At 46.6% G+C, this 65,230-nt stretch overlaps 1 protein-coding gene across 3 annotated transcripts; it reads right to left on the minus strand.

Moving 5' to 3' along the window:
* Nucleotides 1-28,338: 28,338 nt before the first annotated feature.
* On the minus strand, nucleotides 28,339-42,447 carry LOC104373099 (L-threonine 3-dehydrogenase, mitochondrial). Of its 3 annotated transcripts, none has more exons than XM_086624170.1 (9): nucleotides 42,429-42,447; nucleotides 37,079-37,280; nucleotides 36,677-36,719; nucleotides 35,242-35,312; nucleotides 33,470-33,619; nucleotides 33,208-33,380; nucleotides 32,296-32,386; nucleotides 31,543-31,812; nucleotides 28,339-31,305 (listed from the first exon to the last, which is right to left on the minus strand). In XM_086624170.1, exons 2-9 carry the CDS (start codon nucleotides 37,260-37,262, stop codon nucleotides 31,166-31,168), a joined length of 1,122 nt encoding a protein of 373 aa, XP_086480296.1. In that variant the 5' UTR covers nucleotides 37,263-37,280; nucleotides 42,429-42,447; the 3' UTR covers nucleotides 28,339-31,165. The 3 variants fall into 3 exon arrangements, with proteins under 3 accessions (XP_086480296.1, XP_086480291.1, XP_086480305.1); XM_086624165.1 differs by lacking the exon at nucleotides 42,429-42,447 and adding an exon at nucleotides 40,686-40,725; XM_086624179.1 differs by lacking the exon at nucleotides 42,429-42,447 and adding an exon at nucleotides 40,660-40,686.
* Nucleotides 42,448-65,230: the final 22,783 nt, after the last annotated feature.

Here is a 65,230-nt window from a genome sequence, read left to right on the forward strand (position 1 = left end):
CCTGGATGTTCATCACTCCAGCTCCCCATATGGCTGCACAACTGCGTGTGCCAATGCAAAGGAGAGGAGTAGGAAGGAGGTGACAGGGACAGGAGCCCTCGACTCCTCAGCACCAGCTTGTGTTCCTAGTGGAGCTATGCTTTGTGTCTATCTAGCAAAGAAAACACAGCCAAGGGCGAGCCCCACAACCAGCCCCATGCTCACTGGCATGTACCAGCAGCACTTTCCCAAACCACACCTGGGAACTGATGGTAGCATGGGCTGGTCTCCAGCAGCAGTCTGATACAGCTGTCCTGTTGGGGGAGGAAGGATATTTAGCTGCTAGTATGGATGTCATCATATAGATATGGATGTCATCATGTGGATGACATCGTCTATAAGGAGGACATGGAGCTGTTGGAGCAGGTCCGGAGGAGGGTCACGAAGATGATCTGAGGGCTGGAGCACCTCTGCTATGAAGACAGGCTGAGAGACTTGGGGTTGTTCAACCTGGAGAAGAGGAGGCTCTGAGGAGACCTTCTAGCAGCCTTCCAGTACCTAGAGGGCCTACAAGAAAGCTGGAGAGGGAGTTTTTACAAGGGTATGTAGTGATAGGATAAGGGGCAATGGCTTTAAACTGAAAGAAGGGAGATTTCGACTAGATCTAAGGAAGACATTTTTCCCTCTGAGGGTGGTGAGGCACTGGAAGAGGTTTCCCAGAGAAGTTGTGGCTGACCTATCCCTGGAAGTGTTCAAGGTCAGGTTGGATGGCTTTGAGCAACCTGGTGTAGTGGAAGGTGTCCTTGCTCATGGCAGGGGATTGGAACTAGATGATCTTTAAGGTCCCTTCCAACCCAAATCATTCTATGATTCTATGATCTGTATCATGTCACTTTGTTCTTGGGACCAGAGGACAGTTCCTCACCTGTTTTTCTTATTAGCATAGACGTGGTTACAGATCCTGAATCCAAGGTCTTGCCTTCACCAAAGGTTCGGCTGCAATGCTTCAGTCGATGCTTGTGGCAAATGGGATTTGCAGATGCCCCCTGCCCAAGCACCAGACCAGCCTGTGTTTCCTCGGCTTTGCCAGACATCCAGCCCAGCCTGCCCAAGGACTCATGTCCTGTAGGGAGCACAGCAGCAAGCTTTTCCCCTGACACCACACTGCCTTCCTCTCCCCTTGCCCTCATTGGAGGCAGGGTCTATCACCTCAAGCCTGGCTGTTCAGCATTCCAGCCCACAGGAAATACAGCTTTTGATGAGTTCAAGCCCGGCAGATCTAAGAGATGCCGTCATGGCTCAGCCTCCCACCCCTTCGAGCTCAGCTCCCCTTTCTTCCCAAGCAGTGCCCTGCGGAGAGTGTTTACTCAGGCATCCTCACTCCCCCCTGCGCCTCTTTGTTTTCCTCTCGCTGCTGGGTGGCTGCAGGGGTTTGATCACCTGCAGCTTCTTAATTATGATGTGCCGCTCTCCTCCGCCTCGGCGAAAAGCAGAGAAAGGAAAGTCCCCTTTTTAGCTTCTCCTTGGGGACCCGTTTTGTCTACAGGCCTCCAGTTTCCTCGGAGAGGAGCTCTGCCCCATCGCCTTGTGCATCCTGCTGTACAAAGCTTTCTTTGTGCCGGTGCTGGGCTCCCGCCAGCCCAGGATGGGAGCACATGCTTATCTTTGAGAGGAAGCAGCAAGACCACTCCCATACGGAGACAGGGAGCCCATGGTGCCAGGCGTCTGAGCTCCTCCTTGGGAAATGCCCTGCCCCAACCCACGCGGCACAGTCCCCCCTTTTTTCCGTGCCTTCACCCAGGGCTGCACTCAGGGCGGTGAATGTGAAGCGATGCAAAAGGGACTGTGCTCCTGATGCTCTGGTTGTCTGCCATCACTTATGGGCACCAGCCAGAGGGACGTTGGGCTGCTTGGCCAGACTTTGAGTGGGGGCTCTTGCCAGCATTGGATTCCTCGGAGGCTCACCACAGTCTCCCAGGGTGATTGCCAAGGGGGCAGGGGGAAAGCCAGGAGTCTCCGGCAATAACATGGTGCCAATGCTCCCCCTGGGATGCCAAGATTCAATTCATCATGTCCAGCTACCTGGAGGGCTTTCATACATTTCAGAGGAGGTTGTTTTCCTGGGGAAAGCTGTCTGAGCAGTGTGGATGGGTGGATTCAAGGGCTGCTCTTAGAAGAGGCAAGATGGATTTCATACCTGGAGCAGGCTTAGCAGGAGGGGATTGAGAACAGGGTTTTTTAGGTTTCCTTCTAGCCTGTTTTTCCTTGGAAAGATGGCAAATTTGTCCTCTGGAGCCTGCACTTGCAGACTAGGTTTGTTTTGGCAGAGTTTCTCACCAGCAATGGGCTGAACACCAGCTCTTGCTGCTCCCCTCTCCAGATCTCAGAGGGGAAAACACGCTGCTTCACTGATGTCGAATGCCCCTAACCTCAAAGGACACCATACCTGTGTGTTATTGTAGGGCCTTTTCTAAGGGGAACACCCTGATTTGTAATTGCCACATTGCTGGTGAGAAGATTTTTTGCAGTCACAGCCTGATTTTTTTCCACTGGGCTGTTTACAGGTGGAAATCATCAGCTCAAGGGTGGCAGTCCAGGTTATTTACCCACCTCCAGAACAAGCCATGAATTCTCACAGTACAAACTTTTGTCTGGCTTCTTACAGAGAGGTTCTCCAGGAGTTTTGCTGGATAGTTTATGCAGGCTTGCATGCACACCAGCTCTTGCTTGCCTGTGGCAGCTTGCTCCTTGCTCCCAGCGAGCATTTGTGCACATCACCGGTGGGTTTTGTTATGCTGGCAGCGTAGAAGAAGGAGCAAAGGTGTTTTGTACAGGTAAGCCTTGCAGGAGAGGAAAAACCTGTGTCTTCTGTCCCCAGCTGGTGCTGCCTGGGGGGAAGAGAAGAGCAAAGCCCTTCCCTCTGAAATCTGGGAGAAGAGCAAAAAGCGAAGGCTTGAGGGATGTGCCAGCGGCAGACAAAGGAGAACTGAGGAGGGGAGGGAGCGAGGAGCTGGCTCCCCAGGCTGCTGGATGGGTTGCCATGGATTTTGTGCTAATAGGCCCCTTCCTTGCCTGGAAGCAGAGGGAAAAGGGAGGGTTTTGTGCATGGAGGAGCTGTCTTCATACCTGAGCTGCCTCCTGTGACCATCTGTCCAGTGGCTGTGCCAGACTGAAGGGCCAAAATTCGCTGGTGTGGGATATTTTTGGAAATAAGGAGGCAATGTCCCTGTGCCAGGGACGCCTGCTCCACGGCACGCTGCTGTGATCCTGGCTGCAGCTTGGACCAGCCGTGCTGTCCCGCAGGGCTGCCCGTGTGCTCTGCATCGAGCTGCATTTGCGGCGTGGGTGATGGAAAGGGAAGATTTGCAGGAGTAGGCAGAGGGGCTGAGATTTTTTTTGGGTGCTCGTGTGAGCTGCAGCACATCTCCGGACTCCAGACAAACCTCCAAAGCTCTCCTGTTCCCCTGCAACATCGACATTAAAACTCCTCCCTGTATGAAAATGTCTCTCCTGTGATTTCATCTGCCTCCAAGTCCCAGGGTATACATTCACGAGCACGTTTCTCACCTTGATGTGTCCAGGATGCTGTTGCCTACCTGGACAAAGGAGGATGGTAGCACATCTGTGCTAAAGCTCCCTTTCTCTGAGTGATTGCTTCTTATTAAGCCCTGGTTTTGAGAGCATCAGGAAAGCTATCCTGGTAAAGCCAAATGCTATGCCGGCTTCCCTGAGAGCACGTCTGCCTTCACCAACCCAGGCGAGGAAGCTTGCAGTGAAGTACAAGGCATCAGAGCTGGCGTCAACCATTCAGAAAGGTAATCACATGTCAAAGAGCCTGGGGTTTTGAGAGCTCCGTGCACTGTTATAAAGGGATTACCATTTATTAATGTGGCTGCCAAAGCCCATTAATTGGCCTCAGACACATAAAAAGATCTCTGGGTGGGGATCAGCTTCCAGGAGCGTGATGTATCTGCTGGGCATGAGTGTGTGCGTGGGCCACAATGTGAACCCCCGTGCACGTGTCTGTGTGTGCCACGGTGTGCAGTCAGGTGCGTGTGTGCCACTGTGCATGCGTTAGCACACATCCATGTGCCACAGGTATGTACGTGCCCATAGGCTGTGCTGAACACGCTCGTGTGTGTGACACAGATTGCATATGTGTGTGTATATACAGGTAATGTGTTCAAAACATAATAAAGTGATAATAAAGAGCGTATGTGTGTGTACCACAATACTTGTGCACGTGTGTCACTGTTGAACACAGCAGTGTATGTGTGAAAAGTGTTTGCATGTGGTAAGTATAGACTACAAAGCACGTGCAGGATGTGCATGTGTAGCCCTGTGTGTGTGCATGCGTGTGGGTACGTGTGTGTGTCTGTGCAAAGGGGGTGTGCGTGTGTGTCGTTGCGCAATCGTGAGAGCACAACGTGCATGGGTGTGTAGGAGGGGTATTGTGCACGTGGCTCACTGCAACACTGATTTTAATCTCCGTTTTCAGGATGTTTCCTTGAAGAGCAATGAGGGGCGGAGTCAGGCTCCAGAGAGGAACGTGTGGATGCTCTGGGGTGGGGTTGCCAACCAGCCCTGGGGATGTGTCACCCTGTGGGCTGCCCAATTACTGCCTTGTCACTGTGCCGTGACCTCCAGCCACCTTCTCCCTGCCCGCATGGTGCTCCTGTGACCACAGCAGATAGTCAGGGATAGGGGACAGTCCCGCTGCTCCTGGTAGCCCTTGCCAGCCCAGGCAGGTTGGAGGGTGGAGAAGAGCTGTGCGAGCCATCCCTGGGGACAGGAGATGAAGAGCATCCCTTTGGTATATAAGTAGCACTTCCCCAAATGAGAGCCACTGTCAGAGGATGGATCCTCGTGACACATTTCATTCCCAAATCCCCCTTTCCTCCTCTACACCAGTCTCCCAAGCCAGCTCCTTCCATCCCTCCAGCTCTTCCTCCCTCCCCAGCATCCCCTTCAACACCCTTTTTTTTTCTCTGAAGTGCTCTCGGCTGCGGGACTGAGATAGGAGCACGGGCTTGAAAAGGATGCAGATGTTCTTCATTCGGTCCTGCCTTCCAGCTGGCTGCCAGAAACTCCTACTCCAGCTCCTCCCATAGACAGAGGATGGTGTCCGTGCTGCAGAAAGCCGTGCTTGAGCGAGGAGCTGCTTGCTGGCTCACGTTTCAGTTTCTCCTTCCTCCCAAATGGTCAAATATTTGCCTTTCCTTGCAGCATCTCTTTGTAGAAATAGAGGAGGTGGGGAGAGGGAGGAGAAAATGGTCTCAGTTCGTCCAGCCCATCTGTCCTCTGGATGAGTGTAGATTAAAAGAGAGGATATAATTAAAGAGGAAATAAATAAAAACTCTGCTGGTCCTGCTTTAGTCCTGTTCCCAGATATTTGTCTGTTTGGTTGTTAGTGCTTGTCCCACACCGACTGCATCCAAGGAGATCCCTCCCCTTGGCTGCTGTGGGGTTTGGAGTACTATGTACAAGTAGAATTCAAGTCTGCAGCAGGTGGGAGCTGATCTTTGTGCAGCTCCTCAAGGACAATGCTGAGGGAGCCCCAGCTGCCCTTTTGGTGATATGTCCCATTTTGGATGGAGCTGGTTCACTGCGTCCACCTGTCTCAGGAGCTCCACCAGCCTGGGGCTGCACCCATCCATGTACCACCTTCAGAGCTCATCTGGGCACCATAAAACATTATTTTCTTTTTTTTTTTTCCTGTGTTTTTTGTAATGATTCTTGAGATGTTCTTCCAACTCCTCTGCTGCAAAATCTGGAGCTGGTAAGCATGCAGGCTGGTCTTAAAGCCTACACATTTGACCTTAGAGGACCTCTGAACTTTTTAAAACCACTGCAAAAGCTTCCCGATGCAATTGCTTTATGCTCTGAGATTGTGGTGTTCAGGTACCAAAGCCCATACATCAGAGGTGTAGCTGGCTTGGATCTCCAAGACTCCAAGATCCCCTACACAAAGCCATGGTTCTCCATCCAGGTCCCAAAGGATGGCTGTCATCACTCCAAGAGCCTTTACTGGCCCATTGGTCCACGCAAGGGCAGTGACTATCCTTACCACAGCAAGGGCCAAGTGGGTACAGGATTTCAGTGGGAAAGGATGAAGGCACCCTTCCCTTCTAAAAATCTCATTTTCAGGGTGCATCTTCATCCTGTCCCTCACTTCTAAGCTTCTGCCATCAGTGTAAGGTTTCCCTGAGCAAGACTGGGTTCAATTGCTATGGATAGACCAACCATCCACAAATTTCTCTTACCCCCTCCTTGAATCTCCGTACACCCTGGGCTCTGTAGGGAAGGAATGCATTAACCCAGGAGTCAGGAGGTTTTCGAGGGCTCCCAAAGGCTAATGCTTGAATCCAGGCTGGGAGATGTCTCCAGTGCACATGCTTGCGCCAGTGCTCAGCCACCGTGGCCAGAAGCAGCCATTCTCCACTGCACCATCATGGTTTCAGCCCTGGGATGAGATTCATTGTGCTCTCAGTCCTTCCCAAAAGGTGCCTGAGCTTGGGGGAGGAGATTTGGGGAGGACCAGAGCCACTCTGGCTATCGAACCTGAAACATCATTTCCGAAGCAAGCAGCTTCCAGCTCAAGCAAAAAACAACCCCAGACTATCCTCTCCTCCTCCTCCTCTTCTTCCTCTTCCTCCTCCTCCAGCATCCTTTTACCCCAGCAAGGTAACCTCCACCAGGCATTTTGCTCTGGGGAGCAAAGGGAGGCAGGGAGAGGGGTTGCAACTCAAGACAAAACTGGGTTAATTCGGCGTGGAAGGGTTTTTTGTCTCCCCTTTGCTCGCTTGTCAAGGGAAGAGTGTGCTTCTTCTCCTTCCTGTCTCTATTCATATTCCGAGCTCATTTGCTGCAGCGGGAGCTGCGTGTCCATCAGCTGGGCCGGGAAGCACATCTGCATTGTGATGTAGTCAGATACTTGGGTCTCCAAATCAATTACAGACCTGCTGCGGCTCCAGAAATTGCTCAGGATGGATTTGCATGTTGGGTGTGGGGAGAGAGAGACACAGCCTCATTTTCTGCCTCTCTGCTTCTCCAGTTTCCTCAGAGGCAGAGCTGTGATTTGTTTGGTGAATCTGATTAATTATGCCTCGTAACATTTCCCCGTTTATCCTGATCTTCCTTCTTTTGGTATCAATTCTGACTGTTGATGCACAAGCTGGTTTTGGAGTGGAGTTTTTTCCCTATGAGCCTTCTGAGTGACACCGATTGTGTATCCCTCTGTTTGTTGTCCACCCCCTCTTCCCTTCAAACAACTTCTGAACCTCCTGATCCTTGCCATATTTCACAGAATCACAGAATGGTTTGGGTTGGAAGGGACCTTTGAGATCATCTAGTTCCAACCCTTCTGCCATGGGCAGGGACACCTTCCATTACACCAGATTGCTCAAAGCCTCATCCAACCTGACCTTGAACACTTCCAGGGATAGGTCAGCCACAGCTCCTCTGGGAAACCTGTTCCAATTCCTCATCACCCTCATTGTAAAAAATGTGTTCCTTAGATCTTATCTAAATTTTCCCTCTTTCAGTTTAAAGCCATTGCCCCCTTGTCCTATCACTACGCACCCTTGTAAAAAGTCCCTCTCCAGCTTTCTTGTAGCCCCTTTAGGTACTGGAAGGCTGCTCGAAGGTCTCCCCGGAGCCTTCTCTTCTCCAGGCTGAACAACCCCAACTCTCTCAGCCTGTCTTTGTGGGAGAATCGCCATAGTAATCAGTTTAAAATAGATGATAACACAAATTAGCTCTTGGCACAGTGGGCATCAGAAAGTATCAGGATGCTGAGAAAAGGACAAGAAATAGTTGTGGGCAACAGGGCCACAAATGGATATTAAAGTCTAGGCTGGAATGTCCTCCCTAGTGTCCCTAACCTGAGGGGTGAGGGTGCTGGGGAAGCACTTGAGGACTGGCCCATGTAGAGGTGACGGGTTCACAAGCTCTCCCTAAAAAGCATCTCTTTGGCCAGTGTGGGCTCAAGGGACCATGCTGTGACTGCTGGAGATGTTTCCTATGTCCACTCCTGCTTGTACCACCCAGATCCTCACAGCCCTTCTTGGCACTGATGCCCCTCCACCTAAGGGGATGTGCAAACACATCCTGAGGGAGCCTGTAGTCCAACTGGGAAGCAAAGTGGCAGATGAGGAAAGGCAGAGACATCCATCACAGCAGCCAGAAATCCTGCAGGGATAGAGACCTCAGAAAACAGATGAAGCTGGGGTCTTGAGGGGGGTGATTTTTCCCCAGGAGCATCTCTCCATCTCCATCATGTGCAGAGCAGAGCTCAGAGCACCCGAGACCCGAGCGCCAGTGCTTGCTGAGCCGTGAACACGGAGAGGCTGGTATCATTTGTCTCAGTAAACTGGTTATTAATTCCTGCAGCCAGGAGGGGATGCATCTGCATTTTTTTGGCGGTATCATGCACTTGGAGGAAATGAAAAGGCAGAAATGTCGACTCTTTCCACATTTAGAGAGTACATGGACACCCAGCCAAACCCGGGATCTTCCCAGCCATCCATGGAGACACTGAAAAAGAGCCTCGGGTGTGTGAGGTCACTGTCAACACTCGGATCTACCAAAATTTAGGGGGTGCATTTTAGCCTTCTCAGGGGTAAAAAAAAAAGAAAAAACAACCAAAAAGGAAATCCAAGCCTATGTTCATTTAGAAATCCCTATACATATAAACAAGCATGCCCACGCATAAAGTGTCAAATAAGTAACAAAACATGGGAAGGTTGCTTTAGTTCTCCCAGGGTTTTACCCTCAGCTCGCTGCTGGAGATCAGAGCATCTCCTGAATAATATCAGCACCTCGCAGGTGTGGAGGGGACTCGGGAGTTGCTCCCTTCATCAGGTAAAAGATCAGCTTTGGAGGAAGGCTTTGGGATTTGCTTATTTCGGTTTCTATTAAATCCTCTCCTTCTTTGCCTGGTTGCTTAGGGCTTACGGGGGAGGGAGGGTGGTGGGAAATGCCCCTGTTGACTGAATGCCAGTGGGGGAATTGCAGGCTGGATTTGGAAGAGATGGGTAAATACTACAGGGACCGAAGCATGAAAGGATCCCTGAAGCTTCATCCTAGTCCCATCACTATCCCTCCGAACTGGAGAATCCCATGTCTCTCTCAGAGCTCCACTGCTAACTCAGACAGCTCAAAAGCTCCACTGAAGTAATTCAAATTCTCCCCTGCATTCAGGTATCCCCCCTGCCTTGGTTCCTCCGGGGAATTCGGAGGTACCAGGACACTCCTGGGGTTATCTGAGCTGGCTCAGGCAAACTACTGAGCCCCAAGGAGACGAGTAAAAAACAGAGATGGCCAGTTCCAAAAGTAGACTGAAGAGGAGGAGCCTTCCTGGCTTTGCACACAAGGTTTTCAAGGATCACAGATCCCACCAGCACCTTTGAAGAAAGGGGCAGGACCTCTGTTCCGGGACAAAGATCAGATCAGGGCTCTCTGTCTGCAGAGATTAAAAAAGGCAGAGAATTCACTGAAAAGGGTTTCTGCATCCCCAGCAACCTTTGAAAAATGGTCTTTGATTTGGAAAAAAAGGCAAAGAAGCTCCACACAGTGACTGAATCTTTAGAGCATACACATTTGTGTCTCACAGCTCCTAGGCTTCTTTCACTCACTCTCACAAGACTCCCAGATAATCCCTTAATCCTCATTTCTCCTTCCTAAATCCCCATTGATCTCCCAGGTGCAATACTTCCACTCCCTTCTCTCCTCCATCCCCGTCTCCTACCCATCCTTGGCTTTCTGGCTACGGATACATCATGTCTTGGCATTGTTTGGCACTGCAGGTGCTGAGCAAGAGGGCAGAGGCACTGTCTCGGTGCTGTGTCTCTGCTCCAAAGCATATGAAACAGCCTGAGGCACTGCCACCCCTGCCCTTCCTCCAGTACCAACAGCAATGCATCTCCTGTCCTCCAGTCAGCAACCAGTTTTACTAAAAACCTGCAAGAACCAAGTATCTTTGGGACCTGCACCCCTAGATCAGACGTGGCTGTGATTTGTCACGTATTCCGAGGTGACTAACCTTGCAGACAGGCAAGCGGCATAGGTCTGCATGGTCGTGTGAGCCTCTTTCTTTAGGAAACCCAATAAAATAGCATTTCAGAGCTCTGAGTTGGCTGTTGGCTGTAGTGTGGTTTCATTTCCGCCAAATGTTGCTATGTAAACATTAATCAGTCCAAATTATTCACATCACAACTGTCGAGCATGGAAGCAGCATTAATGAGGAAAAAAAGGGAACAAATCGTTAGAGCAGAACATGTCCTTTAGCTGGAGGTTGGTGGCTCCCACCCAGTGAATGCAAGTCACACACCTTCTTCTCCCCTAGCCCTTGGAAATCTCTCCTGTTGGGAGAGACCTCTGCGCAAGGTTGTTCAGCCCCAGCGCTCCTGGTTGGCTAAACACTAGGGGATATTTCCCTTTTCATGGAGAATACAAGCACCTTGGGGTCTGACTCCAACGTAAGATGTCCCAGAGACTGGGAAGGCTGTCCGGCTCTGCTGCCAGGTCAGTGCAAGACCATCTTGGGGGCTACTGTAAAACCAGGATGGATATGAGAGCAAGACTCTATTTTACCCTTCTAGTGCCCCTGTGCAGACTCATGATTCATTTAACTCATTTCCAAATCTGACTAAGCTTCAAGGTGCTCTTAACTCCTATGGTTCCAGTCATGGCCATGGTGGTTCCTGGAGGTAAATTCACACCAGGTCATGGTGCCTAACGCAGCTAAGACTCATCTGACTTCTTGCAGAAGTCTGTCGCAGTGCCAGATGAGCCCTCCAAGTTGTTTGGACCAAGGAAGGCACAAGCATCCAAAGTCCAGGCCTATGAAAGCCATGGCAAACCACTTTCCCCCTTGCCAGTCTAGGTGTACCATGGCTGCAGGGCTACATGCATTCATCATCTCTCACTGCCTGTCTCCACAGAGCTATATTAGACCAGGGAGACTATGTCGGACAAGGAAAAGAAGGTGTCATCCTGCCTCAAAACTTTACATGGCATGGCCAGGCCTTTCTTGGCCTCCAAGCACCAAGGCATGGCACCTCACATGGGCTTTGGTAACTCACACCCAGCGCATAACTTCCTGCTAGTATCCCATGCAAAAATTACAGCTAGAGCCAACAAACACCAAGCCTAGACCAACAAGGGAGGGCAGATGTTACAATAGGTTGTTGTTTTCATGTTCAGTGTTGGCAAGACTGGGAATTGACCCAGGGTGGGTCCTTGAATGTCTCTCTAGGCCTTTGCAGACCTGCTAAGGGGCTGAGTGTGGTGTAAACTGCACTCACTGCTCCAGGGCAATCATCTCACACACACACAGGAGATCTTGCTAATATAGTGAGGGCACCACTCTTACCATCACCAGGAGCAAAACTCTTCCCAAAGCAGAAGACATCTCTGGAAGTGTTCAAGGCCAGGTTGGAGGAGGTTTTGAGCAACCAGATGTAGTGGAAGATGTCCCTGCCCATGGCAGGGGGGTTGGAACTAGATGATCTTGAAGGTCCCTTCCAACCCAAACCATTCTACAATTCTGTGACACAAATGCATACCTTTGCCAACCCCTGCCCCGGGCTGGCAGGTACGGAGATTGGTGCTGCTATGCCAGTCTGTGAAAGGAAACCATGGCTTTGCTACAGAGCATTAGCTTCTGGAAAAGGCGTCGAAACAAGTTCCTCAGTGGCGTCCCAGAGAAATTGTGGGATCTTCATCCTTGGAGGTATTCAAGACTCAGTCAGTGCCCTGACTTAATTAGACCTGCACTGAGCAGGATGTAGGACAAGATGAGCTCCAGAGGTCCCTTCCAACCTGAACTATTGCATTATTGTAATCTGCTGCCGTGCTTTGTACTAATAAACTAAATACTACCGGTCACCAGGCCAGGAATAAGTTTCACCCCTGAGGGCTACATCTGGTGGTGTTTTTCTTTAAATGAACTTTTCCAGATAGTTTTTGAACATCGGTGACACCAATACCTGAAATAGATGTGAACCACTCATCCAGAAACATCACAGCAGAGCCTTGCAGGAGGCTCTTCAAAAGTGGGAATGAGGATCTCCCGGGAGCTGTTCAGATTCAGCATATTGGAGCAATTTTCAAAAAGCAAAGCAAGTGTTACATGTGGAAAGCATAAGCCAGACTCTGAGGAGGGGCAAATTAACATCATTCCATGGCAAGCTGCTGGTCTACAGAGAAAGCCAGCCAGAAATCACCTGTATCCAGTATGACATCCAACTGCAGCATATACTAAAGCAGGAAACCATTCAAGTCAGCCCTTGAAGGTGTTTAAACTATCTGGAAAATATCCCAGACATTAAACACTTGGAGCTGTTAGAATAAGGTCAGAATAAGAGAAATTACACTTGGGAAAGGAAGGAATGAACCCATTCATCTTCGGGCCTCAGGAAGACTGATTTTAAAACGTGCAAGGGGAAGAATTTCGATTTTGGCCAAAGCACCATGAAATACTTCACCTAAGGTGTTCAGGTTTCCCTCTTTGCTTTACTGGCAGTTCTATTTTCCACCTGTCTGGCCCAGAAATATGGAAAATCTGGGTGTTTTGCTTTGTGGTCCTGGTCCTTTCTCCACTGAGGTGTGAAAGGGTGTATTGTCCCCATCTGTACTTCAAAGGCAGCAACATTTTGGAGGGACAGAAGCTAATGCCCATGCCTAGAAGCTGGAAGAAGGTGTTGGTATTTCTCACAGAATGACTGTTATCGTGTTTTCCACCCATCCTCTATTCAGTTTGGAAAGTGCTTAAAACCAGATTTGGGCACCTGAACTGTGGAACTCCTTGCTGCAAGATGTTGCTGCTAAAAATTGACATGAAGTTGGTGGGAGACCAAATTATTTTATGACAGCGAAATCCAATGTTGGTAAATGAGCAGGCAGAAACAGGTGACAAATTCAGGAGAACCTTGAGGCACAGCTGAAGCTGGAAGAGTACATTTCAGATTTCCCTAATCTTTATAGTAATCAATAGGGATCAGCTTCTGGACACTGTAGCAGAGATGCTGGGGAGATAGATTAATCCATGAGGGCTGATGTTTGAAAATACAGTTTTGAATGTCTGACCCACCTGGTTTTGTGTGCCCCAACCCAACAAAGACATTTGTCTCTTTAGTCTCTGAACTCATGAAATTTAAACTCCAGCTCTTTGTGCCTCGTGTGGTCTGTTCTTATTGACAGGGCTTGGGGTTCAGTTTTAGAGGAGTAATTTCTCCCCCCAAATTAGAGGTCTGAATTGGCCTCAGCTGTGCTCAGCTCCAGTTTTCTGTTGAGAAGAGATGAGAACGGTGGGGTCAGCACGTCCAACTCTAGAGACGCCCATCATGAAGGAAACCATCCCCATCCACACTATCGTGCACCTAATTTCCACATGTCTATATGCTACTCTGAGCTGATGCTTGCACTTGAGCTAAGGGGATCATATATACATGCCAAAAATGTCCTCTACTGATGGCTAAATCCCTATAACTATTAAGGATCCTCTCTGCACTCAGGTAGGTGCAGACTGCCTCTCCTCCAGTCAGACCTGGCAGCAAAGCCAGTGATGTAGGTCAGGGCTGCTGCTCCCAGCAAAGCAACCCCAGGCATCCATTTCAGATGCAGGTACCCCAAAATCCTTGCATAGAGTATTTCCTGTGGGATTTCAGGAGTCTTTGGCATTGGAAGCATGAAGGGGTGCAGGGGACTTAGATGGAAATTAAGCCATCTGCACTCAGCTCCTATATCCTACTTACTACACAGCAAGCTGGTTTTCAAAACGTCATTGATGCTCTGGATCAGAGTAATGGAAGATTTACTACCTGCCCCCCAGCTCACTTTACCTGGAGGCAGTTTCAGGATGATAGAATTGTCACTGGTGCTCAACATAAGATGGCAATGTGTGCTGGCAGCCCAGAAAGCCAACCGTGTCCTGGGCTGCATCCAAAGCAGCATGACCAGCAGGTTGAGGGAGGTGATTCTGTCCCTCTACTCTGCTCTCATGAGACCCCACCTGGAGTGCTGCGTTAAAGCTCTGGGGTCCCCAACACAAGAATGACATGGAGCTATTGGAATGCGTCCAGAGGAGGGATCTTCAAGGTCCCTTTCAACCCAAACCATTCTATGATTCTATGAATTAGCATTGCTGACCAATTACGCAGGCAAGACGGAGAAGGAGGAGGGAAAAAGACCTGTGGGATTTGCAGCATGAGCCACTCAGGCATTTCACAAAGACTGATTTCAGGAGAGCATTTTGGTCCACTGATCCCAGTCTGACATAAGTAGGGACTGGCATGAAGCAGATACTTACCGGCTCAGGGACACACCTTGCCCACCACAATGACACACTGCAATGGTGGTCCCAAAAAACCCTGAAATTTGACCAAGTTAGATGGAAAAGCAAGTGATGAGCAAGGATTGCTGTTCTCCATCGTGAGAAGATGTGATCAGGTCCTGGCTTGGCCAGTGCCCAGATCCCTTCCATCTCTCAGAGGCCATACAGCTGAATAGTGGGGAAGAAGTTATTGTTCCCAATTGCTCCACCATGCTACCAGTAACCCCTGCTCTTCCAGATTTGAGGTAGAAATCCTTCGTTTTGTAAGCAGTGGGTCACAACTGTGTGAGTGAGTATGACAACCCAGTGGAAGATGGCCATGTTCCATCGAGTTGGTGCATCTCCTGGCATGTAGGGACCCTGTTTGCTGGCACAAATGCAGCTAATGAAACCCACTTCAGTCTGCATCCATTTGCACAAAGCCTTATATGAGATTTATATGGGACTTCACCTCATACTAACCTCGTGTTCTTTCAAGAAAATGCGGCAGGGACCCAGAGCTCCTTAGAGGCCATGACACAGTTCATTAGTGTGTAATAGCATGACCAATTACAGCAGAAAAGCTAAAAGAAACCTAAACAGAAGGGCCAGCCCCAGCCACAAGCTACTAGATCGTATCCATGTCCTTGCGCAGTGCATACAAGATGTGAAGGAAAGTTTGATGGCTCCAGGAAGTGTAATTAGCTTGCAGTGATGAGTGGGAGACTGGGAACAATATTAGTACAGCATCTTTTAAACAAGTCCTGTTTACTTCTAACAGGCTCCCATGACCTGTGCCCTGGACTTAAACCTCCCACTTTGCTCTCTTATCCACTCATCTCCGGGTTTTTGCATCGCTGGGTGAAAGGGAAGGTCAGTCTCTTAGTTAGGAAGCTCGCTCGGCCTTTGGGAAATGCAGATGAATAGATCTGGAAAGGGCCTTAGAAAGTTGTTCAGATAAATTCCTAGTCCCATGGGAAGAGAAACTACACGTAAATCAGTGCTGGCGGCATCTGCCTGATGGTCTCATCAGGTATCACACCTGGACCGTGTACATCACCTTGTGTCCCATCTGTCCTGAGTTTTCTCTGCCATAAACTGAATGATTCCTTTTGTCCCTGCTTAGTCCCGTGGCTCTGCATGCCCCAGTGACCCTGCTCCATTCCTTAGCCTTGTCTTTTCAGCCCAGGATGATGTCGGTGAAGTAGAGAGATCGGTAGCAGGGTTCTTCATCTCCATCCAAGTCCTGGTGGTGTCTTCTGGAAAATCCTCCTTCCTCCAAAAAGTCCATGTTTTTTAGTCCACCAACCCCACATGCACATGTACAGGGGTTGTTTGAGTTAGTGGGTTTCATCCTGGCCAAACCTACGCCCACAGCCAAACGAACGAGTGAGTGCAGAGCAGGAGTACAGCTCTGAGCCTGCCTGCAGCTTTATCCTGGCTCCGGCACTGCCCTTCCCACGCAGCTGAAACTAAGACAACTCTTTAATTATGCCAGGTTTCTCAAAAAAGGGACAATTTTCTAGGGAATGTGCTTAAATATATGTTTAATGTACCTCTTGAAGCAAGCACTTACAGTGAGGCAGGCTGAGTGGTGGGAACAGCAAGACCTCCCAGCACCAAGCAAGGGATATCCAAGGGGGACTGGGGCAGGGTGGGTCCTTGGCTGTGCTTGGGGAAAGGCAATCTACCCCTTGCTCAGCCCACCTCATGTAAGGGATACAAGGGACAGACGTGGGTCAAACCCTGCCATAAACTATGCAAATATGCTATAAATAAATGTAGTTTCCTGCTGGAGCGTTTTTGTTGACATTTTAAGGGCCTGAGCCAGGTCTTGGTGCTGAGGTCCCCATGGAGATGAGAGAAGTGGAGGATGTGCTGTTGCAGACAAGAGTGGTCCTCGCCGCTCCGGTGCCCACGCTGACCCCAGCACATGCTTTTCTCTGAGGCAGAGCCCTTGTCACCATGCCGTGCCCCGAAAAGTGGTTGCCTGAGACTTTCTGAGGTTGAAGGCAACTCGCCTTCTCCCTGTCAATGAGCCAGTTCCTTGCCATGCCTCCCCTCGACCTGCTGCATCTCCCTGGGAGGTGAGTCCTGTTGAAACAGCAAGTCCCTTGCAGCAGGGTTAGAGACTGTGAAAGTGTTTGTCTCCAGAGGGCTCATTCAAGAAGCGAAATTCCTTAATCTCTGCCCATTTTTTTTTAAAGTAGTCAAAAGAAATACTTGACAGGATGAGTTTAGGTGGCATGGTCCTACCTTGGAGTAAAGGCATGGGAATGGGAGCTTTCCTGCCAACCCTTTGATCCTGTCACCATTGCCAGACTCAAAACAGCATTGGCAGCAACGTCACGAGTCTTAGTGTGAGCCCTTCCTGCTGCTGGCCTTGGCCTTAGTCTCTACCCCATGTATGAGGCTTTTGCAGGAAGGTCTGTGCCATGCTCAGCTGCAGCACCCCCACTGCTGGTTTGCATCCCTCGGTGAGGATCTCCTTCGCTCCATACAGGGACTCGCATCTCCTGCCCACCCAGCTGATGGCACCAGGCACTGGGTCAGCGGCGCTTGCACGAAGGGCTCCCTCCACGGCCCAAAACAAATTGCAAAGCAGAAGATAGCAGCAGGACTGTCCTGCCTCCTGCTCTGCCTCTCTTTATATGCAAAATGTCTCCAGAATAACTATGGAACCCCTGAATTAGGGTCGTGGGAGCTGAAACAGTTTGCAGGAACCACTATTTGCTGCAGCTCAAACTATCTGTTTTTCAGAAAGCAATACGTAGAGTTAAACTTGAGGCCTACTGCCTCTGACCTCAAAACCACAGAGAATTCGTGCTCCTGTTTTGATTGGGACTTACAATTTCGAGGAATGACCATTTAATGTACCCAGACCTCCTGGAAATCACTGAAACCATTTTAGACTTTGAAGAGCTCTTAAAGTTGAGCCCACTCTGACACTGAACTGCTCTCTCCAAGCAGGAGATCCTCTTTGCCACCTATCTGTGCCTTTATCCCATCTTTTTCTATACCCAAGCATGTACAAACACAGCACTTTGTCTGCTTGAGATGAAGTCTAGTTTTCTCTTAGCAGCCGGAGCTCAATGGTTTTCTCCCTCTAACCTGTAGACCCACCAGCACATGAAGAAGACTTTTCACCTTCTCCTGGATCCTGGCATGGCCTCCAGCTCATATAAGTTGGGCTGAAGACCCCTTGGACAGCCTGGGCTCTCTTCAGACCCCTTTCCCTGAAAAACTGTAATGAGGGCAGTCACAATGTTAAACCACCCTGCGCATTCAAATGCCTCCTGGTCCTCCTCTGATGTTCCCGTTCCCCAAGGGCCCTGGCCATCCCTCATTCGCCTCCTACCTCCCCAGTCCACTCAAGCCAGAACAAAACCGCAGGAAGAGAAAGAAAACGTGTTCCCAGCTCCAGCCCACGGGGAAAAGGTCTGGGGAGCTAATTATAGACTAATGCATCGGAGCCATCAATAATTCAGGAAGCTCTGAAACTGAGCTGGAGACGAGATGCAGGACTGTTCTTGCTCAGCGGCTGAAGCACCCAATGTTGGTCTGTTCTCAGGGTCAGGGTGGCCAAGCCATGGGTGAACGTGTGGGATGCAGCACTTTCATTTATGTATTTCAAGGGGTAGACATCAAATTCAGGCTCCCTATCCTTTCTCCTGCTTCACCTACAAATGAAGATGGCAGATCCTGCTTCTCTCCAGGCTTCCAGCCACCAGGCCCCAGCTTGCTACTAGGTTCTCCCTTACAGGAAAGACACAAGCTTCATTTATCACCTCTTCCCACACTCAGCTCTGTGCTTTTCTCTACTCTGAGTAAGGTTTTGAGGTTGCTGGAACAGGATTTTATTTGTAAGGTTGGGGTTAGGGTATCCATATGGCACTAAGCATTTTCTAGCACTGTAGAAATGCTCTACTCTTACCATCCTTGAGACATTGGGATGAGGTGGTCACACCTTTCTGAGCATCCCTTAAATTCAGAGAGAGCAAGGAGAGGGAAAACTGGAAGGTAAGAGTCTGAAGTTGAAGTTAACACAACACATAGGGCATCTCTTGCTAAATTGGGGATTCAACTCAGCTTTGGATGCATTTCTCATCAGCTGAGCTTCTGGAAGGACACATGACCACCCCATCTCAACTTCAGCAAAACAAGCGTGATTCCATTTGCTAAGGTAGATGAATCCAAGTGATTTTAATGTCAGCACGCCCTGAAAACACAGCTCAAGTGTCTCATCTCATGCAGACTCCACAAGTGCACACCTAGACAAGCTCTCAAACACACCCCAGTTACTGCACACCTACATCCAGCCCTGTGGCTACAGTGTGTACCAGCCCCACGGATGCACCACCATGTGCTGACACACACAAGTGTCCACTAACATGTTCAAATATACAGAAATTTAAGGGGTGGCTGAATTCAGGTTTCTGACACCACAGAAGACGGGGCAAGGAGAAATCGCATCCGAAGCACACAGCACTCGCAGCACTCAATGCAATTAAAATTGAGGGCAAAACTCCAACAAGGCTTGAAAATGCTGCCCCACAGTGTACAGGTCTCTTGTGCTGGCTATGCCAGGATGTGTCTCCAAAAATTAGGGCCTTGAAGTACCTAATTTGCTGGGCATGCTCTGAGCATCCTCAAATGCTGCTGAGACCAGCTCCAAAGGGGGTGGTAGTTGTTTGGTCTAGGATATTCCTAATAAGGAGAGTGGCCCTTCTCAGCAGCTCTTGAAGCTCTCAGCTGAGGCTCTGGCTCCCTCTCCTGACACTTTTTACTGGTCCAAACATCTCCCCAAAAGCTGGTGGGGAAGGCACCGGGGTTGTTTGTCACCCATCAGGTCTGGGCTGCAGGCATGAACAAACCACTGAGAGGCTTGGATGTCCCTCAAAATCCAATTTTGGCAGTGGTTCCTCCACAGAAATCTTCGAAGAAATAATTTGGTGCAATGTACTTCAGCACAGCTTCTTCCAGAAAACTATATTAATCTCTCTGAACAGAACCAAAGCACCCCCCAGCCCCTGCCAAGCGTGGCACTGGCAGATGCATATATGATACACATCTTTCCCTCAGACCTATGGTGAGTTTCCCCCATGTCCATCTCTTTCCAGTGCATTGGGGTTTACACATGGGAGAGCCTCTGTTGCTCCTCTAAGACCCATTGGCCAGACGTCCCTCCCAGGGAGAGTTTTACAGCTCCTTGACCCCATCAAAATCCACGTTGTGGTCCAGGCCATCTGTGGCTCATCTCTAGGGCTTCTGTGTTGAGGAAGGTGAAACCAGGAAAACAGCAGTGGGAACAAGCTGCAGAAGGGACCATTCCTGAGTCAAACCTGGGGGACCAAAAGAGGAGGTACCCCGAGGGAGGTTTAGGAGAGGGATGATGCTATCACAAGCATAAACATGTTAAAGCAGATATTAGTAGACCACGGGAGCAAGGAAAGCCTTCTGGGAAGAAGTTATCTTGCAAAGTTGTGCTCGGTTCCCTCCAGAGCAGGCTTGTCCTCCACAGGGGTACCAGCGCCAGCACAGGGACTAGATGTGGGGCTCAGCCTCCTTCTCCTGGCTTTCCTCTGCCTCTGTTCCAGCTCTTCTGCCGTGCTCCCACCAGTAGATGGCAAGACAAGCCCATATTTTGGGGTGAGAGCACCCCTGAGACCCAGTGTGAGACATCTGTGCCAGGGAGGGGCTTGTCTGGTGTCTAATATGAGGATCAGCTCACGCTGAGACCCCTGCCCTGGCCAGGCAATGAATAAAGCTGCGATAGGCTCCATGTGTCTCAGAAGAGATGGAGATGTCACTTCTTGTAGCACGGCAGGTGGCTGTGATGGAAAGAGATTTGGAAGCAGCAAGTTATCATGCAAGCAGCTCAGCAAATATCTGATTGCCATCCCTGGAAAAAAAAAAACAAAACATTGTGAAGAACCATCGGACAGAGCAATCAGCAGAAACTTCTTGGCAATAACTGTACGGTGTTGGAAGAGCATCTGGGCTTCGAGTTCCCCAAGCGGAGCTGCCAGCAGTGTCGTCACCAGTGTGAGTGACATAACTTTTGTTATGTTTCTATCACTACATTCAAAGTAGGGTTTAAATACAGCCTTTCTTTCAAAAATTCTGCCCAGCCTTGAATTGAGACAGAATACTTTTAAGAAAGAAAATGATTCCTGAAGTTTTTTACTTACTAAAACCCTGCATTTTGGTAAATAAAAACAAACTTGTTTTTTTAAATTTAAACTACAATTTTTTAAAGTAAATATAACACCAGAAAATTGAAGAGAAAAAGAAACAAGTCAACATCAACTTAATAAACCTTTTTTCCCCTCCTTTGATGATGGAGAGTTCTGGGAGCGGGAAGAAATTTGGAAAAATCTTCTCAACTAAAGCTGCATCCAACGATGTTGACCTCGTTTTGCACTCGCTGCAAAGGAGGGTGGAGGGCACCACCAGTGCCCCAACTGGTGTGTGCGATGGAGCTGGGACACTGCGAGTGGTTGTTTTTTTGGGGAAGGGCATCTGACAGAGCTCTGGTCACCCTATCCCATTGGTCACCCCAAGTCCCAGAAACCCCCTGGGTAGGTCTCAGATCATAGAATCATGGAATCATAGAATGGTTTAGGTTGGAAGGCACCTTCAAGATCATCTAGTTCCAACCCTCCTGCCATGGGCAGGGACATCTTCCACTAGACCAGGTTGCTCAATGCCTCATCCAACCTGGCCTTGAACACTTCCAGGGATGGGGCAGTCACTTTTCCCCTCCTATTCTGCCTAGATGGCATTTCTAGGGAAATCCAAAATGCCAGGGGTGGTGGCTGATGGCCAGATTTCATCTCCTCCTCCCACTGTTTTGCTTTCCTCTCTGAGTTCCCTGTGCACACTCATTTCAGCTGTGACCAGCTCCAGGACTCCCTATTGTCCAGGCTACACAAGACCTTCATATCTTCTCCACTTGGCCTCTTTAGGTGGTTCATTGAGTATTGTATGGTTTAGCAAGAGGGACACAGGTGGGATGCAAGAAGACCCTGTAGGGACAAGAAATGGGGAGAGTTTTTTTCTGTGTTTCTGCCAAAGGAGGCAGCAGATGGATGTGCACCAGGGTCACATCTGAGCCCCAAAAGGTGCAGCCAAAAGAGATCCAATAGTCATGCATCACAGCTTTCAGCAAACAACTTAGGGGCTGTGGTTTGGGGTCCCTCCTCCTCTTTGGGTTCCCAGCCTAATGACACCTTTTTCCTCCTGTGCATGGTGCAACTGCCCTTCCCCATCACAATCCCCTTCACCATGGTGGCTGTAGCTTTGCTGCTACCTCTAGAGAGTCAAAATCCCTCCAAATTACCCTGGACCCTCTGGATCAGGCCACAGTGTGTCTCCAGGAACCAAGGTACAACCATTCCCAGGCAATGCGGATCTAGCTGCTCCTGCTCTCCCACTGGCTGAGGACCTGCAGAGATCACTGGCAGACATACATGCCTGTGGACATACGAGAAACATTCCTCCTCTCTCTCCCAAAGGCTCAGCATTATCTTGGCCAAATGTTCCAACCCCTGTTTCCAGGCAGAGAGGCTGGAGGTGGAAAATCTGCTCCTGGCCCTGATCCTGGGATACGCTGCCAACAGAGTAAATATCCCTGGGCAGCCATGGGTCATTGGCAGCTCAAACATCTGCTCTATTGTCTACGGCACGTCTCGAGTGAGACCCTGCTGCTTTTGTGCAACGGATGGGGCAGATATTCCACCCAGCCAGAAGACTGAAAGGCTGAGGGTCAGCCAGATAAGGAAATAGAGGTGCTGATGTTTTCTTGGTAGCTCATCAGCCAGCCATCAGAGAAAGTAGCTGAGCAAACCTCTGGGTAGACCCTGTCCTCTGCTTGGTGTCACCATGAGGCTTTGCAAGTCCTCTACAGTTAATGGAAGAGGTGATATTCATGGTGTAAATCAAGGGCTGAATCTTAACCATTGGGCGTCCACAGAGAAGTTTGGACATGCAGTGCAGTGGAGTGATGGGGAACATGTTGAATCCCTAGTGAGAACTGGGGTCCTGCTGCTCCTGGCAAGAGCCCAGATTTTGCCAGAGTCCACTTTCTACCCACATGCTGGCTACAAACCCCTTTGGTTCCCATCAGCACGCTCCAGCAGTAGCAGCTCCTCCAGGAAGGCTGCTGCATGGTCTGGTGGGGAAACCAGAAGACCAGCTGTCCTGGGCTTGAATGAGCAGGATCTGCACCTCACCGACTTCCTCTGCTCCTGCCTTCAGCACAGGTAAAGACGGCTGTTACCTGATTGGGGATTTTTTTTTTGTTTCTTGTGTCAGGCTTCATATCACCTTCAAGCAGGGAAGAGATGTCAGGAGGAATTGGGGTTATTCCCAAGTTCCAAATTACATTTGGCTTCAACAGGGCCAGCTGTGACACCTATTGGGCCCTGGCACAACTTCAAACCTGTGTAATACACACAAAACCATGGAAAAAAACAAGTAGATGTGGAGGGAGGAGAGATGACATTAAAAAAGGAGAAATACAAAGAAAGGGAAATTGCTCATTTATTGTTCTGTCCTCCCTTTGCATTCCCCAAAGGAAAGTGCCAGGGCAAGGACCATGGAGGGACACCTGTGTGGGTGTGAGGGGGTTGGACTCAGGCGGAGGGGAGGGACAACCTATTTGCAAAAAGAACATTCTTTATTTCATTCTTAGACACCCATATCGATCAGCTGCAAGACATCAATCCATGTTTCTCTAGTGCTGTAGCTCAATATAACATTTATTCCGTGACAGGGCATCCTTGGGGTGATGTTTCTGTGTCACTAAAGACACTCAGACACTATGTGAAGAGCTCCCTGTAAGACAGTCAAACTGAAAATGTCATTTTAGCAGTTTATCACTATTTAGGAAATGTTGGCAAGCTGCATCTCAGCAATAACAGTGTAATTCCTATATTTACCAAAGGAATATAAGAATACTGCTGTGGGCATATAGTGAAAAACTGTGAGTCCACTAAATTGAGATAATTAAAATATAAACAATGATTATAAATAAAATAGTAATAACATGTCAAAACTTTGCACTTTTTAAAATTAATTACCGATTTTTGAGCTCATACCATTTATATTCACTTTCAGAAGATTATTTTTTCCTTAAAATTGTAACTATTAGAAAGGTAAGGATTGCTTCTAAACCTCATATGAGAGTCTCTCAGAATCACAAGACTCCAGGAGGCAACGATTTTAAAAATTTACCAAATCTCATGAATCTTAGAATTCAGATGCAAAGAACCAGCAGCACTGGTTGACTGGGAAGCAGACCGTCAGTGGCGAACTCTGGACTTTGCTTTGTCTCCTCTGACACATCGCTTTCGCAACAGCTCTGCTGATGAGGGGTCTTTACCCTGGCATTACGGAAAGGCTGGAGAGATTAAGGACCTATTGCACCAGACAGGTAAGGAGAGATTATCCTTGCAGCAACGTCCTTTCTTGCCAAAAAATGATCGACTCACCAGTGTCCTTGGGGCTGCACTCTGACATCCCCTGCCAAGAACCTCCTCTAATGAGGATTGGTCTAAAGGTCATCCCACCCACCCAGCAACACACTGTGACCTCACTGCAGGAGGGAAATTCCTGGAGATGCGTTTATCCTGCAGGGAGCATGTTCCCAGACCTTTCCCTTGGACAAAGAGGGGGCTGCGGAGGCCCAGAGGACCAGGAACAAAGGGAGGGACATGCTGAGCAACCAGCAGCAAGCTGGAGAACACATCTGTTGAGCCTAAGAGGGTCAGGGGACATACGTTTTGGTTAGGGGAAGACATTTAAGAGCCTTCTCATGCTTCTTCCCAAGTATGGCTGGATGGCTAAGTCCCAGGATCTTGGTGGAAAGGGTAGGCTGGAGATGGCCAAGCCTGTTGATGTGTGGCCCCAAGGAGACACTTCCCAATCCACACTGCAGTGCCAAATCTCCTTTCTCCTGCTTCTTGGTTCCCCATTCTGGACACTGAGACACCTGCATGACAGACCATATGACTGACCTGAGCAGAGCCTCGGCCCTTTCTGGCTGGCACAGCCTGGCTGTAGTCTTATGCCGGAGTTCTTTGCTCTCTAAAATAGGGTCACTGCTTCAAAATTGCCTGCTGGGTATGGTTCTCTGGGCTAATCCCTGAGCTGTTCCCAGGGATGGGGTTGGCAGGTAATGTAATGAGAACAGGCATCAGCTATAATTTGGGTAAAACAGTGCTGTTTCTACCCCAGCCCCAAATCCCCTTCTTGCCCGAAAGTTATTTTCCTCATTCCCAAAATGATAGGGATTCGGACTCTCAGCTGCTTTCCTCAGGACAGTGGCAGAGTCAGTCAAAGCCATGGATCCAAGGACATCCACAACCAGTGCACAGGCTGGGAGCTAACTCACATGAATGGTCTCATTTGCTTCTCTGGGAAAGTGGCTGAGAAACCTGAGGTTACATCTGTGCTAAGAAATAACCCCTCCTGCAGCTGTTTTCCATTCAGCTTTACGTAAACCTTCAGACTAGCTGAGGGGATGTACAGAGATGTCTTCAAACCATCCAGGTCTACCTGCCTCCAACCGTGACTCCAAGCCCATTTTCCTTTTCTCTTCCATTTGTCCATATCCACCTCTTGTCATACAGTAAGACTAAAATTTTAGGGCCAGAATGATCTTTCCAACCTGCATCTGCACAGTTACATGGCAGTCGCTATGTATTTAAAGACCCAAGTGACTACAATAATACAAAGAACACCTTCAAGTGTTGACATCTGTAAGGGGTTTCTGCTTTTCTTGGTGTTCAGATGAGGTCTACTCAAGCAGCCTGAGAAGACGTGGCAGCTAGAGAAATTAGCATTTCTGTGCTGGGGAAACGCCTTCTGGATCAGGAAAGGAGTGGAATTTCTCACCGTCTGAAATCCTCTGAGGTGAAACACATTTCAAGATAAAAGGCTGCTCTGGAAAAATAAAACTGAACATCCTGTTCTATATGGGAATTTTCTGACTTCACTCAGAAAAGAGTCATTTATAGGAGATCTATGTATTTTCTATATGAAAGGTCATAGAAACCAGTACTTGTCTTTTTTTTTTTTTTTTTTTTTTTTTTTTTTTTTTTTTTTTTTTTTTTTAAGATTGGCACTTTCAGCTAGAAAAACACTGAGCAGTGAGTGTCTGCAGCAGCTCCTGGGAAAATCTTGATGGGTCCTCAAACCATCTGAACAATCTCACACCCTCATTGGCAGGATGAGAGATAAAAGAGGTGGCACCACACTTTACAGGGTGGCCAGAGGAAGAGGGAAGCAGAATGGAAATATTGAATGGTTTGTAGGACTTTGCTTCACAGGATATCAAAGTTCTACTTGAGGTCAGAAGAAATATCATCCTGCACTTTAGATCTTCTCTGCTGTGGGGATGCATCTGAAAGAGGGGGAGAGAGCAGCTTGCTGTGTAGGTGACACTCACTTGTTTATGTTTTTTGGCAAGAAGATGAAATCCCCTCAAAGCTGAGGGCTAAGCTATGCACTGCACCTTCTCAGGACCTTGCTCCTCAGGGAGACAGCACAAAGCTATAGAAAATAGATCTACCGAAAGATATTAAATGCATAGTAACAACCCCTGGGTCAGGATGGATGATAGTTGCACTGGACAACCACTCCCGCACTGAACTGGATCTCAATTTTACCGAACTGTTGGCTTGACTCCTCAAAAATACACACAGAATCACTGCCAGCTGAAGGAAAACATTCTAAGTTGCTCCAAATTGCAGTATCAGGTGCAGGAAGCAAATTTCTTTTCTGGATGAGCAATGCCCGCTCCAAATTTGAGTTCCACAATCGTGCTGTTGAAGCACAAATGTCTTTTGAATCCTATCTCCACTGGCAAAAGCTTGTGTGTGCTAACTGTCTGAGCCGCTGTATGGAGTTACTGTCATCTTTAAGCACATGGGTTTATTCCAGAAATTGGCCCTGGCTTGAAGAGGTAGGCATTATCACAGCCATCCCTGTGTGAACCCACCCCTCTGCACCCCCTGCACACCCGACACGTGCCACAAGCGCTCAGACCTGCGGTGAATTTAGGATCACATACAATTATGGTATGGATCCAAAAATAGCCTGAGGAGCACTTGTCTGGCCCAAGCCTCCAGCAGAAGGGGAAAGGTTTTGCAGTGCCAGCTAACGTTCGCCTAAAATAGAAACCTGCCTCGAGGGTGTCAGAAAGTCCCCAACCCTGTCCGAAATATGGGGTGTCATGAGTAAGGGCTGGAAGATGGGTATCCCAGCCCCCAGAGCCATGCTCCTGCCTTCTGGCTAACCCTGGACCTCAGCACTCTCCTCTCTCCATCTCCCTGGAAGCACACATTGCTCCCAGCAAATGGTATGTTAGAGCCTGACTGCCTCCTGAGGAACAAAAGGAGAGGTTTCCCAAAAGCACAGATGTTAACCACCCACAGCCCTCATGCCATTTCACTGAGGGAAGAAGATTCCTCCTCTTCTGTACCTCTCTCTGGTGTCTTAAGCAGCCAAAAGTGGAAAGCAGCTGCGTCTGCATGCGGTGAAACAAAGGAATTCAGTTTAACATCATAGGAATTCGTCATTGCAACAGGACCCAGACCCAGGCAGCATTTGCATTTCTATCTCAGGCTTGGGCAGCGACTTTCAGGATGACAGAAAAGACCCTTTCCCCGGGCCCCATTTCAAATTCAGTAGTCTGGGTATTAATAGCACTGCCACAGAGGCACATAGGTCACTTACTGACTTCAAAACCCAGGGGAAGCCCAACAAGCACACTCCATCAGCACTCCCACCTTGACAAGGAGCAGAGCTCCTTCCTTCAAAGCTTTTTAGCATACACCTACCGATAACTATGGTGTCGGCATTGCTTCAGCTCTGCGCGTTCTCTCTTAAATGGGAAGAGTGAAGTGAGGACAACGCAGCCAGTCAGCAAGAAGTAAATCTGAGAATTAAAAGCAAAATGTTCAGAAGGCTTTCAGTTTTGCTGCATGATTACAGGGTCAATTATTCTTAAATCTCTGAAGAACAGGGTGTAGGGAAAAGGAGAAAAATGCAATAGTTGGCTTTGCAGGGCCTGGAGGATCTGAAGGGTAGTGGGCAAACCTCTCCTCAGCTACAGCTGCTTTAGATGAAGCACTGTCACTTATAGCACTTACAGAAGCCAGATTGAGCATGTGTAAACAGGAATCAAACTAGTTACCAAACCAAAGTAGCTGGAAAGAGCGGTGCTGTAACACCCTCACCTGTTCTGCAAGAAACCTAACAACTGCATTAGTCATTAAATCGTGGCCAAGTGGAACACTTCCTCCATGAGAAGTTCCCATCATTAGAAAGTCAAGGCGTAGGAGGAGGGAAAGGCCTTGTTTAACCTGAAGGGAGCCTTTATAGGTTGATTAACGAGGCAGGGTGGGTCCACGGTAAATTATTAGGAGCACACTCATTCTCACGTCTGCACAGACTTCTCCACAACGACCAATATTGCTGGTTGTGCAACAGTTGGAGTCAAGACCTGCACAGAAGCAGAAATGAGGACCCTAGTCTTAAATTTTTGTCTTTTGAAGCTCCTCCTCCAGAACACCATTGCTCCCTTCTTGCCGTTTCAAAGCTGCACAGATGTAAAGAGGGACAGAAACATGGCTGAAGACCGACCAGCTGGTTTCTCCATGTGAGAAAGGGCTAAGAAATCTAGAAGTGACAGAGGAATATTTGAAACCTAATGCTTTTTGGACGGCTGCCACCTGTGAGCACAGCCTGCACGCCTGCCCAGCGGCTCGCTGAAGATTAAAGGATAACCATCCTGCATCTGCCTGTGAGCGGCTGTCCGATATACAGAGCAACTGGAATAATCAGCAGAAAGTTAAAACATACATACAAATATTTGAGAGTCACTGCACAGACTGGGGGGGGCTGTGTCTTTGTGCCTCAAACCATGCATCACCCCTGTGGCTGAAGAAAAGGCTTCAGCACTATCCAGCATCCTTCATCACCACTCTCCTGTGCTCTAAACAAGGATGACAAAACAAAGATACATCTGCATAGGCTTTTATTAAAGGCGGCATCATTCACAACTGACAATATTTGAAAAAATACTCTTAACAACTTTTTTTTTTTCCTGAATAGGTAATTTAACAGCTACAATGCTCAAATGTCATGGCAGAACTCTCTGCCCAGAAGTCAAACTTTGAACTGGTAGCAAACGTTAGACATTTCGTATCACATCATTTTAATACCAAAAATAGTGTAACATAGTTACAACAGAAGTTAATGGAGAAGATACGGAAAAAAATACATGCATCACTGGCCAAAGATTGAACACCATAATTTCAAACAGGACTTGGACCATATAGACATCTCTAAGCACATTCCTTGACTATCACCACTTGTTACCTCCAAACGACTCTCTATTGAAATACGGTTTATTTCAGATTTTGCAAAATAGAAGTTTCCTAAATGGCTGCTCCTAAAGGAAGTCAGCAACTTCAGGCAGGAAAAAGAACAAAAAAAACACCCCAAAACCCCAACTTTTGTTCAAAATGCCATAGGTTTGAATGTCACTTTTGCTGCAACACCTTATCCAAAGCTTTTGAGCAATGCCACAACCAAGGACAGTGTGTTTCAGAAGAAAGATCATTCTTGCTCTTCGCTCTTGTGTTAACTGGAACTCTGAACAAGGGTGAGAGGAGTAGACCCCACGATTTTGAATGAAGCAAAGAAACAGAGCAAGACCCATCAACAACTCTTTATTTTCCACACCTCGTGGAATGGAGGCAAAGAGGAGTCCCCAGGGTCTGAATTACGAGAGACTGGAATGGAGGAGACATTTCAGCTCCTATTAAAGAAGCCTTCATCTGACGGCTCAGTGTAACAGTGTACCAGGAGACAGTCCTGTTTTGGCAGGGCAGAGGACAAAACCTGAGCCAGTCTCTCCTTGGAGGGTGTGAATGGAGGGCCAACTTCACTGGCCCATTGGGCCAAATATTACCCTTGAACAATGCGGTAGTTACAACAGCAGCCAAAGTTTGCCTTTTTAGAAACGTAAACAATATTTTAAAAAGTGTTTCAACAACAGGCCACAACCTTAGAGGTTTTTGAGCTCAAATAACTGAGAAACACGTACTCTGCCAACAGATGAAACAGTAAGATACACACAACGCCAAGAGATAAGACTTTAACAAATGTTTAAAATAACTGGGTTTCACCACAAAAATCTTCATTTGAAGGTTACTTTCATGAGAAAACATATTCCTTGCAGCACGTAGACTCCTTCACAAAGGGACAGAAATCTGGTCATGCCAGTTATCCACTTACTGAGGAAACACTGCAGGGTCACAGAGAGCGGAACAGACTGGCAACTGCCAAAGCATCGTCACGGGGAATACAGCAAACAAGTTGTAGGCAAAAATACTTGAACATGTTTACCTACACGCACTATTGGACTATAAAAGACCAAAAAAAATGGAGAACTTCATATAGGAAATTTCCAGTCATTTTGAAAACGAAAGGTAACTTTTCTCTGAAAGAATAATAACATCAAAAGTTTCCAGATGCTGTTTCTCAGGTCATGCTATTGCTAGAGTAGCTGATGGCTCAGATTCAGATCCATGGAAACTGATATTTTACCTAAAGCAGCTTTCCTCTCTCTCTCTCTCCGGTTTGTCATTTCTCAAAGTCTCCTAAGCAGCTTTTGAATAGATGTATCTTCCTGGCATGCATCTGCTAAGACTCCCTTGTTAATCCCAGAATCTCCTGTGCATGAAACTCAATAAGCAGAACAGCCCTTAAATGTAGCTAGAAGATGATTTCACCTCCTGGATTTCTCTCTGAAGAATAAAAGCGTGTGACAGTTACACATAAATAGCATCTACAAACACACTTACAGTGCACATGGAAAACGTAATGAACATGAACAGATTTCAAAGGCTAACTTGACTCTACTGTAAGATTCTATCATCAGCCCACCTTTAAAATTGGGTCCAGGCAATATGTCATCGGGACAGCATGGCAAACAACTGGGATAACCAAAAGCAGTGCTAATTAACAATAAACCCACATTTGGGCATTGCCTTCTTGAAATATGCCCCAGATTCACAAACACATAACAGCTCTTCAGATTTCAGATCTACCTCCGAGGTTAAACTGAAGGCAGCAGCATTGTCAAAGAACAGGACAAAGCTCAGCTTGTAAAGCCTGTTTTTTTAAAGCATAATGAGAATTCAAGTCCTATTCCCCTGCACATTTGTAAGCATTATAAGAATAACGCTACTTTGTATGCCCTATGTATAGAAAAGTCTATGTTTATACAGCACTATAAATATATATATATATAAAAATAGGAACTATCAACCAAAGTTTGATTTCAAACTAGAATTGCAAGGACCCCTGCAATTTGGAAACATGAAATAGCTCTTCTGGTTTCTCTTTTGTAAGCAAAGAGTAGAAAGGATCGTATCTTACTGTGACCTAATATCCTCCACCAGGAACATGAAAAAACTATCATTAACTTTGTGGGATATGTCTGAAACACCAGGTTTGACAATGTTGCCCCATGTTGTTTGCCAAAGAAGAGGCAGGCAGCAGGAAAGATTGGAGAGTCACCAGCCAAGAATAAGTGCTTTTTTTTTTTTTCCCCCAGCTTTTTAAGTGGGAAAGTTCAAGAATTCTGTGTTTGTCACCAGTGCTGTGTTTGCAGACAGTACCAAACGATGTTGTTTATCTAACAGTATATTCCAGCTACAGTATGTTTCTGCCCAACTCTACTGCTACTTACAAAAATTAGTAACTGACATGCTCTAAGACTCAGAAAATTATAAACTAATTCAGCCATTTCTTCCTGGTCCTCTGTGGAAATCTAGAAACATCTTACAAACTATTTCAGTTAGCTTGAGCAATCCTGGAGTCAGACCCAAGGAAGCTGAACATCGTAGTCACCAGCTCAGGGAGATCATAATCATGTTTCCAACCCCAATCCCTCCGGGCGTTCCTGTCATCAAAGTTCATCGGCCAGCTGTCAGCTGCAGTGAGAAGAAAGAAGAAACACGGAGCATGAGGTTTAAGAAAAATTTCTTTAAAACTTTAAGATGTATCATCACTGGACATTTGAACTACTAAAGCTAAATTTCAGACTGTAAGACTTGAATTGTACAGGAGAAATTTGGAAGTGCTTAAGAGAAAATAAACTTTGTTTTGCCCTTAACGTATAGCAGTCAAAACATTTTTCCTTATCCACTGCCAAAGAAGCTGGTACTAACCTATGGCCTGCCTGATTTCATCCACGTTGTAGGTCACCTGGAGCTCAGGAATGTGCTTCTGCACCTCTTGCACCAGCTCTTCGGGTGTGAAGCTCATGGCACTGATGTTGTACGTCCTCATGCTCAGTGCCTCTGCGGGGGCCTCCATGACCTCTAGAGTCGCTTTCAGACAGTCATCAATATACATCATAGGGAGACGAGAGTCTGGCTTTAGGTTGCATTGAAATTTGCCGGTCTTTATGGCATCATGGAAAATCTGGACAGCATAATCTGTAGAAAAGAACAGTGGATATGTGTACTTATCTGCCTCAATTCTTTTTTCACTTCATGACAGTCTACAATCCTCAAACCACCCCCGAAGTCTCCTAAAATCTAGCACCAGAACGGTGTATGAATTACACTGTACAGCAGGAGTGTAAAGAAGTCACCCCAAAATATCCTGAAGCTATTCTAGCACTTGCACATTGCAGCAAGAAGACAACAGAGTTTAAAATATTTTTAAAGGAAATGGTCTTGATGAGTGTAATTAATCCAAGATAGCTCAGATACTGTTTAAAAGTAAAGGCTACAAAATTATGCCCTAGGCTGGAGTGGACAGAAGTATCATTCTAACACTGTTGAAACAGCATCTCTACACTGATGCTGTGTATAATCACAGATTAAATTTCTACAAACACATTAAAAATTACTGTATTGGCTTGTGTTTTTGATGTTCTTGCCTGAAATATTGAGCAATACGCACAAGTCACTTACCGGTTGTTCCTCCACCAGGCTGAGAGTCAGCAGATATAATTCCCGGATACCTCAGGCAGCGGAAGTCTAGGCCATACCGGTAATGGTAGTACTACAGAGGGAGAAGATAAATAGCTTTACACATCAAGACTAGGCCACACAGCTCTGATTTCATAGGAAAAATCTGCCACAGGATGAATCTTCATTCTGTAACCATCCCCTGACAGGGATGAGAGAAGGAGCTACTGAACAGTCTCCATTCTTTGCCAGATAGCTGAGTTCTCTGCTTGCCCTTTTCTAGTTTTCATCCACATCAATAGATACAGATTCTTGATACGGATTGGCTCCTAATGTAGGGTCTAGCTCTGGTGTTCAGAAACTGAAAATTTCTAAGTTTGTGAGACATTTCAGGTTAATACAGGCTTCAGACCCGCCACTGCCCTTTATAAATTTGAAGTCTGAGGAAACTGTATGTAAAAATACCAGCTTTAACAATGTTACGTTTCAAAAAAACCTACAAAGCCAAAAGAGAAGTTGTGCATGTACAGACTCCCACAGCTTTGACTTCAGAGCCATCTTTTGGGAGAGAGGGGGCAAAAGTCACCATTGTCTACCACACTTTCGCAAGGGTTTGTACACTGCCATTTATGCAATGCCATTCATATTGGCAGATGAGGCAGAGGGGCCAAAGTCAAAAGAACCAGGGAAAGAAATTATATTGAAAGTCAGATGTTTGCCAGCTTCCAATCCTTTGTACTTTTTCCAAAAAAACTCAAAAGATATTTGTCCTTAAGAGCTGCCTCAGACTACTAATAAGCACTAAAGTCTGATGGAAGGAAAGAATGGGGAAGAGACACTGCAGTGAGTAATCTTACAAAAGCAATGAAGTTTGACAAGAACTTTCATGAAATAAGTAAAATAAAAAATTCTCACTTCTCCCATGAGCTCAGCATGAACTTTGGAGACTCCATAGATTGTTCGTGGTCTCTGAATGCAGAGATCAGGAGTTGGATCTCGAGGAGAGGTGGGTCCAAAGGCTCCAATAGTGCTTGGAACAAAGAGTCTCAAATTATGCTCAGCTGCAATATCCAGAACGTTGTGTAAACCTGGAACAAACAACAGGATTTATCAGAACATACACTGTACTTTCTCAAGCCTCTGTAGGAGTCATGAACTTGAAACCCTTGTCACATACCGGTAATATTGACAGCCCTGGCCAAAGGGACGTTTGCCTCTCCAACGGCACTGAGCAAAGCGCTATAGTGGAACAGCCAAGTTATCCGGTTGTTCACCACTATCTCACGTAAATTCTTGTAATCCAAGATATCCGCGTAAATAAAAGGACCTGGAAGAAATGGAACCAGTAGGAAATCGATTACCAAAAAGAATGGATGCAAAGAAAAGTTCTACATGAAGCTCAAATTGCTGCTTCTCGACCATACCTCTATTCAGGATCTGACTGCACAGCAGAACACACGTCTAACAGCAGCGATCAATAAATTAGTAAACAAGCAGGAGACATGAAGGGAAACCGCTGCCTTTAGCTCAACAACAGACTGATGCAAGAACTTCTGGTTTATCCAGTCAACAGCAAGAAAACAGGGAACATCTAGTGTACACTATTCAAATATCTACATACATCACTAAACGGTAATGACGAAGAAAAACTTATGCAAATTCCTAATGAAAATAAAATAATTCAAAAAATCGACTCTACATCCACATTAACATCAAAATTGCCTGAGCATGGAAAAACAAGGACAAAATTTCCGACTTGTTCCCTCCAAAAGAACAAATGCATCTCTTTTTACAGCAGGAGCACAACAACCAAGCTCAATTTGACCCAAGGAGTTATTCTGGTCAACAAAGTGGCAAAGCAACAGTGAAAAAATGCAAAGAAAAATATTTAGAAAAAAGGAGCAATAGACAGAAGAAATCAATGACTTGGTAAGATTTCAAAGCAGGAAGGCATGACCGAGCTGTGTGGTGTGGTCAACACACTGGAAGGAAGGGATGCCATCCAGAGGGACCTTGACAGGCTGGAGAGGTGGGCCTGTGCAAACTTCACACAGTTCAACAAGGCCAAGTGCAAGGTCCTGCACACGGGTCAGGGCAATCCCAAGCACAAGTACAGGCTGGGTGGAGAATGCATTGAGGGCAGACCTGAGGAGAAGGACTTGGGAGTGCTGGTGGATGAGAAACTCAACAGGAGCCGGCAATGCGCACTGGCAGCCCAGAAAGTCAACTGTGTCCTGGGCTGCATCCAAAGCAGCATGGCCATCAGGTCGAGGGAGGGGATTCTCCCCTCTACTTTGCTCTCGTGACCCCATATGCAGTACTGCGTTCAGCTCTGGGGTCCCCAACACAAGAAGGACATGGAGCTGTTGGAGCAGGTCCAAATGAGGACCACAAAGATGATCCCAGGGCTGGAGCACGTCTGCTATGGAGATAGGCTGAAAGAGTTGGGGTTGTTCAGCCTGAAGAAGAGAAGGCTCCAGGGAGACCTTCTAGCAGCCTTCCAGTACCTAAAGGGGCTACAAGAAAGCTGGAGAGGGACTCTTTACAAGGGTGTGTAGTGATATAAGGAGGAATGGCTTTAAATTGAAAGAGGGGAAATTTAAATTAGAGATAAGGAGGAAATTCCTCTCTCTGAGGGTGGTGAGACCCTGGAACAGGTTGCCCTGAGAAGTTGAGGATGCCCCATCACTGGAAGTGTTCAAGGCCAGGTTGGATGAGACTTTGAGCAACCTGGTGTAGTGGAAGGTGTCCCTGCCAGTGGCAGGGGGGTTGGAACTAGATGATCTTTAAGGTCCCTTCCAACCCAAACCATTCTACAATCCTCTGATTATCCAGAAATTGCAAACAGCAACTTGTTTAGTTTAATCCACTTATTTAAACTTTGGTAATCAGTCTATCAACATGAGAGGTAAAGATTTTTTTTTTCCATACACTTCTCCAGTCACTTACCACTATAAAAAACACTATCCGCAGGCTTTCTGATGTCAGACAAGATCACGTTGCTCTTTCCAAAACGCTTCCTGTGTAAAAATACCCACATGGTACAGTGAGTCCGCAGTCTTTGAGATAATTTATAAGTTTCTATGCTGCTATTTTGTTTTGCAGGAGCATTATCAGAAGAACAATAATTTCTGAAATGAAATCAGCTATTGTACTAAAAAATCCACTCTAAAAAAAGTCAATATAGCATCTTAGAAAACTCATAAACTACTTCTAGTAGCAGTGAAAGACTGCATAAGGATAGAGAAATCTTTCAGAAAATGAAAATATGTTGAATAGAAAGACCTTCCTACTCTCTTCCTGCTGAAAACTTTATCCAGAGACAATCTGCTTCCCCACAGACAACAAAAAGCCACCAGGCATGCTGTCACTGCAGCTGCTTTTGTATCAGCAAAGTAAATACTATTGAGTAATCTCTGCCTTGTGCTTTTCTAATCAGCACAGGGCTGTGGCAGAGAGCAAGTCTGATGGCATTGGAGTACATTCCAGCATTTCATTATTTGAATGATTTTTAAATATATCATAGGAACGGTAGGAAACATTCGAACAGCAACACAGTGTTCAATGCAGTGAGTTTGCTCACTTCTGAGTTCATCTGCAAACGATACTGTGGAGCTGAGTAAGCGTGGATATGGAAAACGATATGGATGAGGGAGAGCTGTGGTTTACATTTCTTGAAAAGACACCATGAAAGGATAAGGTAAGCATGTATGTGAAGCAGGGGAACAGAAAGAGCCAGAAGCAACTTTTGCTGCATCAGTTCATCTTTCACCAAATCACAAAAATTTCAGTATCTTGTATCCTAATCTTTATTTTGTTTGTACTTTACTAAATAGGGCACCTTATTCCTGAAGTTACTTAACTGAAATTCTCTGAGAGATAAAAGCCATCAGTTGCAAAGTCCAACAGCTGGCTAGTTAGCAAAGGCCTATGTATTTTTTCAAGTGGATATTTGCACTTTTTTCTCTCCTGTAGTACCTGCATAAAATCCCAGCCTTTGTCTCTCTACTGAGCACTCAAATCCAGCCTTATCCAGCTAGATTAAAGAAGAGAAAAGGAAAACCGACTACCCTCTGAGGATTCAGATTCTGAATACTTCCATTTAAATGGAAGCAAACTGAACTCAGTGGCTAGTTTCTTAGACAAAATTATGTTATTCTGGGAATTGTGACCCATGTACACACAGAAAGTACGTCAGCGAACCTAAACCAAGTACAGGAGTAAAAAATAAAAAGATGGTGAAAATGTAAAGAGAGGCAAAAAAGAACCTGCAATCATCACTAAGATTCTTTTATAAACAACTTCCCAGAAAATTCTTGCTTCTAGGACTGATGGCTAAAGCTTGAATTCCTCACTAGAAGCAAGGCAGAGAATCATAACATACCTCAGAAGCTTAGCAAGTCCCACTCCAAGTTGGCCAAGACCACCTAAAAAGCCAACACATAAAAGACAAAAATCAGAGAAAAAGTGGTATCAAAATACAAAGGTCCATTATTGTATGTATCACATCAGAAATGCATACTATTTTTCTCAGTGAGTCAGAAAGCTTTTGTATTTTTCTCCAGGAAAACCCAATGAACTGGTTTAAGTAGATTTCTGAAACAAAAATGGTAGGAAAGTTGACACAGGACTCTGATCTTATCACCTTACGGGAAAGATCATCAAAATTCCAGAATAGTTTGAGCATTTTTGCTTCCAGTATTTTGCTCACCAGGGAGGGAGGAGGGGAGTGGGGGATTCGACAGAGAAGCTGGAGCAGGAATACAGTTATGACAGGAATGCTGACCTGTAATTAGCACCCGAGGATGATCAGACTCGGAAAAAGAAATGGAATGAAAGCTAGCATCGGAGGCCACCTGCCGGGGTGAGACTCCAATGCATCGAACAGGCACGATGGAAATCCCACATCCACAACCAGAGCTCTGTAGCAGCTGGCTGACAGCTCTGCTCACGTTTTTGACAATCGGCATCTTCCTCCTTCAAATATGCTGAAAGAAGAAGAGAAAAACGCTAGTCACAAATGACTCAACCATATTAAACATTTTAAACACTCCCTTAGAAAACTCTGAAGGGTTTAAGAGAAGTTTGATATAATCCAAGTCCCAGCTGACGTGCTGAGAGCCACGTGTACTAGAAGCAGCCTGAGAAGTAACATGAATAGAGGTAATGTATTTGGCAGAGTGAGCTCAAGAAAATATCCACAGCCTCAGTGCAGAGTCCAGTCTAACGAACAGTGAGAATATAGTTCAAGTTTAAGCCTTTTTACAAGTCACTAGAAACCACGATTTCAAGCACAAAAGACAACAAATATGGAATTCAACAAGATTAGCTGCTACGATTACACAGCTTCACTGAAGGTACTTTTCAGTGAAAGTTTTGTAGACTGACACAAATGAGCCAACCTTCTTAGTATTGCATCAGCAAGATTCTGCTAAGCCAACAGAGGCAGCAGTAAATCACTTTAAAGAGCACTGCTTCGCTCAGGCTTAATACGCATGATGGGCAGTATCTGGGAAGCGAACAAAGGAGAAGCAGTATTTACCCAGGACTCATGAAAATGTCCTAATCACTTCATAAAAACAGACATGATTCGCTCATAGTAACACTCTGCAAAAAATATCCCTAAATTACCCTGAGCTACATGCAAATTTGTTTTTTTTTTCTCTCCAAATCTTTTGTACTGGGGAAGGAAATGGAGAAGAATGTACCCCAAATAAATGGCACATGTGTTCACAACTGGTCTTTTCTGAGGTTCCAGTTTACTTCTTCAAATACAACTCTTAAGAGGAGGCAGTCACTTAAATTCTTTCTTATCCCCCTTCAAACAACTCTTAACTCTCTTTCCCAAAGGGACAGAATGAGTAAATTCTCAGATGACAACATCTTTAAAGCTAGCTTGCTTGAGATCATCCTGTCAATTCCTTTCTCGTAAGTGTTCTTGTTGCATATATTATAAAGAAGAGAGTCAGGGTGAAGGAAGGCCACAACGAGAAATGACGGCAGTTAACCGCTGCAGATGAATTTCAGCACTGAAAATTCTAATATGCATAGAATAGCAAACAAATTAATGTGGGTGTTCCTTTCACTTACAGCAACACATAAAGCTCAGAATTTTCTGATACTTCAAGGAGTCTTGCTATTTAAATACAGAAGACCTGCTAAACTACCTATCACATGCTTAATATAATACTTCCCCCCAAAAAAGTGCGTTATTAAAAATTATATTTGCATATTAAAATCGATCAAAGACTTGTTGTGAGATGCATCTTCCCCCACCACCACCTTGTTTGCTCACTTGTTTATTGCCTTGAGAAGCATGGCCAATTAGTATCCTGATGAATTAGCCAAGCCTCCGCTGCACCTCACGGCCGCAAATCCATTACAGGGATCAGTCTCCCTGATTATAGCCTCAGTCTATTGAAGCTGTATCTCTCCTGTCACAGTGCTACAGAAGCCATCGTTCCGTCTTCTCCAGGCTTTGTGCAAATCTCTTGCAACTCCTTGTTATACACCAACCCTATATACCTATATCTAACTTCACCTACAAAACCAGAGCAAACCAGCTATTCCTTGAGCACTGAGAGTGAAGAAGCCCCATTTCCTGAGGGCTCAGTCTCAGAGGTAACTAATTGCTCTCTAAGAGGTTATGACAATTTCCTCGTATCTTGAGTCTCTAGCGTTGATTAGCACAATTCAGCTTATATTCAGTTTATGTTGCTGATGGGCCACAAAGATGATGAAGGGACTGGAACAACTCTCTTATGGGGAAAGGCTGAGAGAACTGGGACTGGTCAGTCCGGAGAAGAGAAGGCTCTGGAGGGATATTATCCATGTATATAAATTCCTGAAGGGAGGGTGCAAAGAGAATGGAGACAGGCTCTTTTCAGTAGTGCCCAGTGCCATGACCAGAGGCCATGGCCACACAATGAAACACAGGAGGTTCCCTCCGAACTGCAGGAAACACTTTTTTACTGTGAGGGTGACCGAGCACTGGCACAGGTTGCCCAGAGAAGTTGTGAAGTCTCCATCCTTGGAGATATTCAAAAGCCATCTAGACACAATCCTGGACAACTGTCTCTGAGTGGCCCTGCTTGAGCAGGGGGGTTGGACCAGGTGACCTCTAGAGGTCCCCTCCAACCTCAACCACTCTCTGACACTCAGCCAAGGCATTAAGGAGATTTCCCTTCTCTGTAAGTCCACTTTCACCAAACAGACATGTTATTGCTATTTTTGAGACTCAGTCCCTCTCAGAATTACTTGAAATTAGCCAACAGCTGCAAAATTAGTTAGGTGTGCAGAGGAAGAAGACAGCAGGCAGACAATTTAATCTCCTAAGATATGCTTTTCCCGGGGAAACTAACATAAGAGTGTTAAAGAGCAGTGTTAGCCCTTTAAAGAGCCATGATAAAATCACTTCTTGTTTCAGAATGGGATAATAACTCTTACAGCACTGAGAGAGACTCACCGGTCTCTGTTGCAGAAAATTTCCCCTTAAAGTACCCCAAAAGGCATTTTGAGCTCTATAAACAAAGAACAAACTAAAGTTAGTTGCTACTAAAAATGCCACGAGAGGATCAAATTGGTTTCCCACCAACTGGACTGGTTACCCTAAATGCACGTTGAGTGAAACCACACAGGCTTAAGCTGAGAATTTACCTGCAAGTCCAGGCTGACTCAAAAGAACAGTAAACACTTTTATATCAGGCACTGAAAAAAACCCCAGCTCACCGAGCAGCACAGCTGCATGCAAAAATCTCACCTGAGACATGTATTTCTATTTCAAATACGAGGGGGGAAAAAATTTGGTGTAACTAGCTATCAAGTTCTAAAAGTTGCCAGCAAGCACACAGATACATGAAGAAATTAATAGCACCCCTTAAAAATGCCCAACCCAACCACGAGACAAAGGTAATCCCAACACAAAGTGATTACCTTGCAAGAGCAACTTGGGCAGAAAGGCCCATTCTGCTAGATCAGTTTTCCATTTTAAACAACTTCAAGAAGTTATTAACAGCTCTGAACATAAAAAGTATTAATTTAACTGACGTAAAAACCTGAATTTTTTGATAGGTTTCTCTTTCTTACTCTGCCAAAGAGGAATATTTCTATACCGTTAGGAACTGGAAAAAATATATATAGAAATATATATTTCAACCTCTCCCAATACTCCGTATTACCTTTTGACTAGTTTTTCCTGTCACTGGTTTTACTCATTGACCTAAACTGATACTGGAAACTAACCCTTTTGTTCTCAAGATTAAGAAAAATGAGGAAGCTTTCTCCTGAAACACAGAAGTTATTCCCCCCACACACACACTAATTTAAATTAACACCCAATGCTAATTTCAAGGATTAAGCAATACATACTGGAATTCTCTCTCTTCTGTACTCACCTGTCCCTCAGCTGGTGACAGAGATAGAGACAGAAGCAGAGCAGAGATGGCAATTTATAGGACACTGCCTCTTTTGAAAGCCAATCAAAACCTGACAGAAAGTAGGAGTTGTCCCACACCTTAAAAAAAAAAAAAAAAAAAGGGAAAAAAAAAAGTGTGTGCGTGAGAGCAGCAGCAGGCAGGAATATCACTTTGTTCACATTTGTTTGATTTTGAAATGTCTGCGGCTTTGCGATAGGCAGAGAGGACTGTGAAGCTGTGCAACCAGCTCCTTTAACTCACAGAAGCACACAACCCAGAGTCATCTCTGAAGGGCGGATTTTAAAATAATTGGTTGCAGTGCGAAGGATTAGTTTGAAGCAAACACATGTTCAAATGTAAAGCAATAATCTCCCTTGAATAGCAGGAAATTTCTGAGTTTTGTAAGAAGATTAAAGCATGGGGAAGAGGGAAAAGAGAGGAAAAAAGAAACAGGTTCATAAAATGGTATTTAGCAAGTTCAGGGCCAGCTGCCGTTCCTTTACGTGATTTCCAAAGCCCTGTATAAGCAGCAAGCACCTGTTGTTCATCTAGAAGACAAAAGCATGTTTATAGAAGCTAGCAGTTTCTTATGCATTAGTTATTAATAGAACATTACAGTGATAAGAAAGATAAAAAACTCATGGGTTTGATCTGGAAAAATCCCACAGAGTAAGCTTTGAAGAAAACGGGAAAGAGGGAGGAGAGGTCGGTCAAAACCAAATCCTAAGTCTCCCACAGCATTTCTGGGGGCTGCACAGCTGCTGAGATGCCACAGGACGCTCCTCCACCAAGCTGATTAAAGAAGTCCAGAACTGCTACTTTCAAAGACAATTACGATACTCTTTAGGGCATGGGATCTTGCAGATTCCCAACCACCAGTACTTTCAAAACGGCCAACAGCCTTGGGCATATGGTCCACATCAACGGACTAAACTCCCAAGTTATCGTTCTCAACTCACGCTTGTCTCCAAAACACACAGTTTCTGCTTCAGAAAGGCTTATGCACAGGAAAGCTCCTCTAGTTTTCTCCAACTGCACCAAGAAAAGCTTGAGTGGAAAGATACCGCCCACCTTGGGCACGCAGAAGACGAAGCACATGCCACCTGCCTGTTCCACGGGAAAGGAAAGCTCCTCTAGTTTTCTCCCACTGCATCAAGAAAAGCTCGAGTGGAAAGATACCGCCCACCTTGGGCATGCAGAAGAAGAAGCACATGCCACCTTGCCTGTCCCACGGGAAAGCCTTACTCCCTCGCACCCAAGCGCTGCCAACGGGAGAGTCCATCGGATGACCACGTTTCGGAGCTCAAGCTGCAACAACCAGAGGATGCTCCCAGCTCAAGCAACGCGTAACGCAGCCAGGATAGCTGGGAAGACCAAAGCCAACACACGTCCCCCGTTGGCACTTCGGAGAGCCCCAAAGCGGGGTAAGGAGCCCCTGCGCCCCTCCCCGCGTCCCCTTGGCACGACGGATGCGCCCGGGCAGGGCGGCCGGGCTGCGCCGTTCCCTCCGGCACGCAGCTCTTGGCGAACCTCGGCCGAAACGGCCGTGACACACCGGCGCCACCTCCGCGGCTCGTTACGCGTGACGGCGGAACGCCGCCGAGCCCCTCGCAAAGACCCATCAGCGAGCGGCCGTCCCGTCCCGTCCCGTCCCGTCCCGGAGCAGCTCCCGCCGCCCTCCCCCGCCTCATTCATCCGGTCGCGGGGCGGCCCCCCGCTCACCCGCCGACCTGCCGCCGCCACCTCCCGCGCTGCCCGGCGCCGCGCCCGCGGAGGCCGGGGGGCGGCGGGGGGAGGCGGGGCTGAGGCCGGGCGTCACCTCCTGCCGGGCAGGAGCTGGGGGGCGGGTGTGTGTGTGTGTGTGTGTGTGGGGGTGGGTGTGTGTGTGTGGGTGGGTGTGTGTGTGTGGGTGGGTGTGGGTGTGTGTGTGGGGGGGGTGTGTGTGATGTGACGTCAGAGCGACGCCACGCAGGCGTGACGTCATGGCCGAGCGGCCATCCCGCGAGCCGGGGCGCAGCAGGATGCTGCAGGCAGCGACCCCTCAGCTCGGCTGCACCGCGGGGACGCAGGGGAGGCACGAGGACGGGAGATCTGCCAAGACGTGAGGTCGAAAGTCACCGGCCGAGTGGCGATATGACAACACAGTGCTGGGCGAGGAGCTCAGGACCTGCACCAGTCCAAGAGGTGTGAGGTGAGGGGAGCTGTGGAGGCAGATTTCCACTCCGCCCCGGGGTCACCCGTTTGCAAACGCCGCCAAAAATAACATTTCCAACTGCAAAGCGTCCTCCGTGTTGGGCTGCAAGGTCATAACGTCACAAAGCCTGTCTGGCTGTGGAAAGTCAAGACACGGTTTCATTAAGATACGGTGAAAAACTTGTCTTGGGCATTGGGTGACGTGTTGTTCAACTCCTTGAGCAAGATGAATGCTGCTGTTGATGATCCCTCTGGGCGGGAAGAAGGACCAGCAACCAGGGTATTTTGCCAAAGAAAACTTTTCGGTTTAACAACCGTCGAGTGTATGGCAAATCGGTGAGTTCTGCAGGATTTGTATACTGGAGAATAAGACTGTCTGATGATCAGCATACAGACAAAATATTCTTCTGCATCCAAGAAGGAATTCATACAGAGGTTCAAGAGCAGGTTCATTTATCAGAGTTAAAATGCCAGAAAGGCTTTTGAGTATTCAAAAAAAAATAAAAAATCAGGCAGTCCATCATGAAGAAGATAGAAGGGGAAAGCCCTCTAAGACCATGGTAACTATCTTCTGTGGTAGTTAATGGCAGAACACTGATGGCAAGACTTCAGGCATGAATAGAGTATTAGACATTTGCCTTTCTACACAGAGGAAGATGAAAAAGCAAAAGCTGGAAGGTGTTTTTTCTCCTCTCTTCCCCACTGTGAACAGTTTAAGACCTGTTTATGGGCAGAAATTAGGCAAGAGGGAAAAACTGTAACCTGGAAAACACTGTGAAATACAAAAGACTTCAGAAAAGAGAGGTAAAGTTTCAAAAAGATACGTTTAAATGTGAAATCCAGGTCAAAGGAGGAGGTTGGTTTGCCTTCAGGAGCACCTTCAAACACAAAAAGTAAGTACTGCTGATGGTGAGGGTAAATATGACTCAAGCACTCACCATTTTTGAACCAGAAACTGATCAGCTCAACACCACACCAGAATGGCTCTATTGTATGAATAACAGCCAAGTGAGTCCAGCCAAAGGAAAGGACTTGTACATAACAAATGTAATCACTGTGTTTAGCTTCCTTATGCCTCAATGTTCTGCTTGTCATAAACAGCCTTGAAAAACAGCATTTTTATAAAGAATGGTTAGTTTGCAAAGCTCTGCAAGGTCCTTATCTGCTCCTTGCTGTCATTAGGCAGGTATTGCTCATCGCTCAGTGAACTGAACTAAGAACATAAAAGCAACCACAGCAAATCAAGCAAAGATCATCCTAGTCCAGTTTTCTCGTCTCTAACAGCAGCTCTCTCCCCACAATTCTCTCACAGACCTTTCTGATCTACAGCTGAAGGACTTTCTGAACCAGATGTGGCATCTTCACGTTTGGTATATTTACAGTCACTTGTCATCAATGTTTTTCTCTTCCACAAGCTCACCCATATGCTTTTCAACCTCGGGTAAACTTGTAGTATCCACACTGGATTATATGCCATAGGCCTGCTTCATATACAATTTTGTGCCCTCTAATTATATGTAGCTAAGCTGTTACATAGCAATCCCCAACCTGCCTGCCAAGGAGTGAAATTCATAAGCAGGAGGGAAGAGAAATAAGTCTTATAAACATCTCTGTGGCAAGCTAATCTTACCTCAAATCCTTTGTTTTTCAAGATTGCTTGGGGAGTTAATGTTTATGCTTGTAAAAGGTAGAAGTGTTTGGAATACAGGTAAAAAAAGTAGCAACGTTGTTTGCTAGAAGTATAGCTCAGCAGAAGAAAGGAGGAGAAGAGTCCGGAGCTGTGGAAGCTCTTTGTACATCTGGTGCTGGAAATGAGAAGGCTTGTGAGGATCAGCTTGGTGAAAGGAGGATTCAATCAACCTCTGGCTGAAAGCAGGCATTGCTGACTGCATACTCCGCTTAGGACTTGCTGTGGTCCATCAAATCAATGATCCATCAAACACAGTGTCCTGCTTGCCAGCAGCTTGTCCTCTTTGTCCTTCAGAGGACATCCTACTGATGCACATAGTCCCAATATTCCCCTGAGGAGAACAATGAACAAGCTTTCCCTGCCGGCAGCACCTTATGCTGTCAGAAGTCACCTACTCCCTCAAGCAGAAACAGCAGGAGAACCTTAATTTAGGAGTGGCATTCCAATATCAAGCACTACTTCCTAGCCTGCAAAAACCTAGCACACCTGAATCCTGCTAAGAGTTTTAGAAAATGTGACACGGGATCAGTTTTAAGTCCAAATACTTTGCACAAACTGCTCCGGGCTCTCTAATCCCTTGTGGTTGCTTATTAAGAACTTCTTGCTACATACAAGTTGTCTAGGAAATCTGGAGTGCTTGGGTTGCATCAAACCACGTCGTGTTACTGGGCTTCTGCAGTTTTGGCCAAGTAAAGCCCCTCTCTAGAAGGCAGGGGGGTTGGAACTAGATGATCTTTGAGGTCCCTTCCAACCCTAACCATTCTGTGATTCTATGTTCTGCCAGTACGCCCAAGAAACGTGCAACGTTGTACTCACTGCCTCCATCCAGCGTCACGGCATTATCACGTCGATCTGGGGAGAGCCGGCGTGTCAGCCCCAGCAGATGGGATTGCCCTTTCAGTGGGCTGTCTGCAAACAAGAACGGACAGTTCAGGACATTTGCTCTAAGTAAACTAGGCAGAGGCGGGCCAGGGAGGAGAAGTACAACAGATGGGGACAACAAATAGTACGTGATGGGCTGAGAAACAGAAGAGGAGACTCACAGCCTTTGTTGCCTGCCTGAGGCAGGCAAAGGAGTGCAGAGAAGCTGTGGAGAGACTGAGTGAAGGACACCATGGGATAAAATGGGCAGAACTAGCGTACGGAGGGCCCAGATGACTGTATGAGTGGGCTGCTGTGTGCAGTCACTTCTCACTGGAGTCTTAGCAGCCTTTCCAGGAGGATTCACTGCAGGCTTCGCTCCACAGCTTTCCTGTTAGGCTACCAGCCGGAGAGGCACCAGCAAGGAGTCTGGTGTCTCAGGTAACACACTGCTTTGTGTAGGGGAAACCTTCTGGGCCCTCCTTTTACCCCCAAGGGAGCCCTTTGCTCCAGCTACTTGTGCACGTCCCAGTCATGTGAAAAGAAGAAACACCAGTGCAAAAGTGCAAAGGAGATCAGCATTGCATGATGCAAGCTGTAAGCTGGGACAAGGGAGACAGTCCAGAGGCCTTGCACACAGATGGCTATCTATGCAGGACTGACTTAGAAAGCATCTGGCACTCCCAGAGCCCGCTTTACAGTAATGAATTTGGGGGTAAGAAAAGAATTTAGTGGAGGGTTTCCCTGCCCATGGCAGGGGGGTTGGAACTAGATGATCTTTAAGGTCCCTTCCAACCCAAACCATTCTATGATCCTATGATTTGTAGAAGTTACTTGCTTTGTTGTTGATGTGAAATACCTACACAGGTGCTTCAAATGAAGATCATTGCCCCAGAAAGGAAAATGAAGAGGCAGAATTTGTAAGCAAGAAGCACAGCTCCAAAACCTCAGCACAAAGAACTTTGGAGGACATGGGAAGAGGAGACAGGACTGCATTTTCTTCAGAAGGCTCATCAGCTCACAGGACACATTCCTGTGGTTGAGATCCAAAAATGTTGAGTCCAGGTTAATAACCCATGAAGCATTCACAGTCTTGCACTCTTACCCTGTATAGAAATCTACCATTCATGTGGTTCAAAACAGCCTAAAAAGAAATGTCTCTAATGGAAGGTGCTGTCATATGCCAGCTCAGTATACCTGGTATCAAATTAATTCCCTTTTTAAGACTATTTTGATCTCCATTTGTAGAGTCTAAGAGTACCTGAGTGTCAGCCTTACCCCAGAATCTAACACTCAGTGGGATCCTTGCTGTGGACATGCAGCTTCACTAACTTTGTTCTCTACATGGTCTCCTACTGAGAAGAGCAAGTATATTGGTAGGATGAGTTTTCTTCTTGGAATAGCTACGCCCATCTCCTGCACAAAATCAGTCAGCAGACCCTCTGTTGTGATATGCTAGAAGCTGCACAGGAGTTTGCTGAAGAGCTGTCAGCTGGGGCTGTAAATGTGAGTGTGTGTACTGATAGGTGTATCTCCAGTTTTGAAGTATGGTATCATAACTGTCAGGCCATATAGATAGCACAAACATGATTCCTATATGGCCTGTTCCAGTGAAGATCCTCTTGACTGAACGAAGTGCCCCCTACATTGATTTCTGCACCAGAGACCAACCAAGTGACTCATTCTGCTGGGCTGAGGCCTCAGTTAGCGAAGCCAGTTAGGACTTTGCACACACATGATGAGACATTAGCCTTGATGGGAAAGGGTGAGCCATCTCCTTGTATTGTTCTTTTTGGGAGCACAACCTTGCTTAGAAACGCTGTAGAACCAAAGAGGTCCTGCCCTGCCACTGGGCCAGTGACCTCAGTTAGAGTGGAAACACTAGAAACCACAGTCTAACAAAGGGAGAATAACTCTTAGCAGCTGTTCATGCAGAAGTGCCACTGAAAGGATGCAAAGTCAGGAAAAGCAGCAGAGTAAGTTGGACATGGGAAAGTGACAATTAGCAACTGAAAGATCAGTTATGTACTACAGCCTTCCCATGTCTGGGCAGTCAAGGACCTGGTGATGGAGCCTAGGAGAGCCAATTGTATCTGTAATGAGCTGCAGTCCTCCTGCAGACAATGAGCATGGATGGTGCAGAAGAGCCCAGGAGCTCATGAAGGCTCATGGGAAGTGGAGAGAACAAACTATAGCTTTTCTGCAAGAAACTGGATCCAGGTCACACAACTAAGATGCTCACAGATCCTTCCAGGACCAGATGACTCACTTGGGTAAACCAGTAGAGTCATCCTGATCTACACTAAACATGAACGGCAGGTGCTCCACCATATTTAGTGATAAATACTAATTTGGACCCCATTTCTGTCCCCAAGACAAGTATTTTTAATTCTCATAAGAGGCAGGTATGCAGCAGTTTAGGACTGTAACATGTATTTTCGGGAGACAAAAAACAGCTCAGATGTTGGGAGAGGGAAGTGACACTGTCTCTGCACAAGGAAAAAGTGTTACAGCCTGATTATTTTATTTATCCTGAAAATTTTTGTAGAAAATGTGTTGCTGGGGATATCACTGCATGGGCTGTGATAGTTTGATGTGTGGGGGGGTGTTCTGGTGGCAGGGGAGGGGATTTGCTCCCTGTGCCACCAGATCTGAGTCCCATCCCCCCTGGGGGGGTTGAGCCAAATTGGCGCCTCTGCGAATTGCCCTATTTAAGTCGGGACAAAGGGGCGGGAAAGGGGCTCTTTGCTCAGGAGCGAGGAGAGAGCAGGAGGGCGCTGCCCTCGCTCCTGGCTCCCGGCCGAGCGGCCGCTCGGGCCCGGGCTGGCGCCATGTGCTCAAGATGGCGCCGGGGGAGCCGCATGGGGGGCTCGGGAAGCACCCCGCTCCCGGGGTGCCCGCCGGGCCGAGCTCCCCTAGAGAGGATTAAGATCTAAGAGAAGACAACCACAACGACCGGGTCAGCAAAGATGGAGCAGGAGGAGGTGTACTGGAGCTGAGGCTTCCCTTGCAAATCGGTGTGAAGATGGCAGGCGGCCCCCCTGCAGCCAGGGTGTACTCGGCGGAGCAGCGACCCACTCGTGGCCCGTGGAGAAACCCACGTCGGGAAGGAGATGCCTGAGCCCAGGAGAGGTCGTGGAGCAGGGGATGCGCGACCAGGTACTGTTGATAATGGGGCATGGAATGCATGACGAGGTCGTGGAGGCATCTGGAGACCGTGGGACGACCCACGCCGACGCGAGTGGCAGCAGCTCCCTAAGAGGCCGAGACTGGTAAAGCCCGAACTGGTGCGATCCATGGGGAAGGATTGCAATCCTGCGGGCAGGACTTACTTTGGAAAAGTTTGGGGACTTTTTCTTTGTGAGTAGGGGATCCACCGAAGCAAGGGAAAAAATGGTGTAAAGACTCCTCCTCCTTTAAGAAAGGAGCGGCAGTGAACAACATGGATGAACTGACCTGTACTCCCCCATTCCCTGTCTCCCTGCGCCGCTGGGGGGAAGGCAGAGCCAGGAACGAAAGGAAAATAGGGGGTGGGGAGGTGTTGTTTTAAGATCGGGCCTTGTTTTCTCTTTTCTCCTCTCAAGTAACCGGTTTCGTCCCCTTTTGTCTTTTGTTAAGTAACTGTTAATAAATTGTTTTGTTTTATTAAGAAAGCCTGAGTCATGTTTTGCCCGAGACCATGGTTGGTGGGTGCTCCCTTTCGGTTCTTGTCTCGACCCTCAGTCCAAAAAAAACCACGACAGGGCTCATGTAGATCTGAAAGTAGCACTGAGAGGTTGGCTCAGAGGACCCATGCAAACTGGAGAATATAACAAGACATGATATGATAACCAGAGGACAGAGGCATGTAGTACTACTGCAAGATCACTGTATGCCAGGTTGTATTCTTACATTTTTTCTATAAGCTTTTGCCACTGCCCACTGTTAAGAGACAGGTTAATAGGAACGTGGACTTCTGCCTTGACTTTATATGGTTTTATGTCCCTCAGACCACAGCAGCCACCACTAATGAGTAAATCGTCAATTCTAGATACAAGATCCTCTTGTGTCCAAATATGCCACAGTAGCCATGAAAAGGCACCAAGGAGGGAGAGTGAACTTGACTTTGTTGACAGGTCAGCCATACAGAACGTGAAAAGAAGCAGCATCTTCTCCCTGTGGCACTGAACCGGTTTAACCCTGATGTTCATCATCCCCAGCAGATCTGACACAGGCTGTGCTTGTGCACGAGAAGGCGTCACATTGTTTTGGCAGGCAAGGGAGAACCTCGTACCGATCAAAGTCAGCTGTAATCTTCCCTCTGTGAGTGACTGGCATTGCTTTTGCACCCAGACATGTGCATCGCACTGGATTGCCGTTTCCTTGGAGGAGAACAGATGGGGAAGATTTTATTTAGAAGTCATTCTTTTTAATTTGGTTCAATTAGATTTGCCTTGCCTTTGTTGTTTTTGTTTTTTTAAATGAGAGGAGAAGCACTGTATGAACCATGGATGCCTTGTTTTTAAGATCATTCACCTGGCATCATTCCAGTCCTTGTGAGCTTCTGCAAAGTGCAAACACAGGTGTTAGCCCTTCAGGTAGGCTGAGAAGGAGGCATGCTTCTGCTGATAGCATCTTTCAGCCTGACTGTTCAATACTCTGTGTAAGATCACTGCCTGAAAGGTAACATTTTCTCCAGGCAGGGCTGCCAGAGAATGCAGGAGTTTCTGCAGCAGGTTTTACTCCAGCACTGGGTGCGCACATCTTAGGGACTGCAGTGGCTGCAGTCACATTTCTCTGCGTAAGGGGAGCGTGCTGCATCCTGCACAGTAACACACCAGGATAAAGCCTTCAGTGCTTTTGTGTTGCCGCCTTCTTACAATCAATACCTTTTTGTTAGCACAGGACAGCAATTCTGCAAGGGCATCTCCCCTTCGAGACAGTAATTTGTCCACTGCAATGTGAGACATGTGAATACTGCTAATGCACTGATGGAAGATCTTTTATCTGTTGTGTTTGGGTTTTTTTATACCCACGATGCTAATTTCCACCCTCATGGTGAAAGGTTTTACAAGAGTAATGAGACACAATTAATGACAGTCCATAGTGACAAGAATTATCAAAAAAAAAAGGGGGGGGGAAGGAGAAGGGAACAGAGACATTTCTGTGAAGAACAGAAGTGGTTGGAGGAGACGGGGTCAATGTTGTAGTAGAAAGCACCACCACCATCAAAACAACACAACCCTCCAAAAATATATTAGTTTTGAAGCCACATGCTCAAATAGTAGCAAAATTATTCATTAAGACAAACTTTTAGCTGTAAGAAAGTCCTGGAAAAGATCACTTGAGGAGCGAGCAGAGTCTCTGTTGCTAAGAGATTTAAGACCAGGTTAGGTAAGCCTCCTCAGCAAAGATGTACATTTAGTGGATCCTGCCTCAGGGCAAAGAGAGAAGCTTAAAGACCTCTTCTCTTCCGATTTAGGGTCTGAACCTCTCCCCATGCTTCCTGCTTTTGCTGCTTTGAGGCCTTTGTGGTATAACTGTATATAGAGCAATCCTGCAGTTCTGGTGTCACCCATAGAATTGTTTGTGATTTATTTAATATCCAAGAAGCATATAAAATAACGAGGAAACAGGGGTTTTATCCTGACAATGTACCAAAAAGGCCACTGATTCAAATTTGGAAGGTTACACTCCTCAAAGAAGCCCTGACCTGCACTGCAGCCAGCTAGTGGGAATTCCTAGATCTCTGCAAGAGATGCAGTTGCTATTTTGGGGAAAGAAACAGCTTCATTTGTTCCCTGCAAACTTTCCTACGCAGGCCTGTTTCCCCACTGCCTTGCAGCTTTACATCTAAGCAAACAAACTGGATGAAGGATAACTCTGAAATAAGAACAGTGCTTTGAGATATGTTGGCATGTATAGGTAATGAGCCAGGCAGGGAAGAATCAGGCCCTAAGTCATACCCTTCATGCACACTTGCTGGTACAGAGGCCATAATGTTGCTAAGAAATCCACAGCAAGTTGGTGCTTGCCCTCGAGCAAGATTTTCACACCTTGGAGTGGATACACAGAGCTCACAGTGCAGACAGGTGCTCCGATTCAAAGTGACTCTCACCTCCCTGTTGCTGACTTTCCCGGTTTTCTGGCAGAGCTCCTGTAGCATGCAGAGAACATCCCATGGAAGTCTCAGAACAGAAACAGTAAGTCCCAACCAATCTCCCTGCTCTTCACAGCTTCTGTAAAGGCCAAATGCATTCAGCTTGTAACAAACATGAGTAACCACAGTAAAAAAGAAAGGCAGGAGGGAAATATTATATACCCTCAAGCAAGTTGTTTTTGCAAAACTACATCTACTAACAGTGTCTAGGATACACGCAGCATCCATTTTTCTTCCTTACTGGCCTTGACAGTGCAGGTTTCCACATAGAGGTTCATTTCAAGGAGGCTATGGAAACGAGATGCGTAATTAGTGTAGCTAATAACAAGGATGAGTTTCCAGTCTAAGCAGGAGCAGCTTATCATACAGCTCTTGGACCAGCAGAAGAGAGTTTGTTCACAGTAAGTCATCTCTGTTCAGTAAATCACAGCCTGCTTTCTTAAAGGTCTGTATTCTCCTGAACACCACACCAGCTGGTGTGAAAACAAGCTCATACAGGTCTCTGAGGTGAGCAGATGTTGCAATACAATAAGGGTTAAGGAATGTACCCCATGAAAGGTGAAAACCAGACTATCTTAAAAATTCAGACAAAGCCTCCCACCACGTTTATCGCACACCACAAAGAACAATGGTCATTAATGCAATGAAGTTAATTGTCCTCCTTTATCAAGGTTCATCTGGATCTAGCCTTCCAGATATTCCAGTGAACAGCTGGGCTGTCAGTGTGTACCCGAACCAGTGCATACCCAAAAACACAGCAAGGTTTCAAGATCCACGAGAAAGGGGAGACTTTAACGGAAAGACAGTCAAGCTGAATCCTTTACTTACAGTGAGGGAGAAAAGCCTGGAGTTTTCCCTTAGAGAAGGTACTCCATAGTCACAGAAACATCTTTTCCTTTCACCCATCCAACAGTACTAATTCTCTGATAACTTTCTAATCCAAGCAGTGTCCATCTGAGGCTGGCAGCATCTGCTGCACTGTTCTGAGGCAGCCACTGCAGTTGTTGGAACACTCAGCTAAACAGAAGCAGGCCACTCTTGCAACTTTTGTGTATGGATAGATCCCTTGATGCTGAGGAAGAGGATTTTTGGAAACCACAAAAGGCAGACTGAAACATTTTGGAAAAACATCTTTGTGCCACGGTTTTTATAACTTAGGTTCACTGTCAATGCAGTGGTGCATCTTCCTGAGAAGCTCAGAAACCAAGAAAATGCAAAGTGACCATCTGATCCAAAAGGAACGGTCTACCGTGGTCCACCTGGTGGTTTACTGTCCTTGGAGTGTTGATGGATTACAGAGTTTCTTGATAAATGCTTTTACCCAGTAAATGCACAGCTATCAGGTGACTAGGGCAATGAATACACTCCTTTATAATTATGATCTATGTTTATTGAACAGAAAAGGTTCTGTACCATGCCAGTCCCTTCCTCACTATCACAGAGCGCCAGACAGGAGTGACAAGGGCATCCAGTATCTTACAGCAGCAGACCTAGTGATGTCATCCTAGTGCAAGGATTGCATCATAGGCCCCATGTAGACATGGTCTCTCAGAACTATTTCACTAGCCAGTGCAAAACAGCATCTGTAATTAACAGAAACAGTGTTGCCCCACTGAGAAGATCCCAACTCCAGCACTCTTGTGGTAAGCAGCGATTGGGCTCAGCAGCATGGCAGAAGCAGGTGTTGAACACTACGATGGAAGAATAAGCCATAATTGCAGCACTGAGCAAAGTGGGCTCTCTGAGACAAGAAGGGTAGAAGTTCACCTGTATTTGCCCGAGAGATGGAAACTTGTCAAACACCAAATAGCAGCCTTGAAACACTGAATACTCAGAAAATCATAGAATCACAGAATGATCTGGGTTGGAAGGAACCTTAAAGATCATCTAGTTCCAATCCCTCTGCCATTGGCAGGGACACTTTCCACTAGATCAGGTTGCTCAAAGCCTCATCCAGCCTGGCCTTGAACACTTCCAGGGATGGGGCAGCCTCAACTTCTCTGAGCAACCTGTGCCACGGTCTCACCACCCTCAGAGGGAAGAATTTCTTCCCTATATCTCATCAAAATCTCCCCTCTTTCAGTTTAAAGCCATTGCCCCTTATCCTATCACTACATGCCCTTGTCAAAAGTCCCTCTCCAGCTTTCCTGTAGCCCCTTTAGGTACTGGGAGACTGCTATAAGATCTCCCCAGAGCCTTCTCTTCTCCAGGCTGAACAACCCCAACTCTCAGCCTATATTCATAGCAGAGGTGCTTCAGCCCTTGGATCATCTTCGTGGCCTCCTCTGCACCTGCTCCAACAGCTCCATGTCCTTCTTGTGTTGGGGACCCCAGAGCTGAACGCAGCACTGCAGATGGGGTCTCACAGGAGCAAAATAGAGGGGCAGAATCCCCTCCCTCAACCTGCTGCCCACACTTCTTTGGATGCAGCCCAGGACACAGTTGGCTTTCTGGCCTGCCTGCGCACATTGCCGGCTCCTATTGAGCTTCTCATCCACCAGCACTCCCAAGTCCTCCATCATGCTGCTCTCAATCCGTTCTCCGCCCAGCCTGTACTTGTGCCTGGGATGTAGATGCCTCGACCCACGTGCATCCACATTGGCCATGCTGAACTTCATGAAGTTTGCACAGGCCCACCTCTCCAGCCTGTCAAGGTCCCTCTGGATGGCATCCCTTCCCTCCAGTGTGTTGACCACATGTCCTGGTTTTAGCTGGGACAGTGTTAGCTCTTTGTTTTTAGCAGCTAGAAGAGCTCCATGTTTTGGTTTTACTCAGAGGCTCACTGAGAAGAATGTTGATAGCAAGCTGTTGTTTGTAGTTGGCCAAGGACTTTTCAGTGTGCCGGAGTGCAGAAGCACGGCGGGACAAGGGGGCCATGATTCCCCTTGTGATTCGTGGTGGAACTTAAGATTGAGGGCCAAACTGGCCAATTACTATTCCATATCAAGCAGCGTCATGCCCAGTATAAAAGTGAGGGTCAGCCGAAAAGAAGGGCTGTTGCGCTTTGGCTCTTTCACCGCTTTTGCTCTATTGCCTTTTTTTTCCCTCTCTCTCCCAGTACTCCCACTCTCGGAGTACTATCTCTCTGTCTGCCCCTCTCTATTTCGGGGCTTCGCGTTCATCCGGGATTGCAGCTTCGGGACGAGACGGGCTTCGCATACGAGGAGGTGGTGAGCATCTACACCGTGTATTAAATCATCTGTATTAAATTGTTCTTATCTCAACCCACGGGTTTCCTGTTCCTTGTTTTTCACTCTAAAGCAAAGCTGACTCTTGGCAGAAGACCTTGGAGGGAAACTTCAGGACAGAAAAGTTAAAATGCATTTAAAATGAAATCTAAAATGGCCATCTCTGCAAAATGGAGCCGTTACCACAGCTGCAAAATCATTTATCAAGTGCTAGGAGCGTGCTCCATGCATCCAGGAACAGGCAGACACCTTTCCCACAGACTCACCAGCCTCTCACAGCTGTGAAAGCTGACCAGAGCAGCCAGCAGTAGCATGCAGAGTGTCAGTGAAAAATCAGCTTGAATTTCTTGCCTTTGCTTGAGGGTAATAAAGCATCGTGTTACAAGCTAGGGAGAGGCAATAGCACTTATGAATTCCATTTTTCATAGAGAATTATTAGATAATCTTTATAATCTAGCACAATGAGTCCAAAAACTTTGCTCTTGGAGTTTAATAGTCCTTTTACTGAAATAAAGGCAGTTTATTCCTTCTTGTTTGAAGTCTCTCAGGCAATGGGTGATGTAGATCAACTTTTCAGGATCTTTCTGTATTTACAGTGAAGTCTCCTGTAGGATGGAGGATAGAATTGGAATTATATATGTATTTTTTTTAATTAGTGTAATTCTGCTGTCATTCTTGCAGACTGAACTGTAATTGACATATTTCCATCCCCCCCATCCCTCAATGGCAATATGAGGACTGTTGGAATGGGGAAGGGAACTGGATGATGCTTTCAGCCCTTCATCCACAGCTTTTTGTTGGAGCAAGATACAAACATACATCAGCATATGCTTTAGCCAAAACCAAAAGCTTGCCAACTCAAGCAGGTTGGGAATTTTCCATCCACAGAAAGAGCAATTTCAGAAAAAAAAAAAAATTGTCCTTGGGGGCAAAAAGGAGATTTTGCCTAAATCATTCAATTTTCTTTTCATTCTCTTTAAATCAACAGTCAGCATTTTCTTGGACTAAATCCAAAGCATTTCAAGTCACGTCAGTGTTAAGTTGCATGACTTCAGGCCACTGTTTGCCTGCAGGGACAGCAGCTTTAGGTGCCATCCATCCATAGCCTTTTCAAAATAAACAGGAGAGCCAAGTGCTTGATCACCAAGTCCCAAAGGCAACATGGGTTGAAGAGGCAATTTGCAGAGGACAATTTGCAGTTTGCTCCACAGTGAGTATTAAACATCACAATCCAGATACAACTTCTGCCTCAAGAAGTCATTGAGCCACATATGACTGGAGTCTGGGAAATATCCCATTCCCTATATTCTCTCCTTAAACATCCACTGATGATGGTTGCTGGAGACCAAGTATGGAGCTTGGAGCTTCTCTCTGACCAGCATGGTCATTCTTATGTGCTTGCATTAAGCCATCTCAGCTCTCTTTCTCATAACAGTGTCCTGCTCTTGGGAGACGTTGTCTGGGCAGGAGTCCAGAGCATGAAAATATGACATATAAAGTATCCCAGACCTCTCTGAGCACACAGCTCAGTGAGCTGGAACCTTTAGCTCAGCAACCCAAAAAGGAATCCTGAAATATTAAAATGCTTCTGTTAAAGGTACTTAAAGGAAATACACTGGTGTAGCTTAACTAAAGGAAAAAAAAAGTGTCATACAAAAACGTGTGTATACTTTTTTTTTTTAAGGTCTTAATTTTCAGTCAGGAAAAAGACCAATATTAAAGTATCAGAAACAATTTCCTGGGAGGGAAACCTTTCACAGAGCTCTGCTAGCAAAATAAAACCCTCCACTGCACACAGAGATCTCCCCAGCCTGGAGATCAGAGGCAGAGCCAACCACATATGACAGCTATTAATCACATCACTTAATGCCTGGCTGGGCAGTTGTAGGCACAGCCACAGGGCATGAGCAGAAGACCCTACACAGGACACTGCACCCTGATAGCACTTACAACAACAGGAAAAAGTACTTCAGTTTCACTATACAGCTATTTCAAATGGAAGAATGGTTTGTCAACAAGTCTGCCAAAAAAATCCTTGGCATTTGTTGTAAATACAAGATCCGAGTCAGTTCAGAGCCTGACTTTTTAAAAGTTTGGGGTGTTTTTTTTGTTTTTTGTTTTTTTTTTTTCCTTAAAAGAGAAGTGATGAATGAAATTGGTTTCAGAGCATTTCAAAGTTAGGAGAGCAAGCAAAGCAGGACTGGCCACTATTTCCAACACTTTCAGGCATTGATAAATGGCCACTTTTTGAAACTTCAGCTCACGAATTGTGGACATCTTGGAAAATCATAGTATAACAGAAGCTGTAGGCAGGGAAAATCCTTTGCTGGCTATAGAAGCTGAGTGCTCACAACTCCTGGCTCCCAAGTGCCTAATTGAGTTTGAAAGAACTGTTAAGTACCATTCACCAAACCAGCTGTCTCTCTTTAAAAGAGGAAAAGCTACAGTAGGAAAATAAACACAAAACTCTCTTATTGGAATGCAGAGCCTGGAAAAAGGCATTTAAAACCCCCGGGGAAGCCAAGCTATGGGAGTATCAGCAGTATCACTCCATCTGCTATGAGACTGTGCAGTATCTTCAGCAAACTGAAGCAAACTGAAGGGTTGTCCGAGTCCTGTATGCTGTCTCAAAGGCCACCAGCAGCCAGCCAGGGCACATTACATGGAGGAAAATCTAAGAGCTATGCTTCCCTGGCATGGTGACACCATATTGCTCAGGGACTATGAGTGACAGCTGAGGTCTTTGCGTTAAATAACCCTTGATGGATTTTTCTTTGTCATATTAGCTGCTTCTTGAACCCATATCATGTTTGGCATCTGTGATGTCCCATGGCCATGAGCTCCCTAGCTGAACCACACACCATCTCCTTTTGTTTCAAGTGCCACCTAATAGTTTTCATCTGGTGCACCTTAATTCTTGTATGAGGCAAAGAAAATAATTGTTCCTTACCTTCTCCATGCCAGTATTTCATAGATCTCCATCATATCATCACTTAAGTAACCACTTTTCCACGCTGAGGAGTCTGCCGCTGAATGAAAGAAGAGCAGAGCTTCCAGCATGACTCCACAGCTGCTCTCAGGAAGGGCACCATAGATCCAGTCTTGCAGTGAGGGCAAACAGACTTCACCAGGCATGCTGCAGAGGTAGAAAGAAAAGATCCTGTTGCCTCCAGGGCCCTGATACACACCTGCAGTTGAGCAAAAGGGCTTTTTCTGCTCAAGAAGGATAATGAAGCATATGAAATTGTTTTTTCTGTATCTGCTAGCCTGACTCAATGTAAAGTTCTCTTCTAGACCAGTATCGTGCCAGGATGGCAAATCCCCCAGACTGACAAAGAAGCAGGAGTGATTTAAGAACCCAGTTGCCTCCTCTGGCACGGAGACAACTATCCGGAACATTAAACTGGCATGAACACAAGCTTGCAGCAAGCTGGCTCTGAAACCACCCCGTCCTCCAGGTTCAGCTGTGATCCAAGGTCTCCCTGATACAGCCCAGCTGGATATCCCAGGCTCTGAGAGCCAAGGAGATTGCCAAATTGTGAGAAAGAGCACAGAGCCCTGCAAGATAAGAAAGGTAACACCAAGGACAGAGGTAGGATTGTCATGATGTGATAGGTAGCAGCTCAAAGGTACAAGAAAAACCTCAAGATGGGAAGGCAGAAAATCCTGAAAGGGAGAAAAAAACAACGCCAGATGAATGATGGCAACTCAGTAGAGTGGATGCTCCATTCCAGCTAGCAGCCAAGGCCAACCCTCCCACTTGATGAGTGCCCATCTGGGCAGCAAAGACGCTTTGGGTGTCTTTCTAGGTGGTCAGTACAGCCTTGTAGCTCACTAGTCCTCACTTGGGTGTATCCTGCTCATAGAGTCTCTTTGCATGACAGAAAATGCTCCAAAAAGTGCTCCAGGGAGAGAGGAAGGGTTACAAACTACTGAGGAGCTTATATGTTTTATATTTTTCATGGCATCTGGATTTTAAGGTTTTGTGTTTTTTTTTTTTTGGGGGGGGGGCGGAGTTTCTCTTTTAAAGAAAAAATCCATGTCTGAGAGACTGCAAACACGAAAAGCCAGTCTGACGTTCAGGAACACGCTAATGGAGGAATACTGGAAACACAAATTAGAAGAGCCAAAGGGAAGAGAGTAGGACATGTTCCAACAAGCTGCTCTGCCTCTCAAGGCCATGATGACAGGGAAGGGAAAGTCAGCTCTGAGCTCAGTGTTGAGGCAAAATTGTCATCAGAAAGAAACCCAGGGAGCTGAAGAAAGAGAGAGAGAACAGTGAAAGGTTGTTTTTTAACTCAGGAAGGGGGATAGCATGGTCCTTATAGCGCAGCACCTTGTCTTCCTCACTCACACAGGAGGTGCCATCCTGTAACAGCAGCTGAGTTACAGATTTAAGGATGTTCTTAATTTGGAGAGCAATAGCACAGCCAGCCCCTAAGGGATGTCATTCTTCAGTAGTTCATCCTATTTTTTTTCATCCCCCTCTCAAACAGTTCCAAAACAGCAACAACTTTAAACATGGTGTCACTCAGGTACAACACAAACCCCTTGGGCTGTGTACAGACCATTCTTTTCTTCTAGGAGGGGCAGATTATTAAAATACTGGCAAACTCCAGAGCATCTTTCGCACAGCGTGTGGTGAGGCACTCCTCCGAGCTGGGACCTGTGCATAGCACTGCCAAAAGGGCCAGAGCTGATGGGAATTACTTCTGCTGTCGGGAGTCTCCAGCAGCAGATAAGAGCCATCCATCCTCTTGTAGGCAGTAGCACAATGCCCTGGAGCTGATGGCTCCAGGAGTGCTCTCGTTACTCTCCCCACTCTGCTTCATGCAGCCACCTTCTTCCTCACCATGCAGCATCCAGAAGTGCTGCCTTCTTCAAAGCCTTCTGCAACAGCCTCTCCCAGAGCCTCAGGCTTAATCTCCCTCCCACCCTCTCCTACTCACAGGGTTTTCATGATCTCACCCCTGCTCCTTCTCTGCCCTCTTGCTGAATTTGCACACCTTCCTTGCAACTGTGCTCAGATAGCTAAGAGAAAGGAGCTCTTCCAGGCCTTTCAGAATACCTGGAGACACAACAGAGCTCTTGCCATAGCGATGTGCCATCCCTTTGGTTTGCTCCTCTGCACGGTACAAGGCTCATGCCCACAGAGCACGGTATTTCTGTAGACCAGCTCTTTTTAGTCCTGTTGACAATCATGCAGATGCTAAGTGCATGGCTTTCTATAACGTTAGCAGTGGGGAAAGATTGAGGTATATCCTCTCCTTGTCTTTTAGCTCCATCTGGACTTCACTACACGCTTGATAGCTCAGACTCAGGTTAGTGCGTAGAGCTTTGATCAAAGCTGTACAATAGCCTAGTGGTCTCTGTCACAAACAGTAACACCCGAGAGGCACATGAGAACAGGGAAAGCTCCAGGGAGATCTTCAAGCAGCCTTCCAGTACTTAAAGGGGACCCACAAGAAAGCTGAAGAGAGACTTTTTACAAGGACGTGTAGTGACAGGACAAGGGGCAATGGATTTAAACTGAAAGAGGGGAGATTTAGATTAGATCTAAGGCAGAAATTCTTCCCTCTGAGGGTGGTGAGGCACTGGAACAGGTTGCCCAGAGAAGCTGTCGTTGCCCCATCCCTGGAAGTGTTCAAGGCCAGGTAGGATGAGGCTTTGAGCAACCTGGTCTAGTGGAAAGTGTCCCTGCCCATGGCAGGGGGGTTGGAACTAGATGATCTTTGAGGTCCTTTCCAACCCAAACCATCCTATGATTCTATAATTTTGCCTGGACTCACCCAGAAAGTGCACTTCTTCAGCCAAGACTGATGCAGTTGAAGTAACTCACTTGAGATTACACCAGCAATCTGTGGCAGCGGCAGGACCAGGACTTCAGTCTCCTAAACCCTAGTCCAGTGCCTAAAAAAAAAAAAATAATACAATCGTCCTTCCAGTCTACATGAGGATCCAGTTACAGTGACAGAGCCTTAGATGACACCTCATTAAGCCATCTGGGTTTTCCCCTTACAAATCTTTGTGACTTAATTACTAAAAGCATCGTTGCAATGTTTAACATCACAGATGCTGACTCAGGCTGCAAGGCTTTTCCCTTTTGGTTGGGTTATTTTTCCTCATCAGTTTCTCCAATCCAGTGTGCCACGTGGAATCACAAACATATGGACCACCACAAGTGAGGAGGAAAAAGAGGTGGAGCAGAACAGCAGCGTTTTAATTCAGCATTGCCAAAGTCTTCCCCATTGTGAAATGACAGCATTGCCAACTGCTGGCAATGCAGCCAAAACACTATGTATTTGATGTTGCACAAGTGTCCTTTAAGGATCCGTGGAAGAAAACCTTCTTCCCAGCAAGGCACAGATTTTTCCCCCCCCAAACCTAGGGAAATTTAGAAACCAGAGACCTATACTTACCCTGCCGTAGTCCAGATTTCTCTTTTTTCCCTGAAACTGATTAAATAAAAACCAGAGAGAATCCTCTTCAATCTAGCAGCAATGCCGTCAAGTCTCCAGGGAAAAGAGGTTCAGGTCAAGCGTAGGTCTTGGTCTAGAGCACCAAGCACTGCGCTTACTCAAAGCTGTTCCTACACCACGTCTAATCCACTGGTTACCACAGGCTTCAAGACTCCATGACCACAGAAGATATGGCCACGGTAGCTTAGATGCTCCAAACACCACAAAAAACGGCAGCTGATGAGATGAAGCACAGTACACAAAAGGCAAGCACTTCTTTACTCCAAAGAAAACTTAACTCTAAAACAACCCTTATAACTGCCAAAAAGGTTTTGACAAGAAAGTTTTTATTTCATACCGTCATGGAATTACAAGCTAAAAGGAAATGGCTAAACCAGAAAATATTCTGTAGAAAAGCTATACTTACCTTGCTGGGGCAACTCAACAATTTATTTCGTGTCAGGAAAGAGACACCAGGAAGCAAATTTCCTGTATTTCTTGTACTTTTGAATTATCCATTTGTCAACAGGCTAACAACCTTCTTTCCTCCCCACTGTGATCACAGGCTACACCCTTCAACCCTGAAACCATTACCCTGTACGGTACCACCTCCCATCAGGATGCACCTTGTGCAGCTGATACAGCGCTAACCCTGGATCTGCTTCTTCCCAAGATGTGTCCCCTGGACACTTGGCTACCCATCTCCTAGCAGAAGGCTCTCCCCTTCCCACGCATATTCCTTGTGTGAAGATTTGCATCCTAGATGTGCACGCTCAGACTATCAGAATAATTTCAAAAAAGGTCATCCTATGTGTATGTGAAGCACTGCCTGACAAAGTAGGTGCTAGAAGCTCCTGGAGCTGAAGGTGGCTGAGGAGATATCCTCTGGCAAGCTCTAAGACTGTAATTATGCCTTCTCTTTAAATCATCATGAATGATCCAGTCCACTAGCTTCTGCTTTACACTTTAGCAAATAATGAATCAGCTTTTAGCTATTCAGATTAAATACTCAAAATTACAGAGTGTTGGGGTGCAGCAATCAGCTCCTCCTCGAAGGACAAGGGGCAATGGCTTTAAATTGAAAGAGGGCAGATTTAGATTAGATATAAGGAAGAAATTTTTCACTCAGAGGGTGGTGAGGCACTGGAACAGGTTGCCCAGAGAAGTTGTAGATGCCCCATCCCTGGAAGTGTTCAAGGACAGGTTGGATGAGGCTTTGGGCAACCTGGTGTAGTGGAGGGTTTCCCTGCCCATGGCAGGGGGGTTGGAACTAGATGATCTTTGAGGTCCCTTCCAACCCTAACCATTCTAGGACTCTATGAAGAAAAATGCAAGGTACCCTATATTTTTTCATCCTATAGTTCACACGGAATAATTGCTGTCAGCACTGTCATACGGCTATGAATCAAATGGATCCTCTATGTACAATAACAGTTCCTGTAAACTGTTAGAACCTAACCGTAGGAGCTGTAACAAAACTGATTTTCATAACTACATGCAATGTCTTTAAGACTGATCTAACGCATTTTACCACAGGAAGTCAAACAGTCCATTTAATGGACATTTTGTTCTTATGGCATCCCTCATTTGCAGAGCTACACTCCTCCCGGACACCGCACAGCAACATTAAAGCCTTCAGCATTCACGGCAGAGTGTCCTGCACAGCCATGACCCACGATGCTTAAGATTTGCTAAAAGGTAAATGGCAGTACAAACAAGGAAAGAGCTTCAACTCATGTTGTGTACACAAGCACAGAAGTACATTTTCCCTGAAAAGCAGCAGGAGCAAACACTGAATTTATGCCATCAACCTGTTGAATTCCCATAGGAAGCCAACAGCAACTTGGTGTCTTTTTTAAGCCTGATTATTTTATCCCAAGCAAGAGTTTTGCTTGCTAGAGTAGCAACTCAAATTTGTGCAAACTTCCCAATATTAATGTAAGAAACAGGTTTTCTCTTCTGTGTAGTGGCCAGGTTGTCTGCCAGTACTTTAACATATTGAGAGAGCAGTTTTTGAGCTTTAAGAGTAAACCCTTCATTAGCGTGACCTGCAGCATCAGATAAAGCCATCTAAAACCACCAGTGAGGCTCTTGCAACAGAACATCAAAGGATCATCATCTCTGGCTCTGAAAGACAAATGCCACAGGCTTGTCTTGACATTTACACAGCAGGAGGAACTGTGAGCAACCCAACACAGCCCAGCTTCCTTGAGTTGCATTTAATGCACGATAGTAGTTCCCCGTTGTTGTTTTCTTTCACTGCTTGGGGGAAAAAGCATGGAAGAGAGTCCTACAACGGCACTAAACAAATCCACTTGAGTTTTCAAAAAAAGAAATGCCAAAGGCCTCAATTTTCTGAGTTTTACATTCCTCAAGTTCTATTCATGCCACAGCATGTACAAGATGCTGGGATTTGGATGCTGCACAGTCACCACCAGCCAGAGGAACCCAGGATTTAATGAGGTGGACTCATGACCACCCCATCTGCAGGGGTTAACTGGTTTCCCTGCCAGGCTGCCGCTTCCCATGAAACTTGCAGGAACGTAATCGCCTTCCTATTCTCTACCCTGTAAAGCCTCGTCAAAGCTGGTGAACAGGTTAGAAAGGGGTGAGATGGGACAGATCCGATGGAGATGACTTAAGAAAGGGAGGCTTGGGAAGCCAGGCTAGAGTTCAAGTGAGTCACAGATCGGGCACCAGGCAGAGTCTGCCTCTGTCTTCTCCACTCCCTCCCATCAGGTGTTTCTATGCACTGAATCAAAACATCGTATTTTACGTGCAGGTACTATGGGCTAAAGGAACCCATCACAGCTGCTGTGAACAGCCTGTTTGCACAGTACAAGCTCTTTAAAGGCATCGTGTTTTCATGAGTGGCATCTCAATTGTACTTTGAACCCAACACACGGCTTTATATCCTTTTAAATATGCCAGAGCCTTTATGTATTCGGTTTTAAACTGTTGGACTAATTACGCCCACTTACCCATGCTCAAATAAAAACATGTAGAAGGAAAGTTAAATAAAAAGAAATTCTTACACTTGATCAGGTAGATATTTTCTCCCCTCCTCTCCAAAAAGCAAGCTTAAACCACATCAGGCTGTCTGATTACAGCTAAAAATATTTTAAAATAGACCCACTCTCTTTCAGCTGGGACTTCTGCAAACATTTTACACAAACAGGTACTGAATATCAATCTTTTTTACATCTAAACCTTCAGCATCCCTCAGTGTGATCACACGGGATCGCTTATCATACGGGACTGCACAAGCTGCACGGCAGCACACAGACCCAGAGTCTCCATCTGCTGAAACCAACATGAATTCCTCACCTTCCAGAGGATTTGCAGAGACCACGAATGATGCCGCAGGGAAACAGACAGCCCAGTGGTTCACAGCTTACTGACCCATCAGTCAGGAGAGATCTAGTTTCCATGGTTCACAGCCTTTGTTTCTCAACAGCCTCTTGTCCTTATTTTGCTCCTTCCTCTGGCAAGTACAACAAAGTACCCCACCACCCTCAAAAAGTGATAGGTGACCGTGACTCCAGGTCTGCTGATGAACTTGTAGGGTTTTCATAGAATCATCAGATGGTTTGTGTTGGAAGGAACCTTAAAGATCATCTAGTTCCAATCCCCCTGCCATGGGCAGGGACACCTTCCCCTAGATAACATTGCTCAAAGCCTCATCCAACCTGGCCTTGAACACTTCCAGGGATGGGGCATCCACAACCTCTATGGGCAACCTGTGCCAGTGCCTCACCACTCTCATTATAAAAAATGTCTTCCTTAGATCTCATCAAAATCTGCCCTCTGTCAGTTCAAAGCCATTGCCCCTTGTCCTGTCACTACACGCCCTTGTCCAAAGCCCCTCTCCAGCTTTCTTGTAGCCTCTTTAGGTACTGGAAGGCTGCTGGAAGGTCTCCCCAGAGCCTTCTCTTCTTCAGGCTGAACAGCCCCAACTCTCTCAGCCTGTCTTCATAGCAGAGGTGCTCCAGCCC

This window comes from Tauraco erythrolophus, chromosome 2 (genome assembly GCF_009769465.1).
Source record: "Tauraco erythrolophus isolate bTauEry1 chromosome 2, bTauEry1.pri, whole genome shotgun sequence".
NCBI lineage: Eukaryota > Metazoa > Chordata > Aves > Musophagiformes > Musophagidae > Tauraco > Tauraco erythrolophus.

Bases quoted from the DNA above. Each gene is read 5' to 3' on its own strand.
- LOC104373099 (XM_086624170.1), bottom strand. From the start codon at position 37,262: ATGCCGATTGTCAAAAACGTGAGCAGAGCTGTCAGCCAGCTGCTACAG. The intron at 31,813-32,295 runs GTAAGTGACTTG...TCTTTTCTACAG, and splicing joins GCCTGGTGGAGGAACAACCG to ATTATGCTGTCCAGATTTTC. The intron at 31,306-31,542 runs GTTAGTACCAGC...TTCTCACTGCAG, and splicing joins TGAAATCAGGCAGGCCATAG to CTGACAGCTGGCCGATGAAC.